The sequence below is a fragment of the Pelobates fuscus genome, chromosome 13 (genome assembly GCF_036172605.1).
Source record: "Pelobates fuscus isolate aPelFus1 chromosome 13, aPelFus1.pri, whole genome shotgun sequence".
NCBI classification, from domain to species: Eukaryota; Metazoa; Chordata; class Amphibia; order Anura; family Pelobatidae; genus Pelobates; species Pelobates fuscus.
Window position 1 is genome coordinate 104,444,385 of NC_086329.1, and position 72,089 is coordinate 104,516,473.

The 72,089-nt window shown below is 38.9% G+C and overlaps 1 protein-coding gene across 1 annotated transcript; it reads left to right on the top strand.

Annotated features, from left to right (window-relative positions):
* The first annotated feature begins 34,006 nt into the window (after positions 1-34,006).
* LOC134582821 (hepatocyte nuclear factor 6-like) lies at positions 34,007-48,449 on the top strand. The gene is made up of 3 exons (XM_063439489.1): positions 34,007-34,091; positions 34,410-35,415; positions 47,907-48,449. Exons 2-3 carry the CDS (start codon positions 34,476-34,478, stop codon positions 48,218-48,220), a joined length of 1,254 nt encoding a protein of 417 aa, XP_063295559.1. The 5' UTR covers positions 34,007-34,091; positions 34,410-34,475; the 3' UTR covers positions 48,221-48,449.
* The last annotated feature ends 23,640 nt before the right edge of the window (positions 48,450-72,089 follow it).

Sequence of the window (72,089 nt, forward strand, 5' to 3'; positions counted from 1 at the left end):
GAAGGCTGCTCTCACTTTAACATGCATACTTTATAAGGGTGTGTCTGGGACCAATGACAATTAATAATCTCGGATATGAGGTTGTCCTGCCTTAGAAGTCTCATGTAACCATTTGGTTTCCCAGAGGAGATAAATATGAATCTATTCTCCATGATAAGCACCTCCAGGCCCCATACTTCTTGTTGGGTCTTGTGCTCTCCAACTGGACTCAGTAAAGTACAATGCACTGTGAGATGAACTCAGCATTCTAGTTATACAATGATTATTCTGATTCCAAATGCACCAGAGTTCAAATCAGCGCATGCACAACATTAGCAGCAACCTGACAAGGGGGAGATCCAGATCAAAATGGAAGAAGTCTGGTTTAAAAGGCGGGACTTTCTGAGTGGCCTCAATCTTTTTGGCCAGGGAACCTGTGCGGAGATATTCCCAGATCACCCAGGGAATCGCAAACGTCAGATCGAGGTTTAGTGAATAAGCCACATCAGTTCAACATCCTGGTCTCAGCAAGACAGGCGAGTTAAGATATTGCTATGTAGAGTTAAAAAAGGGATTTATTCCAAAATTCAGACAAAAATGAAAATAAACAAGTAAATAAATCACACTTGCCGACACGGATTATTTTATAGAATGTACAATAATTATCGGCATCCTTAAAATGTAAAGAATAATACATTTAAAATGATACAGTCAAATTAATATTAAGAATTAGCAAGAGACATCTTGTGATTAGTGAAATCATTAAAGTCAGATTTCTTTGGGGCGTTTTCACTCCACGTTGATAGAACTAACCTTGTGTGAACTAGTAAATATAATGATTTTGTTTTAACTTTCTTTTTTAATTAATGTGAATTGTGCAATCGTAATCAATGCAAAGAACAGGAGAACAGGGGACTGCTTTTATATATTTTGAATAATATTTTTACCGATCATATTGTTTATACTGTTGCTTTATATGTTCATTCATATTTCATTTTAATTTTTTTGTTGATTTATTTAGGTAAATTCGACCAGGGGGCGTCATGACGTAGGCACGTACGAACGTCTACGTGAGAGGAGGGGCGATATGGCGGAAGGTTGGCCGGTGTAGATCCTTGCTGCTCATGGAGACGCTCGAGGAGACGCCAACAACCGCTAATGCCGGTATATTACCAGTGTCCGGTATATTATCAGCGTCCAATGAATAAATAACATAGACTGTCAGCAGAATGCAGAGGTCGAGAGTAAAAGCTATAAAGGGATAACCTGAGACTGGAATCTTTGGAGTTTTGAGTTCGGAGTATGGAGTTTGGAGTTCTTGGATAGGAGCACATGAGAGTACTTGAGAGGAGTGAAGAAACAACAATAACATCAAAAGATAAATGCATTTACTAAACTTTGATTGTAAAGGAGGAGGGAGGAAGGGGGGGGGCAAAAAAAAAGAAAGAAATAAAATAGGAAGACAAAGATGGAGAGAGGAGGACAGTGAGAAGAAGGAGAAGTGGAAGTGAGAGATTGAGAGAGAGAAGGGGAGGGGAGAAAGGAAGAAAAAAGAAGAAAAAGAAAAATATATATAAAATAAAAATATAAAAACTATTTAAAAAGAAACAGATAAGCTCAAAGAGCTCAAAGAGTGGAAAAATTGAATACTGAAAATAAAATACAGAAAATAAAATACAGAGTCTGGTCCTCTGAAAATCTATATCTCGGTAAATTTTTGGTAAAAATAAAAAACTCAAGGAAGAGAGATATAGACATTAATAAATAAAAAAAAATACACAGAATGGCAGCTAGAAAACCACAGGAAGATAAGAGAAAGAGGGGAAAAAAAGATCCCATCACAGAGAAAAGATTGTCAGGATATTTCTCCCCTTCTCAAAATAAATCTCAAGCGATTTTGGAAACTCTGGATAACTCCCCCCAAGAGATCCTAATAAATTATTTAGACAAATTTCAGGAGAATATTAAAGAAGATATCCAGAAAGGGTCGTCGGACTTAAAACAAGAATTAAGAAGAATGAAAGTACAATTAGAACCTATAGAGTCCAAGATGATGCAAACCGAGTTAAAATATGTACATATAGAGTCAATTACGACTGATTTGCAATCAAAAGTGGAACAACTAGAGGGCAAACTAAACGAATTGGAAGATCGCTCCGGGAGAACTAATATCAGAATCCGTAATATCCCTGAACTAGTCAAAGATACAATGATGACATTTTTTTAATGGATTACTTTGAGTCGTTACTAGCTCAAACCGGTCTAAAAGACTCTGAATTAGAAAGATTCCACAGGCTACCTAGACCTAGAGATAGAGTGGAATCCTCACCAAGAGATGTAATAGTCGAAATTTCTATCTTTTTTTATCAAAAACAAAATAAGGGGGTCATTAAAAAAATAACCCGGTCTTGGAAGAGAGGTTCAAAGATTTAAAGATTTTTTTAGGTATATTCCATGTTACTGATGATTGACCAGCCAGGGGCCACACATTTTCAAGATGTTATCAAACCTCTCTAAAAATGAATATTGGAGTTTTACGACTGTTATAGTTAAAGTATGTGACAATACTGAATGAATAGAGGAGCTACACATCAATGGAGTCTAGTAGGGTTAGTCACATCAATGGAGTCTAGTAGGGTTATTCTCCAAAGCAGGGATAGGAAACCTTTGGTACGCCAGATGTTCTGGACTACATCTCCCATGATGCTTTGCCTGCATTATGGTTGTAAGAGCATTATGGGAGATGTAGTCCACAACATCTAAGGGTGCCAAAGGTCGCCTACCCCGACACTAAAGTGAGAATTCAAAGTAAATTTAAGATTTAAGACCAAACTAGCCGAAGTGGGAAAATTCTGTAAGTCAGCTATGCTTTCGGTTTGTCCAGTCCCTGCCTCGCTTACTGCTATCACAGATTGCCATAGAGAATCATTCCATTCAATAATTCTTTATGACGGAATCATTGGTGGATTGCGGCGAGTGACGCATATGCGCATAAAGTCCCCAATGCTCCTATGTATTGTCATCCAGGATGATTACAAGCGAGGTGGAGCGGGCTGTAACACTAAGGGAGACTCTGCGCTGGAGAGAAAGGCACACATTAAGGGCCCTGAATCTTACAGGAAGAATATAGCACTGGGAATACGGGTTGGTGTTCCGAACACTATAGTGTCCCTTTAATATCAATTTACAAGAAAATGGAGAGTCTCGTGAAAAAAAAGGATAACACAAGTAAAAGGGTATTTTCAACATTTTATTGAAGCATTTGTGCAAATTTGGTGTAAAATTCCACAGAAATTGCAATTCCCCCGTTGAAGGGACAGCATAATCATCATAACGACTACAACTACTGCATCGGTTATGGTGCTAGAACTCCCCTTGGCGCTGGTCAGGAGTCAAAACATTTGTGAACGGTTTGACGATTAGCGGCGTTTCTCAGGTGCTCGCGGTCTCTCTGGTCAATTCAATTCATAAGTTTGTCATTCAGCTTCAACTGTATCAATTTGGTGCAGTTTTTCATATCATTCGTCATCAGTTAAAACCATTTGTATGAAGTGTAAGCAGTAATAATCACTCTTGGATGCTATAAATTATACCGGCTGCATTTATTAACCAACAATTAGCTTGATTTATAAACATTAATGTTATGTTTCCTTGATGTATTCTATCACAGTGAGCACTTGGAATAATTTACAGTAAACTGATCGCTCTGAGGTACATACTCCAAAACAAATAAATCTCAGTTATATCAAAGTAGAATTTAAAAAAATCTGGCTAAAATAGATGATTTATAACATTTCTTCAACTCCGCTATGATCACAGCTGGGTGTTTTTAATCAAAATTTTGCTATACTGCTTACAATTCACTAGACTTGGGCAGGGCACCATTGCTTGTTTCACCGGAACAATTTTTCCGGAAATTTACATTTTGTCTGTGATGTCTAATGTTCGTCCATGTGATCTATCAGTTTTGCCAAATATTGTACATGGAAACATTTTCGAGGAAGTATGAGGACAAGCCAAAGAGGACGTGAAAATTGAATAATCAGTGTATTGGAAAATATATACATAATATAAATAGTATAAATATAATAATATAAATATTATGTATGTATTAAGCAATACACTGACAAGCACATTTTTTCCTGCCATTTGGTTCACAGATTAAATTATAGAAAGTAACCAATAGAGAAGGAGAGAGGAGAAGGAGTACAAATAAATCTAGATTTATATATTACATACAGTTACTAAATATATAAAAATGACTGTTGTGCATCCTCTGGACATATCATGTTTCTCCTGCTTGGGTGCAGAAACTCCAGAAAGCCATTCCAATGTACCCACAACTTACTGTTTAGTGAATAAACCATTAAGTATCATCTCTTCATTCCAAATACATATCTTTTTTTACACACACTGGTGCATAATAGTTCTGCATTTACAATGTATTCAATTTTTTATTGCCAGAGACTCTGTGATTCTAAGATATTGATAGTGGATCTGCCAGTGTGTGCTTGATAATTAACCCCTTCTGTGCCAGCCTGAACATACTAACTAACCCTTCATGTCCCAGCAAAACACTATTTAACTCCTCAACAGTACATGTCAATGTCTTTGATTGTGTGTGTGGTACATAAGAGGTAAATCTCTCAATCAGTCTAGTTATTGTTATTATTGCCATTTATGTATCGCCAACAGATTCCGTAGCGCTTTACAATATTATGAGAGGGGGGGATTTAACTATAAATAGGACAATTACAAGAAAACTTACAGAAACAATAGGTTGAAGAGGGCCCTGCTCAAACGAGCTTACAGTCTATTCTATCTACAAACACACAGTGAGTACACATGTATTTTATATATCCGAGAGAATGGATTTTGCTGTGTGTTTATATGTGTTTGTTTGTTTGTTTGTATGTATGTGTGTGTGTGTGTGTGTGTGTGTGTGTGTGTGTGCGTGTGTTTGTGTATTTGTGTGTGTGCAGTATGTTGTGTGATTCACATACATGACATTTCTCCTGCAGTCCCCCCATACAGCTCCCAGTGACACTGACTGCAGCACTAACCCACTGCAGGGTGTTGTAATGTACAGATCTAAGCAATCAATAACCACAGAGGATCAATACACAGGCTAGCAAATCCTATTCAAACACTGCTTGGGCCCAGCTATATTTATATCTGCAACAGACAGAGGGGAAAAAAATAAGTGGGCATATTGGATTCAGATCTACAGACCTACAGCATTGTCCTGCCATCTGACAGTCTGGGCAAATGCCAATTAGGAAAAATAAATACAAGTCTGGTGATCATTTTCCATTGACTATAAAATGTGTTACCTTACAGTAAAGGGAGTTTATTCTCTAAAACAATGTTCACATGGGAAGCTAATGGTACAATGAGACAGATTTAATCTCCCCTCTTTACTGTCAGGAGTCTCATTCACTCTGGTAAATATAGAGATTTAATAAAATTAACTTCTTCCAATTTCCTTTTTATGCAAGGTAAAATGTATCGAGAACCAGTCCAGGCTAGGCTTTAAAAAATGTTTATTATATGAAATGAAGTTAAATTATCTCATTACTTACATAGTCTTTATGGCTCTCTGATGGCTCTAACTAAAGCTTTCTGTATCCCATTTGCCAGATAACATAATCTTTCCATTTAATTTGGCTACTTTATTAATATTTCAATTAATCTAGAACGCAGACAAATCGCCAAGACACGACAAACACACAGATCCTTAATTATCATTAAATAGATATTTGTTTCCTCAAAATACACAGATATGTGTAGGTTCCTGTGTGCATGCTATTCTATATTGATGTGCAGATTTATTTATGTTTATAGAAACTGACATAGAACACACATATATAGGAATTTAATATTAATTTGTAATTGAAAAGAAAAATATTAAATATTTACCCGTTTTTAAGGGTAATTTCTTGGTAACGATTTAAAAAAAAAATAAACACTAGTATTTTGCCAGTTTATTTACAATAATATTTAGAACCGTAGATACGTTTTTATAAACAAACACTGCTGTTCTACAAACAAAGAATGTTCAAATATTATGAAACATTTAGCTATTGTAATGGGATACAAGCAATGTGTTTTAGGAAACACACAAATACGCCACTGTTTAGATACAATTAATTTGCAGATGTCTGTAAGGAAAACATGTTTAAAACATAATATAAATTGGGGAGAATTCTATGATTTGCAATAAAATGAGAGCAATGTGTGGGTGTGCTGAGACAGGCAGAGGCAGTAAGACAGACCTGTATGATGTGTAATAAATAATCACCTGTCCCACAGCCTGCTTCTCCAGGTTCTGTCCTGGGTTCTTATAAAATGTTTCTGAAGACTGTCTCATAGGAGCTCTAACCCAATATAGTGTGTGAATCATACAATTCCCCAGCACTGTCCTGGGGTCACCCTGTGTACTGCAAGAATGACTGCGGATCCAGCACATTAGGGGTTAATATTATAATGAATGATCATTAATAGAATTAGCAATCTGGTCGTCACACACAGAAATTACAATGATACAGTAATTGCACGGGAGCAGGAGGCTGGCTAAATGGGGTGTAAATAGCCTACGTCATTGGAATGCACACTGTATACAATATAAATATAATGTGTGCAATGTATTCTAATAGTCTGATAGATTATAATGCACACTGTATACAATATAAATATAATGTGTGCAATGTATTCTAATAGTCTGATAGATTATAATGCACACTGTATACAATATAAATATAATGTGTGCAATGTATTCTAATAGTCTGATAGATTATAATGCACACTGTATACAATATAAATATAATGTGTGCAATGTATTCTAATAGTCTGATAGATTATAATGCACACTGTATACAATATAAATATAATGTGTGCAATGTATTCTAATAGTCTGATAGATTATAATGCACACTGTATACAATATAAATATAATGTGTGCAATGTATTCTAATAGTCTGATAGATTATAATGCACACTGTATACAATATAAATATAATGTGTGCAATGTATTCTAATAGTCTGATAGATTATAATGCACACTGTATACAATATAAATATAATGTGTGCAATGTATTCTAATAGTCTGATAGATTATAATGCACACTGTATACAATATAAATATAATGTGTGCAATGTATTCTAATAGTCTGATAGATTATAATGCACACTGTATACAATATAAATATAATGTGTGCAATGTATTCTAATAGCCTGATAGATTATAATGCACACTGTATACAATATAAATATAATGTGTGCAATGTATTCTAATAGTCTGATAGATTATAATGCACACTGTATACAATATAAATATAATGTGTGCAATGTATTCTAATAGTCTGATAGATTATAATGCACACTGTATACAATATAAATATAATGTGTGCAATGTATTCTAATAGCCTGATAGATTATAATGCACACTGTATACAATATAAATATAATGTGTGCAATGTATTCTAATAGTCTGATAGATTATAATGCACACTGTATACAATATAAATATAATGTGTGCAATGTATTCTAATAGTCTGATAGATTATAATGCACACTGTATACAATATAAATATAATGTGTGCAATGTATTCTAATAGCCTGATAGATTATAGTGCACATTGTATACAATGTAAATATATGTTCAATCTATTATAATAGCCTGATACATTATAATGCACACTGCATACGCACTGTATGTGCACTCTTTTAGAATAGCCTGATACATTATAATGCACAGGGTATACAATATAAATATAAGATATGCATTCTATTCTAACGTGTGATATAGCCAGATTCATTGTGATACACACTGTATAATAAATAGATATAAAATATGGCATGTGCAATATATTCTACTGTGTGGTATATCCTCATACATTGGAACGCACAGGGTATACAATATAAATATGATACGTGCATTCTATTCTAATGTGTGGTATAGCTTCATACCTTGTAAAGCACACACTATATATACAAATATAATAAGTCCATTCTATTCTAATGTGTGATATAGCCTGAATCATTGTCATATATACTGTATAAAGAATATGTGTATAAAATATGACATGTGCAATATATTTTTATATGTGGAATGTACTATATATAAAGAATCTATATGAATTATAACATGTGCAACATATTTAAATTAGCTGTACTTTCCAATAAAACAGGTTAGCAGAACATGGGCAATGCATTCTATTTTATATTAAATATGCAATATATATAATATCCTACATCACTGCAAAGTGCAATACATAAGGAATAGAAATAACGTGTGAAACATGCAATATTAGTACAAACATACAGACACAAAACATGAAATAAATAAAACATAACAATTATAGACAGATCATTTCTAAATCTTAATGTAACGTCAGTCATTATATTAATTAGTGTAGGTATAAATACAATGAAAAAAACATTAAATTCTAGAAGATATAGTCACATGCTTATTCAAATAGTACACGTGTGTGTTGTATGTATATGAATGTGTACACACAAATATATATCTACACATACAAATATACACACACCTCACATATAAATACACACAGACACACATTTATAATATTTACAAATAATAAAGTGTAATGTATAAATAAACGGTGGGTGTTAATGGCAGTAAATATTTAGGATCTCCCATCTCTTTGAATAAACCAATCTAAGATTATTCCCTGCCATTTAACAAAGCAAACAGCCCACTGCAGCTCCCCCCATTAATATAAAGCCTAAAATCGTGTTAAAATAAAGCCTTTATTACTCTGGAGAGATCCAATGGGACACGTGGATACTTTGTCTCACACTGAACATGAAACGAGCACACTATAAAAGTATTTGGTATCTGTAATGGGAGAGAAATGTATTTAAATATATTCAATAAAAGATTCTACATGGCTGCCAAACAGCAAATTGATCAATACTCAGCAATTAATCAACTAAATGGCTCTTTAAACTCCTTTTTCAGGGGAGAAAAATAATCTAATTGATGAGTAGAATGTGTTAAGTATTTTAAAACTAGCAGATTCAATATCTATACAGTCAACACTTCAATATTTAGGGAGAGGCTGGGAAAAAAAATTATGCACTTTATTAACTAAATAAAAACATATCCAGGCTGCAAGCAGGACTGTCTGCACATAGAATGGAATGTACAAGGTGTGTTTACAAAATCAAATCAAATCATCATAACACAGGAAGCATTGGATGGCTTTCTTATGTGTTTTTCTGCAAATGTAATTCTTACTTCAATTTGTTTTGGTGTAAATTGATCGAAGATAAATTTTGTAAATTCAATTGAATCATTTTATTTTAATGATGAGCATAGAATAGAGAATATTTAGCTTTGTATTTACATATATCTGTGTGTGTGTGTGTGTGGTATATATTTGTATTTCTGCATTCAATCACTGAATTACGATATTGATCACAGTGAATAAGGGATTGGGGTGATGGCTAGAAGATTCGGATCGATCTGTATGTCTGATCGTATATTTTCTATTTTCCTGGAATAAATATTTGTAACAAATTGGGAGTAAAACTATGACATCAGAAGGTTAGACTCAGGGCTGAGGATCTAATGCCATTTACAGGGAAAATCTGCAGAAACCAATATGTGCAGAGAACCACAAAGTAACTTAATTTTATTTCTCCCTTTTCTGCTTTGAAAACCCAGAGGACTAGTAAAATTTCAATATTTTGTCCTAATATATTCTAATATACTTCATAGAACTTTATATTAAATGCACCTGCTGTATCTCTATCTCTCTGTGTATATTCAGAGGTTTCTAATCCTAATTAGTGCAATAAGCATTAATTAGGAATGTTTAGTAACACAGCAAAGTCTGCACATGTACAGAATGTATAGCTTTATGGAGATATGATCCAGTTATCTACAGAGCTCAACATACAAACATGAATACATAGTAATGGGTGAAGGAAAATGCTACCTGTGTAATTTACAGCAACAGTTTCTAGCCCACCTGGGGGTATCTAAATATTGTAATTATTTATATTTATAGATATTGCAAACAACTATATGTGTGTTGGGCTGCCGCTAGGCTATCGACATGAGCCTGTGCTCTATGCACAATGTATAGTACTATGTATAGATGTGGGGCTAGGCTCTGTATATAAAGATATTGATGTGAGGCTGGGCTCTGTATATAAGGTTATTGATGTGAGGCTAGGCTCTGTATATAAGGTTATTGCTGTGAGGCTAGGCTCTGTATATAAGGTTATTGATGTGAGGCTGGGCTCTGTATATAAGGTTATTGATGTGGGGAAAGGCTCTGTATATAAGGTTATTGATGTGAGGCTGGGCTCTGTATATAAGGTTATTGATGTGAGGCTGGGCTCTGTATATAAGGTTATTGATGTGAGGCTAGGCTCTGTATATAAGGCTATTGATGTGAGGCTAGGCTCAGTATATAAGGTTATGGATGTGAGGCTAGGCTCTGTATATAAAGTTATTGATGTGAGGCTAGGCTCTGTATATAAGGTTATTGATGTGAGGCTGGGCTCTGTATATAAGGTTATTGATGTGAGGCTAGGCTCTGTATATAAGGTTATGGATGTGAGGCTGGGCTCTGTATATAAGGTTATTGATGTGAGGCTAGGCTCTGTATATAAGGTTATGGATGTGAGGCTGGGCTCTGTATATAAGGTTATTGATGTGAGGCTAGGCTCTGTATATAAGGTTATTGATGTGAGGCTAGGCTCTGTATATAAGGTTATTGATGTGAGGCTGGGCTCTGTATATAAGGTTATTGATGTGAGGCTGGGCTCTGTATATAAGGTTATTGATGTGAGGCTAAGGCTCTGTATATAAGGTTATTGATGTGAGGCTGGGCTCTGTATATAAGGTTATTGATGTGAGGCTAGGCTCTGTATATAAGGTTATTGATGTGAGGCTGGGATCTGTATATAAGGTTAATGATGTGAGGCTAGGCTCTGTATATAAGGTTATTAATGTGAGGCTAGGCTCTGTGTATAAGGTTATTGATGTGAGGCTAACGCTCTGTATATAAGGTTATTGATGTGAGGCTAGGCTCTGTATATAAGGTTATTGATGTGAGGCTAGGCTCTGTATATAAGGCTATTGATGTGAGGCTGGGCTCTATATATAAGGTTATTGATGTGAGGCTGGGGTCTGTATATAAGGTAATTGATGTGAGGCTAGGCTCTGTATATAAGGCTATTGATGTGAGGCTAGGCTCTGTATATAAGGTTATTGTTGTAAGGCTGGGCTCTGTATATAAGGTTATTGATGTGAGGCTGGGCTCTGTATATAAGGTTATTGATGTGAGGCTGGGCTCTGTATATAAGGCTATTGATGTGAGGCTAGGCTCTGTATATAAGGTTATTGATGTGAGGCTGGGCTCTGTATATAAGGTAATTGATGTGAGGCTAGGCTCTGTATATAAGGCTATTGATGTGAGGCTAGGCTCTGTATATAAGGTTATTGTTGTAAGGCTGGGCTCTGTATATAAGGTTATTGATGTGAGGCTGGGCTCTGTATACAAGGTTATTGATGTGAGGCTGGGCTCTGTATATAAGGCTATTGATGTGAGGCTGGGCTCTGTATATAAGGTTATTGTTGTAAGGCTGGGCTCTGTATATAAGGTTATTGATGTGAGGCTGGGCTCTGTATATAAGGATATTGATGTGAGGATGGGCTCTGTATATAAGGTTATTGATGTGAGGCTGGGCTCTGTATATAAGGTTATTGATGTGAGGCTGGGCTCTGTATATAAGGTTATTGATGTGAGGCTAAGGCTCTGTATATAAGGCTATTGATGTGAGGCTGGGCTCTGTATATAAGGCTATTGATGTGAGGCTAGGCTCTGTATATAAGGTTATTGTTGTGAGGCTAGGCTCTGTAAATAAGGTTATTGATGTGAGGCTAGGCTCTGTATATAAGGTTATTGATGTGAGGCTGGGCTCTGTATATAAGGCTATTGATGTGAGGCTGGGCTCTGTATATAAGGTTATTGATGTGAGGCTGGGCTCTGTATATAAGGTTATTGATGTGAGGCTGGGCTCTGTATATAAGGTTATTGATGTGAGGCTAGGCTCTGTATATAAGGTTATTGATGTGAGGCTGGGCTCTGTATATAAGGTTATTGATGTGAAGCTGGGCTCTGTATATAAGGTTATTGATGTGAGGCTGGGCTCTGTATATAAGGCTATTGATGTGAGGCTAGGCTCTGTAAATAAGGTTATTGATGTGAGGCTAGGCTCTGTATATAAGGTTATTGATGTGAGGCTAGGCTCTGTATATAAGGCTATTGATGTGAGGATGGGCTCTGTATATAAGGTTATTGATGTGAGGCTGGGCTCTGTATATAAGGTTATTGATGTGAGGCTAGGCTCTGTATATAAGGTTATTGATGTGAGGCTGGGCTCTGTATATAAGGTTATTGATGTGAGGCTAGGCTCTGTATATAAGGTTATTGATGTGAGGCTAGGCTCTGTGTATAAGGTTATTGATGTGAGGCTGGGCTCTGTGTATAAGGTTATTGATGTGAGGCTAGGCTCTGTATATAAGGTTATTGCTGGGAGGCTAGGCTCTGTGTATAAGGTTATTGATGTGAGGCTGGGCTCTGTATATAAGGTTATTGGGCTCTGTTTATAAGGTTACTGGGCTCTGTATATAAGGTTATTGATGTGAGGCTAGGCTCTGTATATAAGGTTATTGATGTGAGGCTAGGCTCTGTATATAAGGTTATTGATGTGAGGCTGGGCTCTGTATATAAGGTTATTGATGTGAGGCTGGGCTCTGTATATAAGGTTATTGATGTGAGGCTGGACTCTGTATATAAGGTTATTGATGTGAGGCTAGGCTCTGTATATAAGGTTATTGATGTGAGGCTGGGCTCTGCATATAAGGTTATTGATGTGAGGCTAGGCTCTGTATATAAGGTTATTGATGTGAGGATGGGCTCTGTATATAAGGTTATTGATGTGAGGCTGGGCTCTGTATATAAGGTTATTAATGTGAGGCTAGGCTCTGTATATAAGGTTATTGATGTGAGGCTTGGCTCTGTATATAACGTTATTAATGTGAGGCTAGGCTCTGTGTATAAGGTTATTGATGTGAGGCTAGGCTCTGTATATAAGGTTATTGATGTGAGGCTAGGCTCTGTATATAAGGATATTGATGTGAGGCTAGGCTCTGTATATAAGGATATTAATGTGAGGCTAGGCTCTGTGTATAAGGTTATTGATGTGAGGCTAGGCTCTGTATATAAGGTTATTGATGTGAGGCTAGGCTCTGTATATAAGGATATTGATGTGAGGCTGGGATCTGTGTATAAGGTTATTGATGTGAGGCTAGGCTCTGTATATAAGGTTATTGATGTGAGGCTAGGCTCTGTATATAAGGTTATTGATGTGAGGCTAGGCTCTGTATATAAGGCTATTGATGTGAGGATGGGCTCTGTATATAAGGTTATTGATGTGAGGCTGGGCTCTGTATATAAGGTTATTGATGTGAGGCTAGGCTCTGTATATAAGGTTATTGATGTGAGGCTAGGCTCTGTATATAAGGTTATTGATGTGAGGCTGGGCTCTGTGTATAAGGTAATTGATGTGAGGCTGGGCTCTGTATATAAGGTTATTGATGTGAGGCTGGGCTCTGTATATAAGGTTATTGATGTGAGACTAGGCTCTGTATATAAGGTTATTGATGTGAGGCTAGGCTCTGTATATAAGGTTATTGATGTGAGGCTGGGCTCTGTATATAAGGTTATTAATGTGAGGCTGGGCTCTGTATATAAGGTTATTGTTGTAAGGCTGGGCTCTGTGTATAAGGCTATTGATGTGAGGCTAGGCTCTGTATATAAGGTTATTGTTGTGAGGCTGGGCTCTGTATATAAGGCTATTAATGTGAGGCTAGGCTCTGTATATAAGGATATCGATGTGAGGTTTGGCTCTGTATATAAGGTTATTGTTGTGAGGCTAGGCTCTGTATATAAGGTTATTGATGTGAGGCTAGGCTCTGTATATAAGGTTATTGATGTGAGGCTAGGCTCTGTATATAAGGTTATTGATGTGAGGCTGGGCTCTGTATATAAGGTTATTGATGTGAGGCTGGGCTCTGTATATAAGGTTATTGATGTGAGGCTAGGCTCTGTATATAAGGTTATTGATGTGAGGCTAGGCTCTGTATATAAGGCTATTGATGTGAGGATGGGCTCTGTATATAAGGTTATTGATGTGAGGCTGGGCTCTGTATATAAGGTTATTGATGTGAGGCTAGGCTCTGTATATAAGGTTATTGATGTGAGGCTAGGCTCTGTATATAAGGTTATTGATGTGAGGCTGGGCTCTGTGTATAAGGTTATTGATGTGAGGCTGGGCTCTGTATATAAGGTTATTGATGTGAGACTAGGCTCTGTATATAAGGTTATTGATGTGAGGCTGGGCTCTGTATATAAGGTTATTAATGTGAGGCTGGGCTCTGTATATAAGGTTATTGTTTTAAGGCTGGGCTCTGTATATAAGGCTATTGATGTGAGGCTAGGCTCTGTATATAAGGTTATTGATGTGAGGCTAGGCTCTGTATATAAGGCTATTGATGTGAGGATGGGCTCTGTATATAAGGTTATTGATGTGAGGCTGGGCTCTGTATATAAGGTTATTGATGTGAGGCTAGGCTCTGTATATAAGGTTATTGATGTGAGGCTAGGCTCTGTATATAAGGTTATTGATGTGAGGCTGGGCTCTGTGTATAAGGTTATTGATGTGAGGCTGGGCTCTGTATATAAGGTTATTGATGTGAGGCTGGGCTCTGTATATAAGGTTATTGATGTGAGACTAGGCTCTGTATATAAGGTTATTGATGTGAGGCTAGGCTCTGTATATAAGGTTATTGATGTGAGGCTGGGCTCTGTATATAAGGTTATTAATGTGAGGCTGGGCTCTGTATATAAGGTTATTGTTGTAAGGCTGGGCTCTGTGTATAAGGCTATTGATGTGAGGCTAGGCTCTGTATATAAGGTTATTGTTGTGAGGCTGGGCTCTGTATATAAGGCTATTGATGTGAGGCTAGGCTCTGTATATAAGGATATCGATGTGAGGTTTGGCTCTGTATATAAGGTTATTGTTGTGAGGCTAGGCTCTGTATATAAGGTTATTGATGTGAGGCTAGGCTCTGTATATAAGGCTATTGATGTGAGGATGGGCTCTGTATATAAGGTTATTGATGTGAGGCTGGGCTCTGTATATAAGGTTATTGATGTGAGGCTGGGCTCTGTATATAAGGTTATTGATGTGAGGCTAGGCTCTGTATATAAGGTTATTGATGTGAGGCTAGGCTCTGTGTATAAGGTTATTGATGTGAGGCTGGGCTCTGTGTATAAGGTTATTGATGTGAGGCTAGGCTCTGTATATAAGGTTATTGATGTGAGGCTAGGCTCTGTGTATAAGGTTATTGATGTGAGGCTTGGCTCTGTATATAAGGTTATTGATGTGAGGCTGGACTCTGTATATAAGGTTATTGATGTGAGGCTAGGCTCTGTATATAAGGTTATTGATGTGAGGCTGGGCTCTGCATATAAGGTTATTGATGTGAGGCTAGGCTCTGTATATAAGGTTATTGAAGTGAGGATGGGCTCTGTATATAAGGTTATTGATGTGAGGCTGGGCTCTGTATATAAGGTTATTAATGTGAGGCTAGGCTCTGTATATAAGGTTATTGATGTGAGGCTGGGCTCTGTATATAACGTTATTAATGTGAGGCTAGGCTCTGTGTATAAGGTTATTGATGTGAGGCTAGGCTCTGTATATAAGGTTATTGATGTGAGGCTAGGCTCTGTATATAAGGTTATTGATGTGAGGCTGGGATCTGTGTATAAGGTTATTGATGTGAGGCTCGGCTCTGTATATCAGGTTATTGATGTGAGGCTAGGCTCTGTATATAAGGTTATTGATGTGAGGCTAGGCTCTGTATATAAGGCTATTGATGTGAGGATGGGCTCTGTATATAAGGTTATTGATGTGAGGCTGGGCTCTGTATATAAGGTTATTGATGTGAGGCTAGGCTCTGTATATAAGGTTATTGATGTGAGGCTAGCCTCTGTATATAAGGTTATTGATGTGAGGCTGGGCTCTGTGTATAAGGTTATTGATGTGAGGCTAGGCTCTGTATATAAGGTTATTGATGTGAGGCTAGGCTCTGTGTATAAGGTTATTGATGTGAGGCTGGGCTCTGTATATAAGGTTATTGATGTGAGGCTGGGCTCTGTATATAAGGTTATTGATGTGAGGATAGGCTCTGTATATATGGTTATTGATGTGAGGCTAGGCTCTATATATAAGGTTATTGATGTGAGGCTGGGCTCTACATATAAGGTTATTGATGTGAGGCTGGGCTCTGTATATAAGGTTATTGATGTGAGGCTGGGCTCTGTATATAAGGTTATTGATGTGAGGCTGGACTCTGTATATAAGGTTATTGATGTGAGGCTAGGCTCTGTATATAAGGTTATTGATGTGAGGCTGGGCTCTGCATATAAGGTTATTGATGTGAGGCTAGGCTCTGTATATAAGGTTATTGATGTGAGGCTGGGTTCTGTATATAAGGTTATTAATGTGAGGCTAGGCTCTGTATATAAGGTTATTGATGTGAGGCTGGGCTCTGTATATAAGGTTATTGATGTGAGGCTAGGCTCTGTATATAAGGTTATTGATGTGAGGCTGGGATCTGTGTATAAGGTTATTGATGTGAGGCTCGGCTCTGTATATAAGGTTATTGATGTGAGGCTAGGCTCTGTATATAAGGTTAATGATGTGAGGCTAGGCTCTGTATATAAGGCTATTGATGTGAGGATGAGCTCTGTATATAAGGTTATTGATGTGAGGCTAGGCTCTGTATATAAGGTTATTGATATGAGGCTGGGCTCTGTATATAAGGTTATTGATGTGAGGCTGGGCTCTGTATATAAGGTTATTGATGTGAGGCTAGGCTCTGTATATAAGGCTATTGATGTGAGGCTGGGCTCTGTATATAAGGTTATTGATGTGAGGCTGGGCTCTGTATATAAGGTTATTGATGTGAGGCTTGGCTCTGTATATAAGGTTAATGATGTGAGGCTGGGCTCTGTATATAAGGTTATTGATGTGAGGCTAGGCTCTGTATATAAGGTTATTGATGTGAGGCTGGGCTCTGTATATAAGGCTATTGATGTGAGGCTAGGCTCTGTATATAAGGTTATTGATGTGAGGCTGGGCTCTGTATATAAGGATATTGATGTGAGGCTGGGCTCTGTATATAAGGCTATTGATGTGAGGCTGGGCTCTGTATATAAGGTTATTGATGTGAGGCTAGGCTCTGTATATAATGTTATTAATGTGAGGCTGGGCTCTGTATATAAGGTTATTGATGTGGGGCTGGGCTCTGTATATAAGGTTATTGATGTGAGGCTGGGCTCTGTATATAAGGCTATTGATGTGAGGCTAGGCTCTGTATATAAGGTTATTGATGTGAGGCTAGGCTCTGTATATAAGGTTATTGATGTGATGCTAGGCTCTGTATATAAGGTTATTGATGTGAGGCTGGGCTCTGTATATAAGGTAATTGATGTGAGGCTAGGCTCTGTATATAAGGTTATTGATGTGAGGCTGGGCTCTGTATATAAGGTTATTGATGTGAGGCTAGGCTCTGTATATAAGGTTATTGATGTGAGGCTAGGCTCTGTATATAAGGTTATTGATGTGAGGCTAGCCTCTGTATATAAGGTTATTGATGTGAGGCTAGGCTCTGTATATAAGGTTATGGATGTGAGGCTGGGCTCTGTATATAAGGTTATTGATGTGAGGCTGGGCTCTGTATATAAGGTTATTGATGTGAGGCTAGGCTCTGTATATAAGGTTATTGATGTGAGGCTAGGCTCTGTATATAAGGTTAATGATGTGAGGCTAGGCTCTGTATATAAGGCTATTGATGTGAGGATGGGCTCTGTATATAAGGTTATTGGTGTGAGGCTGGGCTCTGTACATAAGGTTATTGATATGAGGCTAGGCTCTGTATATAAGGTTATTGATGTGAGGCTGGGCTCTGTATATAAGGTTATTGATGTGAGGCTAGGCTCTGTATATAAGGTTATTGATGTGAGGCTAGGCTCTGTATATAAGGTTATTGATGTGAGGCTGGGCTCTGTATATAAGGTTATTGATGTGAGGCTAGGCTCTGTATATAAGGCTATTGATGTGAGGCTGGGCTCTGTATATAAGGTTATTGATGTGAGGCTAGGCTCTGTATATAAGGCTATTGATGTGAGGATGGGCTCTGTATATAAGGTTATTGATGTGAGGCTAGGCTCTGTATATAAGGCTATTGATGTGAGGATGGGCTCTGTATATAAGGTTATTGATGTGAGGCTGGGCTCTGTATATAAGGTTATTGATTTGAGGCTGGGCTCTGTATATAAGGCTATTGATGTGAGGCTAGGCTCTGTATATAAGGTTATTGATGTGAGACTAGGCTCTGTATATAAGGTTACTGATGTGAGGCTAGGCTCTGTATATAAGATTATTGATGTGAGGCTGGGCTCTGTATATAAGGTTATTGATGTGAGGCTAGGCTCTGTATATAAGGTTATTGATGTGAGGCTGGGATCTGTATATAAGGTTAATGATGTGAGGCTAGGCTCTGTATATAAGGTTATTGATGTGAGGCTGGGCTCTGTATATAAGGTTATTGATGTGAGGCTAGGCTCTGTATATAAGGTTATTGATGTGAGGCTGGGCTCTGTATATAAGGTTATTGATGTGAGGCTAGGCTCTGTATATAAGGTTATTGATGTGAGGCTGGGCTCTGTATATAAGGTTATTTATGTGAGGCTAGGCTCTGTATATAAGGCTATTGATGTGAGGCTGGGCTCTGTATATAAGGTTATTGATGTGAGGCTAGGCTCTGTATATAAGGTTATTGATGTGAGGCTGGGCTCTGTATATAAGGTTATTGATGTGAGGCTGGGCTCTGTATATAAGGTTATTGATGTGAGGCTAAGGCTCTGTATATAAGGTTATTGATGTGAGGCTGGGCTCTGTATAAAAGGTTATTGATGTGAGGCTAGGCTCTGTATATAAGGTTATTGATGTGAGGCTGGGATCTGTATATAAGGTTATTGATGTGAGGCTAGGCTCTGTATATAAGGTTATTAATGTGAGTCTAGGCTCTGTGTATAAGGTTATTGATGTGAGGCTAACGCTCTGTATATAAGGTTATTGATGTGAGGCTGGGCTCTGTATATAAGGTTATTAATGTGAGGCTAGGCTCTGTATATAAGGTTATTGATGTGAGGCTAGGCTCTGTATATAAGGTTATTGATGTGAGGCTGGGCTCTGTATATAAGGTTATTAATGTGAGGCTAGGCTCTGTATATAAGGTTATTGATGTGAGGCTGGGCTCTGTATATAAGGTTATTGATGTGAGGCTGGGCTCTGTATATAAGGTTATTGATGTGAGGCTGGGCTCTGTATAAAAGGTTATTGATGTGAGGCTAGGCTCTGTATATAAGGTTATTGATGTGAGGCTGGGATCTGTATATAAGGTTATTGATGTGAGGCTAGGCTCTGTATATAAGGTTATTAATGTGAGTCTAGGCTCTGTGTACAAGGTTATTGATGTGAGGCTAACGCTCTGTATATAAGGTTATTGATGTGAGGCTGGGCTCTGTATATAAGGTTATTAATGTGAGGCTAGGCTCTGTATATAAGGTTATTGATGTGAGGCTAGGCTCTGTATATAAGGTTATTGATGTGAGGCTGGGCTCTGTATATAAGGTTAATGATGTGAGGCTAGGCTCTGTATATAAGGTTATTGATGTGAGGCTGGGCTCTGTATATAAGGTTATTGATGTGAGGCTGGGCTCTGTATATAAGGTTATTGATGTGAGGCTGGGCTCTGTATATAAGGTTATTGATGTGAGGCTAGGCTCTGTATATAAGGTTATTGATGTGAGGCTGGGCTCTGTATATAAGGTTATTGATGTGAGGCTGGGCTCTGTATATAAGGCTATTGATGTGAGGCTGGGCTCTGTATATAAGGTTATTGATGTGAGGCTGGGCTCTGTATATAAGGTTATTGATGTGAGGCTGGGCTCTGTATATAAGGTTATTGATGTGAGGCTGGGCTCTGTATATAAGGTTATTGATGTGAGGCTGGGCTCTGTATATAAGGATATTGATGTGAGGCTCTGTATATAAGGTTATTGATGTGAGGCTGGGCTCTGTATATAAGGTTATTGATGTGAGGCTGGGCTCTGTATATAAGGTTATTGATGTGAGGCTGGGCTCTGTATATAAGGTTATTGATGTGAGGCTAGGCTCTGTATATAAGGTTATTGATGTGAGGCTGGGGTCTGTATATAAGGTTATTGATGTGAGGCTGGGCTCTGTATATAAGGCTATTGATGTGAGGCTGGGCTCTGTATATAAGGTTATTGATGTGAGGCTAGGCTCTGTATATAAGGTTATTGATGTGAGGCTGGGCTCTGTATATAAGGTTATTGATGTGAGGCTAGGCTCTGTATATAAGGTTATTGATGTGAGGCTGGGCTCTGTATATAAGGTTATTTATGTGAGGCTAGGCTCTGTATATAAGGCTATTGATGTGAGGCTGGGCTCTGTATATAAGGTTATTGATGTGAGGCTAGGCTCTGTATATAAGGTTATTGATGTGAGGCTGGGCTCTGTATATAAGGTTATTGATGTGAGGCTGGGCTCTGTATATAAGGTTATTGATGTGAGGCTAAGGCTCTGTATATAAGGTTATTGATGTGAGGCTGGGCTCTGTATAAAAGGTTATTGATGTGAGGCTAGGCTCTGTATATAAGGTTATTGATGTGAGGCTGGGATCTGTATATAAGGTTATTGATGTGAGGCTAGGCTCTGTATATAAGGTTATTAATGTGAGTCTAGGCTCTGTGTATAAGGTTATTGATGTGAGGCTAACGCTCTGTATATAAGGTTATTGATGTGAGGCTGGGCTCTGTATATAAGGTTATTAATGTGAGGCTAGGCTCTGTATATAAGGTTATTGATGTGAGGCTAGGCTCTGTATATAAGGTTATTGATGTGAGGCTGGGCTCTGTATATAAGGTTATTAATGTGAGGCTAGGCTCTGTATATAAGGTTATTGATGTGAGGCTGGGATCTGTATATAAGGTTATTGATGTGAGACTAGGCTCTGTATATAAGGTTACTGATGTGAGGCTAGGCTCTGTATATACGATTATTGATGTGAGGCTGGGCTCTGTATATAAGGTTATTGATGTGAGGCTAGGCTCTGTATATAAGGTTATTGCTGGGAGGCTAGGCTCTGTGTATAAGGTTATTGATGTGAGACTAGGCTCTGTATATAAGGTTATTGATGTGAGGCTAGGCTCTGTATATAAGGTTATTGATGTGAGGCTAGGCTCTGTATATAAGGTTATTGCTGGGAGGCTAGGCTCTGTGTATAAGGTTATTGATGTGAGGCTAGGCTCTGTATATAAGGTTATTGATGTGAGGCTAGGCTCTGTATATAAGGTTATTGATGTGAGGCTAGGCTCTGTATATAAGGTTATTGATGTGAGGCTAGGCTCTGTATATAAGGTTATTGATGTGAGGCTAGGCTCTGTATATAAGGTTATTGATGTGAGGCTGGGCTCTGTATATAAGGCTATTGATGTGAGGATGGGCTCTGTATATAAGGTTATTGATGTGAGGCTAGGCTCTGTATATAAGGCTATTGATGTGAGGATGGGCTCTGTATATAAGGTTATTGATGTGAGGCTGGGCTCTGTATATAAGGTTATTGATGTGAGGCTGGGCTCTGTATATAAGGTTATTGATGTGAGGCTGGGCTCTGTATATAAGGTTATTGATGTGAGGCTGGGCTCTGTATATAAGGTTATTGATGTGAGGCTAGGCTCTGTATATAAGGTTATTGATGTGAGGCTGGGCTCTGTATATAAGGTTATTGATGTGAGGCTGGGCTCTGTATATAAGGCTATTGATGTGAGGCTGGGCTCTGTATATAAGGTTATTGATGTGAGGCTGGGCTCTGTATATAAGGTTATTGATGTGAGGCTGGGCTCTGTATATAAGGATATTGATGTGAGGCTGGGCTCTGTATATAAGGTTATTAATGTGAGGCTAGGCTCTGTATATAAGGTTATTGATGTGAGGCTGGGCTCTGTATATAAGGTTATCGATGTGAGGCTGGGCTCTGTATATAAGGTTATTGATGTGAGGCTGGGCTCTGTATATAAGGATATTGATGTGAGGCTGGGCTCTGTATATAAGGTTATTGATGTGAGGCTGGGCTCTGTATATAAGGTTATTGATGTGAGGCTGGGCTCTGTAAATAAGGCTATTGATGTGAGGCTAGGCTCTGTATATAAGGTTATTGATGTGAGGCTGGGCTCTGTATATAAGGCTGTTTATGTGAGTTTATGCTCTTTATATAGGTGTATTAATTGTTGTTTAGGCTGACTGGGTTTCAGCACCACAATGTAAGGACAGCTCCATCTCCCTTTCTTCATATTGGCTTCTGGATTTTGTCTAAACTGATCATCCAAAACATTAAAGGAACACTATAGTCACCTAAATTACTTTAGCTAAATAAAGCAGTTTTAGTGTATAGATAGATCATTCCCCTGCAATTTCACTGCTCAATTCTCTGTCATTTAGGAGTTAAATCACTTTGTTTCTGTTTATGCAGCCCAAGCCACACCTCCCCTGGCTATGATTGACAGAGCCTGCATGAAAAAAAAAAACTGGTTTCACTTTCAAACAGATGTAATTAAATTAAACCTTAAATAGTTGTATCTCAATCTCTAAATTGAACTTTAATCACATACAGGAGGCTCTTGCAGGGTCTAGCAAGCTATTAACATAGCAGGGGATAAGAAAATCTAAATTAAATAGAACTTGCCATAAAGGAAGGATAAACTTTACATGACTCTTTACAGGAAGTGTTTAGGAAGGCTGTGCAAGTCACATGCAGGGAGGTGTGACTAGGGTTAATAAACAAAGTGATTTAACTCATAAATGGCAGAGAATTGAGCAATGAGACTGCAGGGACATGATCTATACACAAAAACTGGTTCCTGAAGCTAAAGTTGTTTTGGTGACTATAGTGTCCCTTAACTAACCCCTTAAGAATGGAGCCAACTGTACAAGTTGTGATCCAATCAGAGCATAAACAAAACCGGGAATTTGCGCTGTATGTGGTTCAACCATAATTCACCTCTTTCATATTAACTGTACCCACACTTATTGTATATCATTTTGTTCTGGATAAATAGAGCTTTCATTTCACATTAAATATTTATTGAAACATAATTAAATATATAGTCAATTTTACAAAAGTCTGAGAAATTAAGAAATGTTTATTTTTCTATGTGACATTTTAACTGTGAATGTCATAATACTGTTTGCTTTTACTGCAATAAAATACACATATTTGTATTCAGCGATGTCTCACAAGTAATACAGTGCCCCCATGTACAGGTTTTATGGTGTTTTGGAATGTTACAGAGTCACAAATAGGGCTTTACCCTTTTCTGTTTTAGCACATTGAAATTTGCCAGATGGGTTTGCTTATGTTTATGTTGCCTGTGAGAGCGTATTGCAGCCCAGAAATGAAAATTACCCCCATCATGGCATAGCATTTGCAAATATACACAACCCAGGGTATTCGAAATGGGTATGTCCAGTCTGCTTTAGTAGCTACTTAGTCACAAACCCTGGGCAAAGGTTGTGCTCATATTTTGTTTTTGCATTTTCACAAAAATACAGCACTTTCACTAATGATATAATCTTCATGATACGTTTTACTATTTTATAACACTCATATTTGTGTTCAGCGAAGTCTCCCGAGTATAACTGTATCCCCCATGTACAGGTTTTATGGTATTTTTTAAAGTTAGAGGGTCCATATAGGCTTTGCCCATTTTAGTTTGCCAAATTGGTTTGCTGGGTCTATGTTGTCTTTGAAACAATATGGAATGAGAATTACCCCATCATGGCAGTTCATTTTCAAATGTACAACCCAGGGTATTCATATGGGGCATGTTTATATTTTCTTAGTAGCCAGTTAGTCACAAACCCTGAACAAACATAGTGTTCATATACGTGTTTTACATAGTTACACAGTTACATAGTTACATAGCTAAAAAGAGACCTGCGTCCATCAAGTTCAGCCTTCCTCACATTAGTTTTTTTGCTGTTGATCCAAAAGAAGGCAAAAAACCCAGTTTGAAGCACTTCCAATTTTGCAACAAACTAGGGGGAAAAAATTCCTTCTTGACCCCAGAATGGCAGTCAGATTTATCCTTGGATCAAGCAGTTATTACCCTACATTGAAAGATTATATCCTTGAATATTCTGTTTTGGCAAGTATGCATCTAGTAGCTGTTTGAACATCTGTATGGACTCTGATAAAACCACTTCTTCAGGCAGAGAATTCCACATCCTGATTGTTCTTACAGTAAAAAAACCTTTCCTTTGCCTTAGACGAAATCTTCTTTCTTCCAGTCTAAACGCATGGCCTCGTGTCCTATGTAAAGTCCGGTTTGTGAATAGATTTCCACACAATGGTTTGTATTGGCCCCGAATATATTTGTATAATGTTATCATATCCCCTCTCAGGCGACGTTTTTCTAAACTAAATAGGTTTAAATTTGTTAACCTTTCAGGTTTTTTTTTTGTTTTTTTACACAAATACTGCACTTTCACAAATGATATCATCATCATTGAAAGTGCTACAGTTTTAAAACACTCATATTTGTGTTCAGCAAAGACTCACAAGTAAAACAGTATCCCCCATGTACAGGTTTTACGGTGTCTTGGAAAGTTACACGGTTAAATTTAGGATTTCCAAATTAAATACTTAGCTTGTGATATATACACCCACCCCAGTCAATAGTAGAGCACTATAGGCTATAACGCTTACCCTAAATTATAAAGGGCTCTGTAGCCTTTAAAAATATAAATATACATATAGAGTGCAATATTGCCAAAATTAAGTGAATAATGGTGCTCTAATTGGATACACTCACATTGGATAGAGCTTAATTAGGACATGCTCTAATATCATGGGCTCGGTGTGTACTTAGGTAACGCTGTCCCTCTTCTTCTAGGATCTTTTAAAGACAAAAAAATGGTCAAAAACACCCAGTGCAATATGCTGTTCAAATATAGTGCACAATGTGAAGTATTGCAAACTGCTCACGTTTTACGGAGCCCATGATACTTGGTTCTAAGTGTATAGACCATTGTCTCTATAAAGAGGACCTTCATTAGTAACTGGACCAGTTTAGTAGATCGAGCTCACAGGGAAGTTCTAGATATTACTATTTATTAATAAAATAAACAATTGAACATATGTAAAGTAAAACAAAGTGAAATAATATTACTCTGATCCTCCAGAGACGCGTTTCGGCAAGAAGCGGTTTTATCAATCGGTATGTTGTTCCGTGATTACCTTTAAAATCCTTATAGGGGTCCTCTAGCAGACCAATGAGGAGAGAAGATATTTTGGCTTGCCCATTTTTGCTACTTCCAACACATGAAATTCAAGAACTGACTTATTTACTGCCTAATATATCCCACCCTTTGACAGGTGTCAATGTAACAATATATTCATTGTTATTCACTTCACCTCTCGGTGGTTTTAATGATGTAGTTGACAAGCACATGGACTGGGTTCCATTGGAGGCATTACTGAGACTGCCTCAGTTAGGAAAAAGGTCAGATGAGTAATTTGTTACCTGTGAGTTTACAGAAGAAGAGGTTCTATTTCAACTGTCAAACGTAAAGACAAATAAGTCAATGGGACCTGATGGAATACAACCAAACTTATTAAAAGAGCTTAGTGGTGTACTAGCAAAACCATTAACAGATTTATTTAACCAATCATTGTTAACAGGAGTAGTCCCAGAAGATTGGAAGTTAGCGAATGTTGTGCCCATTCACAAGAAAGGTAGTAGGGAGGAGTTGGGCAACTATAGGCCAGTAAGCCTTACTTCAGTAGTGGGGAAAGTGATGGAAACCATGTTAAAGGATAGGATTGTTGAACATCTAAAATCACATGGATTTCAGGATCAGAGACAACATGGGTTTACTTCAAGGAGATCATGCCAAACTAATCTTATTGATTTTTTTGATTGGGTAACTAAAATTATAGATAAGGGTGGTGCAGTAGACATTGCTTACCTAGATATCAGTAAGGCTTTTGACACTGTTGCACATAGAAGACTTCTCAATAAACTGCAATCTTTACGTTTGGATTCCAATATTGTTGAATGGGTGAGGCAGTGGCTGAGTGACAGGCAACAGAGGGTTGTAGTCAATGGAGTATATTCGAAGCATGGGCTTGTCACCAGTGGGGTACCTCAGGGACTTGGACCCATTATCTTTAATTTTTTTATTAGTGATATTGCAGAAGGTCTTGATGGTAAGGTATGTCTTTTTGCGGATGATACTAAGATATGTAACAGGGTTGATGTACCAGGAGGGATAAGCCAAATGGCAAATGATTTAGGTAAACTAGAAAAATGGTCAGAGTTGTGGCAACTGACATTTAATGTGGATAAGTGCAAGATAATGCATCTTGGACGTAAAAACCCAAGGGCAGAGTACAGAATATTTGATAGAGTCCTAACCTCAACATCTGAGGAAAGGGATTTAGGGGTGATTATTTCTGATGACTTAAAGGTAGGCAGACAATGTAATAGAGCAGCAGGAAATGCTAGCAGAATGCTTGCTTGTATAGGGAGAGGTATTAGCAGTAGAAAGAGAGAAGTGCTAATTCCAATGTACAGAACACTGGTGAGACCTCACTTGGAGTATCGTACGCAGTACTGAAGACCGTATCTTCAGAAGGATATTGATACTTTTGAGAGAGTTCAGTGAAGGGCTACTAAACTGGTTCATGGATTGCAGGATAAAACTTACAAAAGGTTAAAGGAACTTAACATGTATAGCTTGGAGGAAAGACGAGATTGCGGGGATATGTGTTCCCTGGTTCATGGTTTCTGTTCCTGGTTCCCGAGAGTGCATTTTCTTGTCCTATTTTTCATATTCCTTGACCTTGGCTATTCCTGACTATTATGATTTCTGGTTCCCCTGACTTGGCTTGTTAAACGGTATTTGTGTATTTCTGGCTTCCATAACCTCGGCTATCCCTTGACCATTCTCTGTCTTTAACGTATTAGTCCAGCCATTTTAAGGTACGGTTTCCTTTCTATCCTTTTCTGTTCTGTCTGTGTAGATGTTACATAGTTCTGCGTGCTGGATCACACTAGCAGTCGTGACACTATGCAAGTACTACACTGTAACACACACACACATGCTTTCCTTATAATGCAATGCTAGCTGTTATCCTGTCTCCTCTTCAGAAATTCCCACTTTAACTTCTGAAAGTACATTTGTATTGGCTGGGAGAGGGAGTCACCTCTTGATCAAAGTACAAATAATCCAAATATTCTGAATTTCCCCAAAATTAATTGAGTGTCAGCTTTGCGGGCTACTGAAGGTTTGCTTTAATTAACCCATGCAAGCCTGAATTGCAATGCATTTAGCTCTCCCAGGAAGCAAAAAAAAAAGCTTCATCAGGGTTGTTGGTACACAAGGCCTGTTAACCCTCTAAATGCCAGCAGTGTGCCCACTGCATTTCTTTGCAATTTGGCACTCAGAGGGTTAATCCCCCACCTCTGATGCTCTGTTTATTTTACCAATTCAGTTGTAACTTATCTTTTATAACGACTCAGATAATATCCATAGAATTAGCTGAGCTCTTTGAAGATTCTTTTTTTAATTGTAATATTTCCTCAATGACCAGTTTTTCAACTTTGATACAATATAAAACATACAGGAATTCTGCATTAATACGGCCGTCACGGGCAGGGCTGCGGCATTAATCCATTCATTGTGGCCACTTTCTAGAACCTAATGAATCTAATCAGCTTGTTGCAGCCATTAGGAATCCCCAGCTATAACATGGACACCCAAATCTGTGTCTCGACCCAGGGGTTAAGTAACATTGTATCGAGCCACGATATGGGACATCCAAAATGGCAAACTATAGCCAATTCTGGGTCGCAGTAAATGAACTAATTGTCTGCAACGGCATATTTCATTAATTGTCGGCTTTCATTATATCTGGAAATGTATCGATGGGAACACTAGCATTACCCAAGTGAACCACAATTAATAATGTTATAATTTAAGAAGGAAATTGATGAAATTAGCAGCGAGAGCCTGTGCTCTGGCCTTCCATTTACTGCTAGCTATAAACCTGCTGTTCCACTCAGCGCACCGCTAACTCGGGTCAGGTAGGGCGGCTTCTGCCATGTAATGGCTGGGCGGCTGCAGAGTGCGGAGCTGGACAAAAGCCCAACAATGGGTTTAACCTTTCAAATGGCAAAGGCCAGATCAGGAGAACAAAGGATCCTTCAATAGCCATTTCAGTGCACAGCTTGATACATACCTCGAGCGACATATACAAAACATATCTCTGTGTATAGCACTCGCAACCGTGTATACCTCAATCGCTATATATACAGTACACATCATCCTATACTTCCATCACAACCCGGTGTACCGCAATCATAGCACACATCATCATATACATCCATCACAACCCGGTGTACCGCAATCACAGCACACAACATCATATACATCCATCACAACCCGGTGTACCTCAATCCCAGCACACACCATCATATACATCCATCACAACCCGGTGTACCTCAATCACAGCACACTTTATCATATACATCCATCACAACCCGGTGTACCTCAATCACTGCACACACCATCATATACATCCATCACAACCCTGTGTACCTCAATCACTGCACACACCATCATATACATCCATCACAACCCTGTGTACCTCAATCACTGCACACACCATCATATACATCCATCACAACCCGGTGTACCTCAATCACAGCACACTTTATCATATACATCCATCACAACCCGGTGTACCTCAATCACTGCACACACCATCATATACATCCATCACAACCCGGTGTACCTCAATCACTGCACACACCATCATATATATCCATCACAACCCTGTGTACCTCAATCACTGCACACACCATCATATACATCCATCACAACCCGGTGTACCTCAATCATAGCACACATCATCATATACATCCATCACAACCCGGTATACCTCAATTATTATTATTATTATTATTTTATTATTTATATAGCGCCAACAAATTCCGTAGCGCTGAATCACAGCACACACCATCACAGCACACACCATCATATACATCCATCACAACCCGGTGTACCGCAATCATAGCACACATCATCATATACATCCATCACAACCCGGTGTACCGCAATCATAGCACACATCATCATATACATCCATCACAACCCGGTGTACCGCAATCATAGCACACATCATCATATACATCCATCACAAGCCGGTGTACCGCAATCATAGCACACATCATCATATACATCCATCACAACCCGGTATACCTCAATCACAGCACACACCATCATATACATCCATCACAACCCGGTGTACCTCAATCATAGCACACATCATCATATACATCCATCACAACCCGGTATACCTCAATCACAGCACACTTTATCATATACATCCATCACAACCCGGTGTACCTCAATCACAGCACACACCATCATATACATCCAACACAACCCGGTGTACCTCAATCACAGCACACTTTATCATATACATCCATTACAACCCGGTGTACCTCAATCACAGCACACACCATCATATACATCCATCACAACCCGGTGTACCTCAATCACAGCACACACCATCATATACATCCATCACAACCCGGTGTACCTCAATCACAGCACACACCATCATATACATCCATCACAACCCGGTGTACCTCAATCACAGCACACACCATCATATACATCCATCACAACCCGGTGTACCTCAATCACAGCACACACCATCATATACATCCATCACAACCCTGTGTACCTCAATCACTGTACATACAGCACACATCATCATATACATCCATCACAGCCCTGTGTACCTCAATCACAGCACACACCATCATATACATCCATCACAACCCGGTGTACCTCTATCACAGCACACACCATCATATACATCCATCACAACCCGGTGTACCTCAATCACAGCACACACCATCATATACATCCATCACGACCTGGTGTACCTCAATCACAGCACACCCCATCATATACATCCATCACAACCCTGTGTACCTCAATCACTGTACATACAGCACACATCATCATATACATCCATCACAACCCTGTGTACCTCAATCACTGTACATACAGCACACATCATCCTATACATCTATCACAGTCCTGTGTACACTGGCGTACATACCATGGTCACTGGGGTCGCAGCTGCGACCGGACCCATCACTCTATATATACCATGTATGGGCACTATATCTGAGCAGTACAAGTATATATATATATATATACCATGTCTGGGCACTATATCTGAGCAGTATATATATATATATATATATATATATATATATATATATACCATGTCTGGGCACTATATCTGAGCAGTATATAGATATATATATATATACCATGTCTGGGCACTATATCTGAGCAGTATATATATATATATACCATGTCTGGGAGCTATATCTGAGCAGTATATATATATATATATATATATATATATACCATGTCTGGGCACTATATCTGAGCAATATATATACCATGTCTGGGCACTATATCTGAGCAGTATATATATATATATACCATGTCTGGGCTCTATATCTGAGCAGTATATATATATATATATATATATATACCATGTCTGGGCACTATATCTGAGCAGTATATATATATATATATATATATACCATGTCTGGGCACTATATCTGAGCAGTATATATATATATATATATATATATATATATATACCATGCCTGGGCACTATATCTGAGCAGTATATATATATATATATATAGTAAGTAATAAATGTAGGCTTGCACTCACGGTCTGTAGATAGGTAAAATTTCTTGTTTATTTCAATTCATTAAAATATAGTTGCTGCCATCATCATCAACGTTTCAGCCACTCCTGTGGCTTTCATCAGGACCAATCCAGCATATAAAACATTTCATATACAAATTACTGCTTATATACAGCTAACCTGATTTAAAAACAATGCTTACCACCTGTGTTCTCGAATACCCGGCGTCTATCCCGATCCTGTGCGCATGTGCGAGCACGTCAAACCGGAAGTGGCGTGCTCGCGTCACCACCCGTTGCCGTGGTAACCCGAAACATAAACAGACATATATATATATTTACCATGTCTGGGCGCTATATCTGAGCAGTATATATATATATATATATATATACCATGTCTGGGCACTATATCTGAGCAGTATATATATATATATATATATATATATATGTCTGGGCACTATATCTGAGCAGTATATATATATATATATATATATATATATATATATACAAAGTCTGGGCGCTATATCTGAGCAGTATATATATATATATATATATATATATATATATATATATATACCATGTCTGGGCACTATATCTGAGCAGTATATATATATATATATATATATATATATACCATGTCTGGGCACTATATCTGAGCAGTATATATATATATATATACAAAGTCTGGGCGCTATATCTGAGCAGTATATATATATACCATGTCTGGGCACTATATCTAAGCAATATATATATATATATATATATATATATATATACTATGTCTGGGCGCTATATCTGAGCAGTATATATAAATATATATATATATATATATATATATATACCATGTCTGGGCGCTATATCTGAGCAGTATATATATATACCATGTCTGGGCGCTATATCTGAGCATTATATATATATATACCATGTCTGGGCGCTATATCTGAGCAGTATATATATATATATATATATATATATATATATATATATATATATACTATGTCTGGGCGCTATATCTGAGCAGTACAAGTATATATCCCCTGGATTTCTGCTACATATGTTTGTAGCTAACATAACAATGTAACTACATTCTGTACTAGTTCAGAGTTTTTCACAAATATATGCATTGGTTGGTTGCTAGCTTAAGTAGAGAGCTTCCCCAATCAGCTGATTTAGTTTACATTGTACAGTTCATTGTTCCATTTACTACAAAGCACTGTTTAATGAGTAAACCCCTAATGCATTAACATTTACTAATACTAAGTTTTTTTGCATATATCTATATAATGTGTTTATATATCTGTGTGTATGATGTGTGTGTTGCTATTTATGTGTGTTTATTGTGTGTGTATGAAGAGTATGTTGCTGTGATTTGCTGTGTGAGTTGCTGTGTGCGTTGTTGTGTGTGTGTGTTGCTGTGTATGTGTTGTGTGTGTTGCTATGTGAGTGGATGTGTGTGTCACTGTGTGTTGTGATTTGCAGTGGGTGTATCAGTGTGTGTATCTGTGTGGGTGCGTGTTGCTGTGTGTGTTGTTATGTATGTGTTGCTGTTTGTTGCTATGTATGTGTTGCTGTGTGTGATACTGTGTGGCTATGTACATGTTGCTGTGTATGTGACTGTTTAGCCCCTTAAGACACATGACATGTGTGACATGTCATGATTCCCTTTTATTCCAGAAGTTTGGTCCTTAAGGGGTTAAGTTGCTTTGTGTGTCACTATATGTTGATGTGATTTCAGGGTGTGTATCTGTGTGTTGCTGTGTGTGTATCTGTGTGGGTGTGTGTTGCTGCGTGTGTGGTACTGTGTTTTTATATATGTGTAACTGTTTGTTGCTATGTATGTGTTGCTGTGTGTGTGGTACTGTTTGTTGCTGTATATGTTGCTGTATGTGTTGCTGTGTGTGTTGCTGTATATGTGTTGTTGTTGTGTGTGTGTGTGTTGCTGTATGTGTTGCTGTGTGTGTTGCTATGCATGTGTTGTTGTTGTGTGTGTGTGTGTGTGTGTTGCTATGTGTGTTGCTATGTATGTGTTGCTGTATGTGTTACTGTGTGTGTTGCTATGTATGTCTTGTTGTATGTGTTGCTGTATGTGTTGCTGTATGTGTTGTTGTGTGTGTGTGTTGCTGTGTGTGTTGCTATGCATGTGTTGTTGTGTGTGTGTGTGTATGTGTGTGTGTTGCTATGTGTGTTGCTATGTATGTGTTGCTGTATGTGTTACTGTGTGTGTTGCTATGTATGTCTTGTTGTGTGTGTTGCTGTATGTGTTGCTGTATGTGTTGTTGGTGTGTGTGTGTGTGTGTGTGTGTGTGTGTTGCTGTGTGTTTGTTGCTGTGTATGTTGCTATGTATGTCTTGTGTGTGTGTGTGTGTGTGTGTGTGTTGCTATGTATGTGTTGCTGTGTGTGTGTTGCTGTATGTGTTGCTGTGTGTGTTGCTGTATGTGTTGTGGTGTGTGTGTGTCTTGCTATGTATGTGTTGCTGTGTGTGTTGCTATGTATGACTTGTGTGTGTGTTGCTGTGTGTTTTGCTATGTATGTCTTGTGTGTGTGTGTTGCTGTGTGTCTTGCTATGTATGTCTTGGTGTGTGTGTGTGTGTGTGTGTGTGTGTTGCTGTCTACCCACATGTGGTGCTGAAATTCTCAGGATACGGCAGATCTATCAGAAGGGGTCTGGCTGGATCGCTGAGCTGCTTTTAGGGTCCAGCAATGAGAGAGTTAAGCCTGGGTCGGTGTTTGATTGCACATCTGTCAGATTTTAGGCTGGTGACGTGTGGTAGCAGGAAACTGGAGTGTTTGCAACTAAAATCGATGAGACTTAGCTGTGGGCAGGGAACAGGAGCAGAGCAGGGCAGTGATCTCTGAGATACAGTATCACAATAGGACTGTTATTGGAGAGAGAGGTCTCATCGCTGACTGCTCTGCAAACACCAAACTAGGACTGAGCATACCCCCAGCCAGGAAGCCAAAAAACAACCCAACTATCAGCTTGGATTAAAGGGACCTGGGAGCCAGGAATGTGGGACTGAAGACATCTAATGAAGAGAGCCTGGATGTGGAATCTGTAAAGAATATCCCAAACTAGCCTGCATTGTGCCTGCACCTCACAGAGGTAAGGATCCATCTCCTCCTAATAACATTTCTGTTTGCTGCAATTCTTGCTTTTATTGTGGGTGTTAAAAGGGTTAATGATTAGGGACATTTTTTTGTCTTTTTTTTTTTTTTTTTTTTTTTTTGAATGCCCAGACAATAATCATAGTGACTGACAAGGATCTCGGAATGAGAGGTTTGGGTTCTCTGTTCAGGAGATAACCAGGGATTGTGCTGGATCTTGTAGAGACAAAAAGCCCTCGATAACCAGAGGCCAGATACATCATCTTATTTAAACGAAAAGTGATTTACTCAAACACTAAGCTGTGGTTCTTTCCAGTCAATTTAGAGTGAAGATTAATGACCGCAAGACTAGATAAAGATGCGGATGCTGTAGCCTGAAGCCATGAATGTCCAGTTGGGTTTGGAAAACAGTGAAGACATGTCCAGCTCTGACCAAGTGCTAATGCACAATCAAAGTAGGAGCTTGCATCCACCTGTCCCTCGATCATCGTTGGTGTCCAGCATGACCTCCGTTTTAGATGGCAGTGACTTCCATCGCTCAGACCACCACCTCACTACCTCCCTCCACCCTGGACTTGGATTTGGGGGTGATTCCCCACCAGCATCCGCAAATAGCTATACGACGTTGACCCCGCTTCAGCCCCTCCATGAAAAGTTTCATCACCACCAGCACCACCAGTGTGTCCCAGTTGGTAACGTGATTGGGAGTTTTACACTCATGAGAGAAGATAGAGGCCTGGGTCCTCCAGGCAATTTTTATAGCCACTATCCCAAAGATATATCCATGGGTCAGAGTCTAACATCCATACCTAGCCCAAACCTTACAAGCATGCATAGTTATGGCCATCACTCGGGACACTTGGGTAATGAAAAGATGGTCACGGGCAATGGCTTTGAAGGCCACCACTCCATGTTTAGCAGAATCGATCAGCACTTTTCCAGAGAGTTATCTCCACCTCCAAATTCAGGTGTGGGGTCACCAAACTCCATGCACCAACATCCTTATGCCCATCACAGAGCCGAGTTAAACTGTAGGCAAAACCCCCAAATGCCAACTCAAAGCACGGCCCTTTCAAGTCAGTTGGAGGAAATTAATACCAAAGATGTAGCCCAAAGAATCATAGCTGAACTGAAAAGATACAGTATTCCACAGGCAATCTTTGCAGAGAGAGTTTTGTGTAGGTCACAAGGCACTCTCTCAGACCTTCTGAGGAATCCCAAGCCCTGGAGCAAGCTCAAGTCCGGGAGAGAGACCTTCAAGAGAATGTGGCGGTGGCTTCAGGAACCAGAGTTCCAAAGAATGGCAGCTTTAAGGTTAGAAGGTAAGATACTTTTTACAAAGCATGCTGGTTACCAGGACCTCGGACAATACAGGAAATAAATAAGGGGGGTAAATTTTTTTAAGGGTTTTAGGTACCTCAAAATATTAGAAGACCCTATATTAATTGTTCATTTGTGGCAACGATAAGGATGATACAGTCAGGATATCTTTGTAGGCCTCCAAGTAAGAAATAAGACTTGCACAAATTGTCACATAGGCCCTTATCCACAGATATAAGCATTGGGATAGTGTATGATGAAGTGAAAAGCAGGGGGAACATTCACCATGAAAAATCATCAAAAATATCACACAACAAGCATTAGAGGAAACACTACAAGATGGCGGCCACATGTCTACTTCCAAGAGACGTGTTAGAGAGATAGAAAGCTTCTGTATGAAGGAAGAAGAAAAAACACAAATCTACGCAATAAAATATATTAAAAAAAAAAAGACTAGGATTGGAAGTCATTGGTCTTCTCCGTTTTCCAAAAATTCCCTGTATTGTTTTTGGTCGTTTTCTAAGATTGAGAACTAATATACTGATATATGAAAAGATGACTTATAAAACATTTTCTAAATCATCACTATATCCATATACACGTAGTGTGTAATACACATGATATGTACTAGTTACACATACACAGGCACAGTAATAAAAATTGCAATTAATAAAAAAAATTCAAAACATATGTCTATTATTCTACTTAATCTGGGCAGGGAGATGGGTAACTTTGCATTGCATCTAAAAAAAACTATTAATTTATGTTAACGAGAATTTAAAGATTGTTAAAATTACACACTTCTCCCTCACCCACCATTATGTTTTTTTAATTCGCAAATCCCCTTCTTTTATTTGAGTATCTGTCATATTTCTCCTAGTATTTACACAGGAAAATACATTATATTGTCAGTGACAAAGGGTCAATCTCTACAGTCACAGAACAGATATATTTTCGGTTTGATTTTGACAATAAGGTATTAGCATCTGTATTGATAGAGGTAAAGAAATATTTCAATCAATAAATCATTTTTATATTGATTATCTAGCTGTTAACCTTTTTACTAGAAAAACAAACCTGGACATTTTACAAAACTACGTTACATTTTAACAGACATTTCAGTTCAAATATGTTAACAGCATAAAAGTAATAATATACATAATATTTTCTATATAATGCAAAACATCACAGATTTTAGCAGAAGGCTTGCATGCAGAATGGGACCTTTCGTGGCCTATATAGTCTGACTGTCTTTCGTCTCAAATGGCATGTTCTATATGTGCCTTGAAACTATTTTAAGAATAATAGATCAATTATATTTCACATCAATTGCGCTTTATGAATTTGTATACACTTTATAATTATATATTGTTAAGAAAAATAATTTAAAAAAATATTTTTTAACATATAGGAAAATCCCCTATAGTGCCATTCGGTTTCATTTGAAAATAGTATTTAGTAAAAATTGTTTATTTTACTCAATAAAATTAAAAAGAAAATGAAATAAGGATGTCCAGTCCTCTATTGTGTGGATTTGTGAAAGAAAAAACATGTATTCAAATTTTTTTTCCCCTGTATCTTCCTCACAGTAGGAGGGCAATTCAAGAGAATTGGTGTCCATATTGAGTGAATATTTTTTGTAACTGTGCTTCGATATAATTACAGTCTCCTCTAGACATCACAAAGCACACTGTCTACAGGTAGTCAAATTGGTCTTTTGTTTTGTTAAAATTCAAATATTTCATACAGATAAATTCATAAATCACCACCTTTTTTATTTGTAAGTTTCATATACAATATATATATATATGAATATCAATTCATCTAAATCCTGGCTACTCGATATATAAGAAGTATTTGATTTTATAAGTCTATTCTCATCGTGTGTCGTAGTTTGAAAATGCGTTTGTTTGAAGAATAGTATTGACGTATTTTTATTTTACCTGAGGCCAGCTAGTTGTAAATATTGGAGAGTCCATTTTGGGGTAAACTTGGATTTTTTTTCAAAAAGTATTTTTTTTATACATTTACTATAATTTCTGTAAATATACTTAAAAATATTGTATTTATCAGTCTTAGCCTACACCGATCTATCTAAAATATTTCAGTAAAAGTTAATTATTTCATCTATATGTGTCTGTGAACTAGCTACACATTTTTTTTTAATTTTTTTTTTTATGGTAACCCAAACTTTGTGCAGGTTATTAGATAGATATTTAATTCCTAATATACGAATGACAATACTATGTAGCGGCTGGGGAACTTTTCGATATGTTTATAAAGTTTCGGCAAATTTCACGGTAGTTAAGCAAATATGTTCAGCAATTTCTAATCACTGTAAGATTTTGTACAGTTTTAAAATTTGGGGGGAGATTTTTATCAAAAATGAAGAGAATATTTTTTGCAGTAAAAGTTATGTTGGATTGTAAAACACCACGAAAAAAGTATAACAAAGCTATGATATCTCCTAAACGGCGTTTACACCTAAACCTATTCTGCTGCTTAGATCAGACACACGTACATTAAAATATCTGTATATTCCCCAGATTATGGGTCGAAATATCTCAAATACCCTGGCAATGTCTCAAAACTATTTTAAGAAATAACAACTTGGGAAATGTTATAAATTATACCGTCAATCTAATAATTTTTGAAAAAGTGTGGTAAACGGAGGACTGTGAAAAATACCTTTTTTTTTTTTTTAAAAAAGAACACAATTTAAAAAAAAACAGTGAAGGTGATCTAAGCAATCCAAGCTGGAGAACGTAAGACAAGAAAGGGGTCATTTCTCCAAACTGAGTTTAAAGATCAAGAGAACTTCAAGGGACGCCCAGAAGAGCTGGTAGAATCCCATACAGAAATTAATTAAAATGAACAAAATAAATATAAAAATATAAAAGTAATTATTATACATACACGGGAGCCCTAAACATAAGAGATCTATTATTTTCCTCAGCCCATGCACTTAATGGGTTAATGGGAGAAGTGGACGAGTTGTTCTATCAAGTTTTGAAAACAACTAAGGTAGAAAGGAATGGACTATTTGGTGGGCTCTAGTCATCTCTCCTGAAGACATTTTTGGTTCCAAGTTTTTAGCGTAATGTGTAGTAGTTTGGAATTACCAAATATTCAGTGGACTTAAGTAAATGTCATGGGCGTAAAAAAAAAAAAAAAAAATTAAAAAAGAGAGAGAGAGAGTCATGTAACATTTAATGTTTCTTCTACTGCTAGAAACTAAATATAACGTATCTGTAAAAAATAATCAATGCAGGTTATGTACAAAAAATAAAATAACAGATTATATATTTATGAAATTGAGGAACAATGGATTGATTGTCAGGGACTGTTAAATGAGAAAACAGAGCAAGCACGTGATATGTTAATAATTAAAATTCTATTGATTGTAAAAAAAAAATACCACAATAAATGTGTATTAAATTACTTGTGATACTATATGTACATGTGAATGAATTATTAATACTTTATAATAACGGTGCCCATCGCTGGCCCTTAAACTGCAGGAGGAGTAAATTTCCCATAATTCTCTGAAAGGCGATTCTTACAAAAGCCAAAGCGTCAAAGTTGACAAGAATTTGATAAAATATTAGAGATAATTGTTACACGAATATTCCTGTCTTGTCATTCTTAAAGCCATGACAGCTTCAATTATTAAATATATCAAAACAACTATTTTATACAATTATACATTTTCCCTACCATTTGTTAAAATATATAAACGGATGGGGCAGGGGGAGTCGTTTGTGCAATTTGTTTTATCTATGCACAAACTGAGCGCTGTTTAACAAAGAGTTAAGCGTGATATAGAACGCACCCTTCATAATAAAGATTATTACACTATATGAATAGAATAATGATTCCTTAGATCTGGAAAATAATTGGCAAAGAATAACGCTACAATGAGCCTCATGCTTTTCCATTTCTAATGGAATTAGGAATTGTTGGTAAATATATTTGATAGTATTTTTGGTAATATATATATATATATATATATATATATATATATTTTTTTTTTTTTATTATTATATTTTATTTTTTATATTTTTTTAATTTATTTTTTTACATTCTTTATATGTTAACAATTCACTTAACAGGACAAACAGCACATAAAATGAGAAATGAGAATGGAGTTTAATAAATGCTACATTTAGTTTTGTGTATATCGATACGCACACTTTGCATATAAGACTTTTCATCCCTTTTTATCCCTGCCATATTGTGCGAGTCTGTGTTTTATATATATATATATATATATATATATATATATACAGATATATATACAAAAAAGTGGATATCTTGGCACTCACCCTTTCCAGATAACAATACATTTTCTACCTGGGTGCAATCCCACGTTGAAAGGATATATAAACAAAATAAAGAGATGCACTCTCAGGGCTTGTAAAGTGAAAAAAAGAGGATTTATTCCAATAGGTATTTACATTAAAAAAAAAACGACGTTTCGACCGGTTCGGGTCTTTCTCAAGGTCCAGATATATATATTACAAACACCAGACACTGGACTTTCATACAGGTTCAGACAGCCTGCTCACATAAATGCAGTTGGAATGCCTCATGTACAGAGAGTGATTGATGTCTTTTAATTAACGACCGTCAAATCATTATGAAGCTTTTAAGATCATTTTTGTTTGCATATCAAGATTGGACAGTAGCTATTACTTATCGCTGGCTCATTGTATATTTACATTCCTATAATACGTGCTGAAGACAGCATTCCGTACTCTTATTTATTTAACATTAAAATTCCAAAGGGACGTTTAGAAAACTGGGAGTGGGGGGTACATAAAAAAAAAAAAACGTTGCCAAACTGAGCGATTGTGCACAATACCTTTAATTATTCGGGGCGGCATTCTGTATGGATAACAAACATTTTTAGATTGGGGCTCACACTATTACCTATGGACTGAGCTGGCAATATAAGGGTTACAGCAAAAATCATTGATTTCTACCGCCGAGTCAGCGCCATTCACGCACACACACACACACACAATCCACTCATAAACTACCCACAATTCTCTGCGCCTGATTCCCTGGGGGGGCTTTCTGTTAGCATTTTATTGATTTTTTATTTTACAGAAATTAGCCCCTCTCACGACCCCCCCCCCCCCCTCCAAGAGAATCGTTTGCATTATATTTATTTATATTTAATACATCTTATCTACCTTAACGATTCACGTGATATAAACAAACAGGAAGGCGGAAGAAGAGAAATGAGTGCAAGATTTATTAGACGGGAATAAGTATAGATTTTTTTTCTTCTCATCCGAGTCGCCTTTGTCTTGATAAACATACAAATTCCTGCATGCCTCATTTTATGCCATGATTTATATATTTTATTCGATACTGCCTCTAAGTAGGATAATAAAGGCTCTGCATTTATAAAATTGCAGGCACCCACATGTGTTTTTACCAGCATTAATACCCCGGCATTTTTTTCCGTTCTCCATTACATGGCTGCACCTGTTGTTTTTGTAATGGACAAAACTGAGCATGCTCAAACTGTGACAATAGATCGTGCGTGCGCATTACACGACAAGAGGGGATTCAGAGCATTTTTATGATCAAAAAAATTATTTCAGATCACTAAAACAGCCTTTACCAATGCCCGAAAATGGCAAAAGAGGAAAATGAATAGTTGATTTGAGCGATATTTTTCCACCCGAATATGACTTTTATTCTCAATCAAAACATCAATATCTTCCAATTTGGGTTGCAAATTATTAATTTAGCTACGGTATAGCTTTGAAGGGCATGAAAAGGTAAAACGGCCAATTAATTTTTATTATTTAAATAGCGCCAACATATTCCGTAATGCTTTACAATCCTAAAACGGGGACCTTCAACAAGTAGTTGACATAAATGTTTTTAGCAATGACAAGAGGTGACGTTGTAATTCTAGTTGAAAGAAGTATTGTCCGACCGTCCTCAATTACGCAGTATGTACAGTTCGAAGGGTGGTATCTATAAATACATTTAATAAAAATAATTTTTTAAAATACAAAGGATAACAAAGGGGGATTTTGTAAGGTGGGGAGATAAAGTTATAAGCTCGATGTTGCCATACGGGTCTCATTTTCACTCTTGTGAATCAGGTTAATTCATACTTCGGAACACACGAGACTTGGCCAAAGACTCTGATTGCCACTGATATCTGTGCCTCCATAGCAAGGTCTTCTTCTCAGAGTAGAGTAAGTGTTGATAAAATAAGCCTGGTTGCACCCAATGTGGTACCCTAATCCAGCAGATTTATTGATCATGAAAAATAAACTCCCACCTTTGTAGTAGTCTTCTTGCTCAGTATATGAAAAAGGAGAGTTCCTTAGTTGATTTTTTGCTACCAATAACTATCCTGGATTAAGGTAGAATCCCAAACTGCATGTCATTGGTAATATTACTTTGGTAGAAAGGTAGACCCCATCTTTGTTTTTTTGCCACTGTTGGGCGAGCCCCCTATATTCATCCTAGTGGTGTTGGTGGTGATTAGCCTCACATACATGTCACCAATCTCTGTACAAGCAATGAGTTTTCTCTTCTAGATACACCTATTTTTTGGCCCTTAGGACAACGAAGATCTTTTGCTCCAATGACCATAGGATCTAGGTTTTAAGGTTGTGGTTGCACCAGCAGTGTACAAACTATGTCCTCGATTTAATAGCCCGTCCAAATGATGCAATACTGTTAGAAAAACGTTCCAAATGACTTATCTAGAAATAAAATTCATAGACTTTAATGGTAACTTCTCCAGATAAACCCTTTAGAAGGTTTTTCTAACAGTATTGAATAGTTTGGAAAGCTTACTAAATCGAGGTCTATGTATCCAGAAGTCTGCGTGTCAGAAAGGATTATGGGAAGGCGTATTACGATAACAATACAGTAACTGTATTTGTAAGGCCAACGCAAACATTTCCTATTAGTTCGTTACAGAAGGGTTAGCAGATCCCCATTTTTATGAGAGATAGCTCTATAAATGTGTAAACATTAATTGGGTAGATATTTGATTTAAATCTTCATGATTTTCAGTCCAGGTCTTAAATGTCACTGATAAATAGGGAATCCAGTCGTATGGACCACTAATGACCAGTCGTATGGACCACTAATTATCAGAATATGGACCACTAATGACCAGTCATATGGACCACTAATGACCAGTCATATGGGCCACTAATGACCAGTCATATGGACCACTAATGACCAGTCGTATGGACCACTAATGACCAGTCATATGGACCACTAATGACCAGTCGTATGGACCACTAATGACCAGTCTATTAACCAATAACATTAAGATACACACACAAAAAAAAGGAAAAACAGATGATGCTACCAAAGTTAGGTTTTAAGAGGAAGGGATGTTTTGGGAAGCCTTTTGTTGATAACTGTTGCATGTCCTTTTATAAAGTGATCTAATAATATACATTCTGTACACATTCTTACCCCTGCAATACATGTGATATGGTGTATTGTATGTCCACTCACTCGTTGACATCCTCTTAAACCCACTGCAGGAGTAAATTCGTACATTTATCAGTGTGAGACATGAAGAGACATAAACACAAACATTAGACAAAATCAGGGACAATAAGCATATAACATAACAGCTCATTGTATTATTACAGCTCATTGTATCCATTACAGCTTATTTTATTATTACAGCTCATTGTATCCATTACAGCTTATTGTATTATTACAGCTCATTGTATTATGACAGCTTATTGTATCCATTACAGCTCATAGTATTCATTACAGCTTATTGTATTATTATAGCTCATTGGGTCCATTTCGGCACATTGTAGTGGTTATGGTACAGTTGGTGGGCGCCCTGTTATGTCGGACCATTTTCAAATTGTTTGACAAACATGGGGCTCTCCTGCCACTACAGTCCAACACTTGACCCTGCCAGACTTTGTACGGCCTTTGCAGGCTAGAGCACGGAGTTAACAGCTTATCTTTGCATATATACCTCTCAGCTTATCTTTGCATATATACAATGTGTATCCCTCTTGTCTGTGTATTAGGAGTTCGCAGTGCCTCTGCTTTATATATTACACATTTTGTGATACAGTGTCGGTTAGATATTATATATCCTTGGATTCTCTTGTCTGTGTATTAGGAGTTAGCGGTGTCTCTGGTTTATATATTGCACCGTTTTTGTACAGTTTTTTTTCTTTTACAGTTTTGGTTAAGAGGACTGACGGGCCTCTGTACAGCGATATCATGTTCTCATTCTCCGTCCTCTGTCCATTAATTCTCCTATACTACTTACAAATCACTATTCCAATAAAATTGTCACCAGATGTCTCCTGCAAGTCTCACGCACAGTCAGCACAGCTCTCTATCTACATCTGTCCCGATTCAGGACTGTCTAACACAGCCTGTCGTCGTATGCATGTCAGTGGCAGTCAGCTAGTAAATAACTTTGTGTGACCCAGTATTCATCCATCCTACCCCAAAACTTAGATTTCTCTATTTGCGACTACCGGCCCCCTAATTAACCCCTAAGGAACAATGACGGTATAATCCCACTTTAACAATCTATTCTATAAAGAGCCTGTATATCAACACGTAATGTCTCTCAGGGTGAAATGACAATCCTCAGTACATGCTGGTATAAAGGCTTTAGAGAACGGGTTTGGATGACAACATTAGATCTCAGTGGTCTTACAAGCGGTCAATCCAGAATGTGCGTAAGTTTATTGTTTAAATGAAGAGATGTAAAACGCCAGTTGATTGGGTTTCAGGATAGATAATTCTAAGCGCATTCCATCGGCGGAATAAAACGTTAATTGTTAGATTATGCGTTAATCATTTCATTCCTAATTGGCACTCTGGATTACGGCTTTGGTTTAGAAAGAAAAACTCTTACTACCTACACGCTGTCCTCTAACCATCCTGCGTATTGTCACTATCATCGATTTTATATATAATTATTCTATTTTTTATGAAGTCTAGGCCCACTTTGCCAATGGTGGTTATACAACGACATAAAAAAAGAGGGGGATAAAAATATGAAGTATCTATATAGAGAACGAAATGTATCTTTGTTAAGGCATGTACAGTGCCAATGTTAGCGAGTTGGTCTGACAGTGAGGGCTAGTATAGTCTATATTTACAGGAACAGTTCATTTGATTTTTTTTTTTTGGGGCCAAATTTAGTGAATTGGAAATATTCTTTATGTTTGAAATTCACGCTGAATTATCAACAATTCACTCTATAGTACATAACCTTATGATGTGAGGTCACTAGATCTCTCTATAAAATGCTATGTTATGCATTCCCTATTACACTGAAATTCTGGGTACTATAAATAAAATCAGATATAAAGTCAATGTGATGAGGAAACCTATTAACCATAATTTGCCAAGGACAAACATGGGTCACAATGCAGACATAAAGATCCACCTAGGGACTGTCTCTACAAATCCAGGACACCTGGCAGGAATACATAGAATTCTAATATACAGTGAATAGAAACTCAGCACTCCTTGTACACTTTTATAAAATGAATAAGATTATTTAGCTAGCTTTGATAAGATTTAGATTTATAACCAATTAACTCTTTAGCTTCTGATGGGAATATAAGCCCATATAACATGTTGCATTTTTTTTTAACAGCACACACAGATTCAATTTGCGATCCTAATTAAACATTGGGCGGCGATTTAAAAATCCCAGTTTTCTCCTGTATTGGGCCTGGACCGTCGTGGGTTAACGTGTGTTATATGAAGAGCTGTATGCAGGCCACACAGCTGAGATGAGATCAATATTTTTCTATCAGTGTGCAATGTCCCAGACAAGAGATGGGGGAAGGGATGGGATTTCCACCAGATGGGGACAAAAGGTTGAAAAAAATGGGGTATATTCGTTATATAATGCAATTGCTGCCGTGCCCTTGTCCATCATTGACTTATTGGGGTCTATACACAACTATTATAGGACGATGTTGTCCCATCAATATATGCTTGTTGAAAGAATATATGAAATCGACAAAAAAATAAAATTGTAGGGCTTATTCACTAAACATTGGTCTACGGTGAACTAAACCCAGATTTACAAATTTCAGGCGAGATCGGCTGCACTGGGAAATATATCCAACTGAGTTTATCATTCCAGATTTAAAAATTCAGGTTTCTGTTGGCCAGATATCCCTGATAAAACCCCATAGAGTCTAAACTAGTCATGTCATTAATGTAATTTCCATGTCGTTTAGTATGCGGCATTAACCCCTTCACTTACGGCTATGCTTTCAATGTGCTACTAAACAATCTGCGGACATCTTCCTGTTAAAAAAAAAATAAGAAGAATAGTAGATGCATGAAACAGCCTTTTGTTGGAGGTGGTACAGACTAATAATGCAGGACAGTCCCTGAATAGTTATGGCAGCTTGTGTTATTTTGGGGTGAGCGCTGTTTAAGGTGGTCTCTCATAGGCACAGCTTACAGATACCTCAGTCCACTCTCTAGAACAGGGATAGGCAACATTCTGCACTCTGTGTGTTGGGGACTACATATCCCGTTGCACTTTGCCAGAGTTATGGCTTCAAGGGAATTATGTGAGACGTAGTCCACAAAATCTGGAGTGTTAACGTTTGACTACCCTTGTTCTAGAATTAACACAATTACTGTATTCACTTACCAGGACCACAATCATACCATGGGATTTGCCTGAACCAATGTTGACAAGTGGTTAAAGGTGCTTTAAACAGGTACTTTTTTTTTATTTATTTTTTTTAAAGATTGGTTGCCACTTTTCCAAATTCTACCTTGTACCAATCAGTATAACCAATAACCAGTTTTTGCATTAATAATCCACATTATCAGACTACCAGTGAGAGCAGCCATCTTAACACCCCATATATTACACCTCCTCTTTGAAGGCAGCTGATTGGTTCCTGTGGGTTCAGAGGGAGGGCTTGGAGGAAAGGAGATTTTACGAAGATCCATTTTTAAAAAAACAAAAACAAACATTATTAAGACACTAACACTGATTGCAAAGAAAACACTACGCGTTATAACTAGTTTGATAAATCTATCTAACCGCGTCAGATGCAGTGTAGGCAATCACCTGGTGTCCACCACGAGCCCTTAGCCTGCAGGATCAATCATGACTAGCTAATGTCATTTATGTCGGTTCCTTATTTGCGTTTACTTGTAGGAAGGTTACTCCTCCATATTAGATGTCAGGTTAAAACATTGTAACTGTGGGTAATGAGAGCCCTGATGCAATGCTGACAAACACAGATACTAAGCATGTTAAATATGGACTGACTGCAGCGCTGGCCCTAGGCCTTAAACAGGCCCACTGCGAAATTTGGGAGTGACGCCACCCTGCCCGTCATTACTGATTTCATGAAAAGAGATGAAAAGTCACTTCTGACATAACAATTTGTGTGTCTGTGACAGTGACCATTTTATGTAAAAAGTGGCTTTTTAGTAAAATAATTTTTTAATGGTTTCTGCAATATGTTTACATGTGAGGGTTTCTGTGTGTACCAATGCACGTGGATGTCTTTCTGTATAACAGTGTGTATTGTGTGCACAGTGTCATCACAGTATCACAGCTTGTGTGTGTTCTGGCAGTGGGTGTATGTCAGTGCTCCTGTGCAGTGCATGTGTAATGTGTTTTCACATTGTCTATATGTGTGTATGTATGTGGCTGTTCCTGTGTTTGCGTGTACAATATCAGATGTATCCTGTGTTCGTGTGTGTGTGTGTGTGTGTGTGTGTGCAAAGCTTGCATGTGTGTTTGTCAGTGTTCCTAAGCTCCCATTTAAATGTAGAGTGCAACTCCCATGATGGTCAGTCAGCCGTGTATACCAGTTGGATTTTTATGAACACCTTAGGTGTCCATCTATGTCACCTCATTAGTTATTTCATTCTGCTCCCTCCTAGTAATCTCTCGTTAGCCCACTCTCCAGTTACCTCTTGCTCTCTCTGGCCATAGTTGTGGTAGTGTGGGTGCGAGATGAATGCCTAGGGCGATGCTGTGCCTTTCTTCTCCACCATAGTGCTCTGTGCGGCTGGAGACAAGACTGTGAGTGGGCGAGGTGGGTACATGACATAATGCCAACACCTGTTTGTTTCACTGTACTGTTGGCCAGCACGTGGCGCACCGAGGCTAAGAAGGAAGGTACACTGCTGCCCTGACTATTCACTGTTTGGACATTCTATAACAAATCCTGTGGGTGGCTGGAGGGGGTGTAGGTGGGTGCAAACTGCTTGCAGGTTGGTTGTGAAGTTTTCTGAACTCTACAATCTGTGTATTGCTGGCAGGGTGGCAGTGCCCCCATTCTGTCTGCTTTCTATGTGATTGCACAGGTCACAAGTCCCTAAGGCTGACCCTGAATGATTGAATGGCATGGTCAACAATAGTTGCTGCAAAAGATTCTGGGTATGGTTAGTCTTTTTATTTTTTATTAATTCATTAAGTCATTATGTTTCTTTTCTTACTTGTCTACAGCCTGCAAAAGGAAAGAGCAAGAACAAAGCAAAGTCGAAAGAAATCACGTGCCTAAACGGCACCGGCTTGTGTTCACCGATATCCAGCGCCGTACGCTACATGCCATCTTTCACGAAAACCAGCGCCCCTCCAAGGAATTGCAGATCACCATCGCCCAGCAACTGGGCTTAGAACTTTCCACCGTAAGCAACTTCTTCATGAACGCCCGCCGGAGAAGTCTGGACAAGTGGATGGAAGAGGGTCACGGACACCCCTCATCTTCGGGATCTTTGTCTTCTAAGGGTGGTTCAGCGATCGCTTGTACCAAAGCATGATTCGTAGACTGTAAGGCTATCAACCAAAGATAGGAGCAGAGAAGCCGCACCTTCACCAGTTCTCCATTACAGACACAGATTCGTAAACACGTATACATGAAGTGTGATCAAGAAGTGACTTACAGGAGGTACGAGTGAATGGCTACCTGTCTCCGACACCTGTCATTTTCAGACACCTGTCCGATACCTCTTTAAATCTGGATTCAGACTTGTTCATGTTTGTTCGTAATTTATTGTTTTTAATTTAATATAATGCTGACAGAATACACAGCGCACTGCATTAATACAGGTAAAAAAAATAGTCTACCCTAACAGGTATATTTTGGTACTTTTACACAGAAATGTCATCTGACATGTCATCTGACTATTATAAGTCTTTGCAGGGGGGATCACTCTCCCCAATAATTCCCTGGGCAAAGATTTTATTTATTTAACTCCTTCGCCATTACTGCATGCCATCAGTTATTGTATAAGGCAATGGCAATACCTAACGGGGCCTTAACACAGCCTGGGTGGATATTATGTATTTTATTAACTCTCAGTCATATTTCGCAGAAGGCCACACTTGGACAGAGTTACAACTTTATATTCCACAGGGGAATATCAGATTTATAGTGTTTACCAGGCTACGGCCAACGCGTTTCACAGTTAATATTCAATCTTGCTCACAAAGTCTCCTTTGATTTTAATTGTGTATAGTGAGCTTGTCATATGAGTTGAGTGTGAGAATGTCCTTTCTAAAGAGGATATGTCACCTTCAACTCAATGCAAGACATTCCTGTTATTTTAAAAAAAAGACTAGGAAGGTGGTCTGTACCCATATCTAGAGCATTATTTGACAGACCCAGACGTCAGTCCCAAATTTTACAAATGCTTGTCAACTCATGCAGGTCTCAGCATGCATGTTCATGCCAGGGGTTCTTAACTTCTGGATCGGGTCCTAAAACTGGTTCCTCAAGGTTTTCAGTGGGTGTCAATCGCCTAGAAAAGGCACATCATATCTGTCACACCCCAGGAAACTCTAAATTATAAACTGTTTTTTTTTTTTATATTGAACCTGCCATCCTCGTAAACTGGAGAGATAATATTTTTTTTTGACTGTTACACAATACATAATTATGACACAGTGGGTCACCATGCTAATTCTACAGTTGAAGAATGGGTCACATATAATTCCTCTGGTGTCAGTCCCAAAGACTGTTATGATTTCATTAAAAAATTGTCTTATTATAGTGGAACTAAATAATTAAATTTTAGAGAAAGAGAATTAGATCCCCAATTATTGAGGAATAGCAACTCCCATGATGCTTTGCTAGTTCTACATCTAAAAACGAGATGTAGACATTTTGGCTACCTCGTTGTGCAAGGTTTGGCTTAACTTCCCAGTGTTAAACAACTCATCACGGTTAAAATTACAAAATCAAAACGTTTCGTAAAAAAATGTATACAATTTCATTATTTATTTGTTTATATGTTTTTTTGTTTTTTTTTAAAGAAATTTGGAAAAATACATATTTGCAAACCTTAAAAAAATCCTCCATAGATATAAAACCAAATTTACGCATTTGTTTTGGTCTTTTTTTAATTAATAGGATGTAAAAACCAAAGCAACCTTGAATGCTGATAAACCAAAGGAAAATATATATATTTTTTAAAACCATGGGCGCTTTAACAAAATATAGAAAACAGATAAGACTAGGATTTATCAGGCGGCGAATTAAGCATTAAAATATAAATTTACCAGGAACATATACAAGTCAGCAATTATTGCCCCTTCCCAATTTGATATATATATATACACACACACAATCCAGCGCATTCACATATTCACTAAACAATTATTAGGACCTGCCAAGAATGGGGTACATTGACGTTGTGGCAGGCTTATGCAACATATGATCATATAATGTAACTAAACCCCCATTATTTTTTGCCTAGATTAGGTGTTTTTAAATAAAACTATCACAATCTGTGAGATTTGAAATCATTGTTTAGTGAATAAGCGAGTGCGCTGGATTCTGTATTTTGTATGTTGTATATTTTTCCCCCAGCAGCACCCTATAATGGATGCGGGCTTTTATTGCCGTGCCAGGAGACCTCCATGACTGGGTGCAGGAGGAACAGGATTAAGCCCTGGAGATGTCCTTTTCCATAACATGGGCAGAAAGATGTCACCAGTGAAAATAGTTAAGACTTCCGAGTTTGATTGCAGTGCCATGTATGGGAATAGTTTGAGCTAAAAGCCTCTTTCCAAACCTGGAGAAGAGGGTCGTCACATGGAAATCTGGAAGCCAGTTGCCAAACACAGTAACTTCAGTTCAATCCAGATGGTTCCCAAAATGTAAATCCGCCATTTGCCAGTCCAATTTAACTTTGCTTCCAACTGGGAGTTAGCTGGCCCGAGATACCTCCTATCTGAGAATGATCGACCTGCCAGATATAAGCCTATAGTTCTCTTGAGCTGGGCTTGGGGTAATTTATTTAATGCTCACTCTAGTATTGTGCAAGATACAATCTGGGCTTTCTTTGACCGCATACACTTGGCTCTAGAGCAGACCTTCCACCGAAAGAATGTTCTCTAGTTCCTATGGAATGCTATGAATCTATTATGCACTAATAGATGTAAAGTCTCTCTGACGTTAGCACATAGTGACCCATAGTGACATGACAGAGTACTGTAGGAACCACATAACATCTTAACACGACTGTAGATAAAGTTGTATGGTGGTGTTATGAGATATTACATCTCCTTGCAGGTGCTGAATGACTAACCCTTAAAACTAAACAGAGGGCCCTGCATGTTCTACTCTCGATTTATTCGCGGTAAACTACATTTGTAGTGATAACATGTTCTATCATCAGCTGAGGGTCCAAGTCTTATGTCTAGCTGACCCCTTCCAACCCAACCAGTATGCATTCAAAGCTCTGCTCTGTACACTTTGAAGAGATGTTGACCCTTTTTGATCTTCAAAAGCAGTGGCTTGAAGCTTGGACACAGAGCCAGTCACTCCCCGAGTACTTTATATTATTCCTGACCGGCTGATGAGGAATTAGTCAGTTCAATAGAACAGCAGGGGGTGGAAGGACGTGAGGGTTAGAAGGTCAAATAGTACTCCAATCTCTAGTGGCTGCCTCTGATCTCTTCTCTAAGGGGGGATTTTTTAACCCCGTGGCTTCCTGAGGCTTTTCAGGAAATTTAAAAAAACAAACAAACCCCAAAGCACGAATATAATGCGTTATATATCAAGAACGTAGACGCAGCAGCTAAAATACGAGCAAATACATTTAAGAACAGTCACTTAAGGTGCAGCTAGCCCCTCAAGAGTTTGGACATTATTAAAATATATAATCCTTATAATATATTGATACTCGGAAGATAGCAGTCTGAATTTAGGCAGGTAATACCAAGTTACGCACTACTTGATCACTGTAGCGAGTCATATTACTGTTTATTCTCAACCAGTTTAGCAATATCTGCACATTTACGGCCTGTTGCAATGGAAGCCACCTTAACATATCACGCTACCCTCTCCGCCAGCATTTAACAACAAGCTTTACAATAGTAACATATTTCATTACTTAGTCGCAGTTGTCATTACAGGGGATTTAAAAAAAAAGAAAAACCTTTATTGAAATAACATTTTTAACGAGTTAGCACTTGTAGGTACTGAAACCAACAATGAACTGCTATAGCAAATCACGTTTCGGTTAGGGTTTTGTCCAATGTATTAAATGTACTGCCATATATATATATATAGTGTTGAGCAAAAACATGAACGAAAATCCAAAAGTCTACAAATTTGAATCAAGAAATCATGCAGTCTTTCATTTATTTTTCTTAGCAACCAATCGTTTTTACAATAATAACAACCAATGTATTATAGAATGGGAGGGAGGTGGCCTTTTCGAGTGATCCACTTTTTGTGCAATGTATATCACAGGATAACTCAATGCAGGATAACTCAATATGTTGATACCATCGACATATTTGCTATTTAGATCAGTGGTTCCCAATCCAGTCCTCAAGTACCCCCTACCAGTCCAGGATTAAGGGATTACCCTGTTCTGTTGAAAAAAAAAAAAAAAATCTGAAAAAACACTATATAGGCATATCAGACCAAAATGAATGGAGGGTGCGACCCATTTGTTTAAAATCTAGCATTTAAAGCACTTTTATTAATACAATGCTTAGCAAGACGGCCTGTGAGCTTTCTATTATTAAGTCAGTTCCTCCCACACCAAGTAGTGTCTAGTATTGTGTGTAAACACAGTTTAAAATAAATGGGGGGGGGCAGGTGTTATACAAAATGGCCACTTCAGTGTAAAATTAGCATGTGCGCCAGCAATTGTATGTGCAGATTAACAAATTGTAGCACTGATATAGCAGCTCCCCACCCCCAGCAAACCTCCCTGAACGCCACGACCTGTCACCACAGAAAATGTCAGAATTTGCCATATCCCGTCCCCTGGGTCCTACTTCAATGACATCCGTTACCAAATGTCATTATCATGGCCGCCGTGACGCTGACCTCATTTAAAGCATCTCTCCATCATACCTCTCGCCTCTCATCAGACCTACTGCTATGATATCATAAATGAAAATATAAACAGGCTATTGATCAGCGATATTGACCTGTTTTATACGAAGCTATCAGGTAGTGCAGATGGAAATGGCTGTTTATGGGAAGAAATGTAATGTTAAACTGAATTAGGACTATCCCGTTACCCTGTGCGGATGAGTCAATAAATGTGTTTATACTGCGAGGCACTTTATCTGCACGTACTAGTTTCATATTAAGAGCTGTCTAACTAGAACTTAATTGCTACATACACTTCATAAGGATGACCCTGTTTGGACATATTATTAATAATACGGAGATTTATAGTAGGTGGGGAAAAAGCTACAGAATATCAAAGAGAACAAATGTATACTATATAAATACCTAGGTTAGGCAAGAAAACATTTTTTTTTTCAGATTTCATACTTTGCCTAACCCCGCCTAGACATTGCTGAAAATGCCCAAACACTGTCCGTAATCTTTAGTTGTCTTGAAACTGCAAAGCCATTTATAGACGACAAGGACACTGAGGGATTATTCCGTAAACTCCAAAAATGCAGTAAAATTTTAAAATTACGAATAAGCCTCTAAACCTGTATTATAGAATACACATTGATAGAGATAGAGAACGCATCCTCAAAAAGCAATGCTTGGTTAAAATTAAATGAACACTCAAATATAATTCTTTTTACGTTACAACGTGCTTGTTTTAATTTAGATATATCCCCCTTGGACAAATCACCTAAACTTGCAATAACAAAACAATTGGGGACCTATGGCACATAAGTGGTTTTCACTACCATCCACCAAACCACAAGACAGGATTTATACAGATACCATAACCCAGACACGCATATCCAAATACGTCTACCCCTCGTTTAGGGTCTCTAAATGGAAGAAAAACACAGTTAATTCATTTTCCAGTTGAACGTTTTTGTGAAAGATTGAACGGACAAGCGTCATCAAATATTAACATCTCATTTTTTAAATGTTTATTACACTTGTATATTGATTTATTTATTTATTTATTTGAAATTCCACTTTAATCGGCTGAGCAGCCATGTTGGGTCACACAGTATGGTTATCTGACCAGTTCCTGCAGGTTCACACACAGATTCAGGAAAGTTAGCTTGAGTTGCAGTTGATCAGATAAGCGTAGTGTCTGACCCAAAATGGCGGCTCAGACAGATTTAAAAAAAAAAAGGTGAAATTTTCCCCAAAAAAAATCAATATACATCACTAAGAAAAATCATTAAGTTTCATTAAATGTAATTTAATTTTTAAATAATGAGAAGTGAAAATTTTATGTAAATTGTCCTTTAAATTTGTTCTTATGGGTGCGGTAATGGACTGAATGCTCCCAATGTATACAATGATTTCAAACTATTTTCTGCTTAACTAGCAACCTGGAGAATACATGATTTCACATGAATCATAAGAACCCGCCATCATACCATTTGACTTAGTAACCATCTGGATTCAAAATGGAGACTACTGTTAACAATGCAAAATGGCTGCTCTCATGCTCAAATCAAGAAAATAAAGACTTTGAAATGGCTGGGAATTTAATCGACGAGGTGGGAGGGTGGAGGGGGGCAGAGTTTTGTTTTTCATGTACAGTACTGATAATATTTAAGGTAGAAGGATGTCATGTTAAAGAGTAATTAAGGCTGTTAAAAGACCAAAATATGCCATGGTGTTCCACGGCTTTTCTGAGAAATAAGGTCATGGGATTTATCTATGTAACTTAAACCAAAGATTTAAAAAAAAAAAAATAATAAACGTGATGTGTGCGACAATTGTTTTTGGGTCCATACATTGTGTTTTTTGCTCATAGAAGATTTGGAAATCGCGTTTAGAAAACAGGGTCAGAATGCAAAATGCAAATCAATATATATATTTTTTTTTATTTGTTGGCCTTTGGGATCATAATATATTTATCATAAAGAATAATCACGTAACGTGGTACTTGAGTGCTAGATCTTTCCTAACAGGTCCGGAAGTAACAAATTAAAGACACTTTGACATTCTAAAAACAAATTACTTTAAGGCTTATTCACTAAACACCAATTGCAGCGAATTCAAACCCAAATTTATTGATTTGAAATAGTTCTCCAAAACGACAATAGTCATATTCTGGATATTTTAGTGTGTATTTTTCATCTTGCTGTTTAGTAAATAAACTCGTATTGTATCACAATATAAAGAAAAAAAAAATGTAATCCACATATTGCAAAGCAGATGCCTAGATTACAATTGGGTCTAGAAATTAAAATTTTAGCTTTTACATCTATGCTTGGATATAAAAGTTATAGATACAGGTTAATTTATTTGGCAGGACGGTAATGCATGCGCAACTTCTGCGGCAGACGCCAGGTTCAGGAAGTTTAAATTTTAATTTATACATATGCTGGAGATTCTCTATGTATACTGAACAATAGAAAAAAAAATTCTAACAAAACATGTATGGTATACGGGACCTGTAGGTGAAGATGGCCTCTCCCAAACGTGTTCACAAACTAAAGCAAAGTGTCACATACAGTCTTTCATTTTTTTACATTCTTTTTATGGCAAAATGTATTAACTGAACAGGATGATGATGTCAACTGCCATATCTGTTATATAGGTTTAAAAGAAAAAGCTTTATACGAAAAAAAAAAAAACAGCTATAAAACAAGCTACAGGTGATTCAATGTTTTATTTACTGGGGTGATTTCAAGATAACTGATTGTTCCCCCTCAGCTCCACAAAGTACCATGGATAGATCCATATCGCACGGGAGTACGTCAACAATGAATTTATGAACAAATATATTATTCAACCCAAAGACATATATTTTCATTATTTTATTTACTTCTTTCAGACGTAGAGTGATACAATAGTTATAAACCCCATCCAAAACGGACAAGGTGAACATATCCCTCTAAAAATATCTTAAAAACCTTGGGATTGAACCAAGAAATCAAAATGCTTGAGCCAAAGAATTAACAATGCTAGAAATGTTTGTACTAATTCCATTTTGTTTTTGGACGCTTTAAAAATAACCAAAAATGGTAATAAAACAATCAAAAAAAATTGCTGAAAGACAATTAAATTTGGTAATTATTTGTATCTTGAAACTGTTTCATTTTCACTGTGTTCTTATACGTTCAGAATTCTAGGTTTGCTAAAATTAAGGTTACAATATCCACTAAGCTATCTTGGATATAGGTGGAACTGCAGTATGTAGAATTTCATCTGCTTCAGGATTCCTCTTGGATCAATCAACTGACTGTCTAACTGAAATGCCTGAATTATACCTTTATATTATGTGTCTGCACTTTTCATGTGCTTCCCATCAATATGTAAATATGATTTGTGCCCAAGAAAACCAAAAAATAAATTTAAAAAAACTTGTTAATCTCTGAACTCCGAATTTACCATTTTATATGGACAATCTTTTACCACATGGAATTTCAGGTTATTTTTCCCCGAATGTTTCGCTCCTTTTACGAACGCTCACTGATGGTGTACTTGATATAATAAAATAGACAGTAATTACTTTTTAGATTTAGAGAGGTTAACCCTTCCATGACAGATGAAATGCCACAACTGTCGTAATAATCAGAGTATACTCCTGTTATGAAGGGGTTAGGATTACGTAACTTTTGGGAGTGGAATATATTTTTTAGCAATGTGTGGGCTGTGAATCTGCTATTTGTAATATAATTTATTTAGGAGGACTTCTGATTTTACGGTTTGAAAGTGCTCTAAATTGCTGAGTAAGGCATATTTTTTTTTGGGGGGGGGGGGCTTACAACTTTTGGGGTGCCATAGGGACTTAATGTATTGCTTCTTTCTACATGCATAAAGGGGTTAAAGGTCTCATCCCTGATTTTGTTTTTAAGATGGTAAGAAATCCTTTAACATATTTATTGATTTTATGTTGATACATGCAGTGTTAAACACCTGTGCATTTTAATAATTATATATAAATATAATTCACGAATATAAATGAAACTTGAATGTTTAAACTTTGTTATCTGTGCTAATTAACCAAAGTCTTTTTGCCTGTACACATTTTAAAAACCCGTACATTTTATACCAAAGTTTTCTCAGATACCTCATTGTGTGATTTGTCTGTGATGATGTGACGCAAAAATTAAACGTCCTTTACTGAAAGAACAACGCCTGGTTTATTGGCTCTTGGTAATGGAAGTAATGGGTTGATGTGCCAGAATTGGGTTGCTAAACTGGTCTTTTCAGGTACTCCAGACCACTGACACATGCCAGACAGACCCCAGTCTTAATATAAATAACGATATCTAGGGCTACTAATCAGGCCAAAAATGACACGTCGGATATATAAGTGTGTGTGAATGAAGGGCGTACTTATATAAAGTGTCACTTTGGGTAATTGCATTAAAGTATTCATGTGGAGGGGTCAGTGTGTGAATGTAGGGTCTATACCGCGAGTAGGGGCATGTCTAGTAAACAGTGAGCAGCCTGTGACTGCTCACTGTTTAAAAAAAAAATAAAAAATAGTACCTCCCCCCTGGCCCCCACGCCTGAGCGGCGGGTGGGGGCCCTAAATCAGAATAAGGGGGAGACCTAATGTCCTCCCCCCTGGCCCCCACCCCTGAGCGGTGGGTGGGGGCCCTACAGTAAAATAAGGGGGGGGACCTAAGGTCCTAAATCCTTAATAAGCCTTGCCCCGCCCTGCAGAGCTCAGTCTGTGCGGAGCCCTCGCCGGGTGAAGAAAGATTTTTTTGGGGGGGGGCTCGTTTTTTTTTTTTTTTATTTATTTTTTAGAATTGCGTCGGTTATTATGTTTTTTTTATTTGGCCTTTTTTGGGGCTGAAAAAAGAAGATTTTAGAAGAAAGAAAACATTGAATGGTAACCTTAGGTCCCCCCTTTATTAGCATTTAGGGCCCCCACCCGCTGCTGAGGGGTGGGGGCCAGGTGGGAGGACACTAGGTCCCCCCCTTATTACAATTTAGGGCCCCCACCCACCACTCAGGGGTGGGGGCCAGGGGGGAGGACATTAGGTCCCCCCCTATTAGTATTTAGGGCCCCCACCCGCCGCTCAGGGGTGGGGGCCAGGGGGGAGAACATTAGGTCCCCCCTTATTAGTATTTAGGCCCCCCCACCCGCCGCTCAGGGGTGGGGGCCAGGGGGGAGGACATTAGGTCCCCCCTTATTTTACTGTCGGGCCCCCACCCACCACTCAGGGGTGGGGGCCAGGGGGGAGGACATTTGGTCCCCCCTCTTATTATAATTTAGGGCCCCCACCCACCGCTCAGGGGTGGGGGCTGGGGGGAGGACATTAAGTCCCCCCCTTATTAGTATTTAGGGCCCCCACCCACCGCTCAGGGTTGGGGGCCAGAGGGGAGGACATTAGGTCCCCCCTTATTTTACTGTCGGGCCCCCACCCACCGCTCAGGGGTGGGGGCCAGGGGGGAGGACATTTGGTCCCCCCTCTTATTATAATTTAGGGCCCCCACCCACCGCTCAGGGGTGGGGGCCAGGGGGGAGGACATTAGGTCCCCCCCTTATTCTGATTTAGGGCTCCCACCCACCGCTCAGGGGTGGGGGCCCAGGGGGAGGACAATAGGAGCCCCCCCCCCCCCCATTATTTTACAGGGGCTCGGGAGGGGGATCTTATTTTTTTTTTTTTTTTACAGTTAACAGCCACAAGCTACTCACTGTTTAATAGACATGCCCCTACTCGCAGTATAGCAAGAAGGGGCATAATTTACTAATACTAAGTAATCTTTACTTAGTATTAGAAAATTTGGCTGAAGATTTGGCTTTATCAGAAGATAAAGAATGAAAGAGAAGAAAAGGAGATTGGAGCAGGAAGGACAAGTGAAGTGATCCCTCCACTTCATTCTAGGCTTTGGTACCTGGGTCTGGCAGGGAAACTTTGGACCTTCTCATCTCCACAGGTAAAAAAATCTCAGTGTTAATGTGTTCACTTTTATTTACTGAGTGTCAGGAAGCACATAGTGCCGCTGGGTAGGGGTGTCGCTGATTGGCTAGAGCAGTCAGCTGGCACTCTAAGCCAGTCAGTAGCTCCCCATTCATAAAAAGTAAAACATTTTTATGAGCCGAGAACTAACGATTGGCTTAGAGCATCAACTGACCACTCTAGCCAATCAGTGGCACCCATGCCTGACTTCAATCTGCACTTCCTGACATTCCATTTCAGAAGCCGAATACCATTGAGCGACCTGGAGATCTGGAGCTATAAATAATTGTAATTGCTTTCAAAATTCATTTTTTTTCTGTTAATGTATTCTTGGACTAAGAATAGAATGGAAAATGGCAGGTGAATTCTGCACACTGTAGGGGAGCACGTTTCATGTACAGACCATCAACAAGTTGAAATGTAATGTGTTCAGAAAAATACTGTGGACAAAGAAGCCCAGTTAATGAAAAAAAAAATGTATTTAAAAAAAATTAGAATAATATATCTGCTAATCACATTTGCTAGCCATTCAAATAGCAGAATGTATAGATTAAATAAGTACAAAGTCTCTTTTAAAAAAAAATTACCGACCAGTAAAAGTGGAAAAAAAAATTGTCATATTACCTATTGATTTCAATTTAGCACGGCATAATTAGCGGGCGCGAATCGTGACATAAATCAAGATAATGATAAGTTGAATATTAATGCTGTAGTCAAATCAGTGACTGGCGATTTTTCAAACAAATTAGTTTTAGAACCTTATACGTTTGCAGGAAATGCAGAGTCCGCTATCACAGCAAACTATTGCTGCTAATTATCCACACGCGTTCATTTAGGGGACTATTCACTAAACTCCAAATTATAGAACACTGAAATCTGAAATGTAAAAATTAAGGTTAAAATAGCCTAATTTTTGACAGATTGCAATTAACTTTAAAGAATAAATTCTGGCTTATTTTGTAAGAGCGTTTTTTTTTTCTGCAAAACTGATAGCGAGCTACGATTAGCTTTAATCAGTACAGTGTCTATGGTACACTCCATTTTCCCAATGCATGCTTTAAAAGCTTCTCCTGAATAAAAAGGTGGGATTTGAAATCTGCTAATTTATTTTAGGTAAAAAATAAAGGGTACTAGTGCTTATAGAAAACAGTAAAATGATGGATTGTATCTAAAATTATGTATAACAGTAGCAGCTAAACACCAATAAGTGCAACTTTTCCAAAAAACACCAGCAGATAATATAAAGATAAAAAAAGTGTAGCACAAAAAAATCAAGAATTACCTTAAAAAAAAACAACCTTGGTACTTTTAGGTATAGAATACTTCAAGAACCTAGAAATACAAATGGTGCCACATAGTGCAAATCTTAAATAATAACAGGTATATGAAAAAAGGTATATAAATGGAACACTCACAAACAAGGAGCTATAAAACCTAGCTCCGGGGTGGCTAGGCTCTGGGTCCGTTTAGGCCACCCGCCCCTTAAGGAGAGTATATGTCCCGTCCTGAGAAAAGTATATATTTATACCAAAATAGCAGAGTTAGACAGAGTTATTCACTAAGGTGAGAGTTGTCAGCAATTCAAAGGGAATTTCAAATTTAGGGTAAAAATAGCCACCGGAGCTTCACACGCTCAGTCCTTTAACTATCCCTGTGCAGGGAGTGAAGCAGGGAAACCATAGAGACTGACTGTCGGTCTTCAAACACTGTCTGACCCAAGGTGTGTGTATATGGCTGAAAGATTCTGTCAGATACTAATTGTAGGGATGTTTTTTCTCTTTTTTTTTTATATACTTTATTGAAAACAATATATTTATTTTCAGTACTTGATCAAATGATTTTATTATATGGAAAAAACATTGACACACTCACTGATTTGACACACACACACCTACTGATACACACACACATTTACAGACAGACAAGCTCACTGATTTGACACACACAACTACTGACACACACACATTTACAGACAGACAAGCTCACTGATTTGACACACACAACTACTGACACACACACATTTACAGACAGACAAGCTCACTGATTTGACACACACAACTACTGACACACACACACACATTTACAGACAGACAAGCTCACTGATTTGACACACACAACTACTGACACACACACACACATTTACAGACAGACAAGCTCACTGATTTGACACACACTGACACACACAACTACTGACACACACACATTTACTGACATACAAGCTCACTGATTTGACACACACTGACAAACACACCTACTGACACACACACACATTTACAAACAGACAAGCTCACTGATCTGACACACACTGACACACACACACACACACATTTACAGACAGACAAGCTCACTGATTTGACACACACTGACACACACACACCTACTGACGCACACACACATTTACTGACAGACACGCTCACTGATTTGACACACACACACACATTTACAGACAGACAAGCTCACTGATTTGACACACACTGACACACACACCTACTGACATACACACATTTACAGACAGACAAGCTCACTGATTTGACACACACTGACACACACACACACATTTACTGACAGATACGCTCACTGATTTGACACACACTGACACACACACACACTGGCACACCCATTTACAGACAGACAAGCTCACTGATTTGACACACACTGACACACACACACATTTACAGACAGACAAGCTCACTGATTTGACACACACACACATTTACTGACAGACACGCTCACTGATTTGACACACACTGACACACACATTTACAGACAGACAAGCTCACTGATTTGACACACACAGACACACACACCTACTGACACAAACACACATTTACTGACAGACACGCTCACTGATTTTACAAACACTGATCGACACGTACACATTCTCTCACACATTATAATTTTTTCATGATTTTAATTTAAGTCCACCCACCCTGCCTTTGGGAGAGTTGGAGAGGATCTTTTCCCTGGGGTCCAGTGGAGCTGACGTCATCTTTGTGCTCTCCCAGCACTGCACACTCGCACATTGTTTAGTGAAGCCATGGCCGCAGTGACGTCACATCCCTGGCTCTCGGCATCACGGCAGGGGGGGAGGAGGCGGTGCTGGAAGATTATGAAGAGTACAGCTCTCTTACCGCCATCTGGGGGCCCTAAGGTGATCAGCTGTTGGCTTACTCTTTGCCTTTGGTACGCATAACCCCGGCGGATTGAGAAACTAGGTATTAACAAATCACCTTTTGTGTGTTTCTATATCTCCTCTTCGATTACAATCTGTGCCCTAAATGTGCCTTCTCTGAACTGGATTACGACGTAATTTGCTAAAATTTAAGAAAGAACCGGGCATCTTTACCATGTTTAATGTGTTTTTCACAAGCTTTAAGCGATTTACAAGGATTTATTTGATGTTGCAAATCCCAAAGAAGTGACCGTCCTGTTTTAATAAATGTACTTTATATCATATTCCTGTACTCTGCATCATTACTCACCTGTGCAAATGTATCTAACAACAAAAAAATTATCAGAAAATCTATACCTTGGTGAATTAGATATTTTATTCCAATTTAGCATTTTTTTTTATTAAAATTTGTGATTCCCTTCTCAGTTCTGCTCAATGCCTGGTTTATTGAATAGACCATGTTGGTTTTGAAATGCTGTGCATTCCATCCAGTATAATGAATAGAAAATCTTATTCACCAATGGCGCCATCTTGTGTTTGCAAACAGACTTACAGTAAAATATTGTGTCTGAGTATGGAATAACTATTGATAATATTTTAGGAAGGAGAAAGCAGTTAAAGGAACACTATAGTCACCTAAATTACTTTAGCTAAATAAAGCAGTTTTAGTGTATAGATCATGCCCCTGCAATTTCACTGCTCAATTCACGGTCATTTAGGAGTTAAATCACTTTGTTTCTGTTTATGCAGCCCTAGCCACACCTCCCGTGGCTATGATTGACAGAGCCTGCATGAAAAAAAAACTGGTTTCACTTTCAAACAGATGTCATTTACCTTAAATAATTGTATCTCAATCTCCAAATTGAACTTTAGCCCCTTAACGACGAGTGACGGACGAGGTCCGTCACTCAGGGGAATGCGTTAATGACGAGTGACGGACCTCGTCCGTCACCCGTTAAAATTAACCCCAGATCGCCGCAATTGCGGCGATCGTGGGGTTAATGGTGCTCCGGTCTGCCTCTGCATTAGAGGCAGACCGGGAGCACCGGATTGGGCTGCCCCAGTACATGTGCCCGCTCTGACAGCATGTCTGAGCGGGCACATGTGCTCTCTATACTCACCTCCGCCTCCCTGCACTTCCTGGTTCTGTGTGAAGTGCAGGGAGACGGATCTTCAGTGATCCTGCCCCCTGGTGGAAAAAAAAAATAGTAAAATTAAAATCCCACCCCCCTTTACCCCCCCCTTTACCCATTTTAATAAAAAATTAACCCCTTCCCTGCCAATTGATCACTGACTACAGTGATCAATTGGCAGGGATTACATTTTACTAAGATCTGATTTTTTTTTAACCCCTAAGGGTTATTTCTTTTTTTTTTTAACCCTCAGGGGTTCAATTTATTTTATTAATTAATTTAAATATTTTAAAATTATAAATTTAGCTAGCTGGGGAGGGTGGAAGTTAGTGGGGAATTGGGGGATTTAGTATTACGCTAACTAGGGGTTAACGTTAAAAAAAGTTTAAAAATAAGCTTTAAAAAGTTAAAAAATTAAGTTAAAAAAAAGTTTTAATAACGTTTAAGTAAAAAATTAAAAAAAATAAACCCTTTACCCAGTCCAAATAAAAATTAACCCCTTCCCTGCCAGTCGATCACTGCCTACAGTGATCAAAATACAGATCACAGTATTATACTGTTCTAATTTTTTTTTTAACCCCTGACGATTAACTTTTATTTATTTTTTAACCCTCAGGGGTTAAATTTATTTAATTAACTAATTTAAATATTGTATAATTAAATATTTTGCTAGCTGGGGTGGGTGGGAGTTATGGGAAAATGGGGAATTTACTGTTAGTGCTGCTTACTGCTAGTTAGGGGTTAACGTAAAAAAAAAAGCTTAGAAAAATGTTAAATCTGTAAAAAAAAAGTTTTACGAAAGTTTAGGAAACTTTAAAAAAATGAATAATCAAAACAAAAGTTTAAAAAATAGTTTTAAAAAGTAAAAAAAGTTTTAAAAAGTAAAAAAATACATTTAATAACGCTTATTACCACTACACCTGGTACAAGCTAGCGGAAAAATGATCCCACGCTAAGGTTCAAAATATGCCTTTTGAAATACCCTGGAACGTCTTCTTTAAGAAATGGTATGGCTTTATGGGGTATTTGGTTTATATAGCCTGGTAAAATACTCTAAAATGGGACATGGGCACAGCGTAAAAATTTAAAGTTTGAAAAAAAATGGAATGGCTGTGTCCCAAATGTGCCCCTCTGATGTCCACATATACCTGGCAAAGGTACATACGGGGGTATTTTTGTACTTTATGATGCCAACATAAACCTCAACTTTAAGAAGACAATGATTACACGGGGTAAATCCTTGTGTGTAGATTTATCATTGCTCGTTGGAGTAGGATGTGATGCACAATTTGCATGGTCCCACTAAGAATTTGAGATTTGACCAAAAGTTGAAAGCTCAGTACCAAACCCTCAGAGAACTCTGGTATACACCTCAGAACTAATTTAATGATTTATAACAAGGCCTAAATTGACAGATCCTTGAATTTCTATGACTCTTAGAGTGAGGATTCTCCACTCCTTGCCATCATCTAGTCCACGGCTCAGCAGGTTCTAAAAGAAAAAGGAGAGAAGGGCTGGTGGCCGTGCTGTGGCCACCTCTCTGGGGGTTCTTAACTGGGTCAGAGCAAAGAGTGAGAGGGGTAAAAGTCAGCACACCCCTCACATTTTTTGTAAATATTTTATTATATCTTTTCATGTGACAACACTGAAGAAATTACACTCTGTTACAATGTAAAGTAGTAAGTGTACAGCCTGTATAACAGTGTAAATTTGCTGTCCCCTCAAAATAACTCAACACACAGCCATAAAAGTCTAAAACGTTGGCAACAAAAGTGAGTGCACCTCTAAGTGGAAATGTCCAGATTGGGCCCAAAGTGTCAATATTTTGTGTGGCCACCATTATTTTCCAGCACTTCCTTAACCCACCTGGGCATGGAGTTCACCAGAGCTTCACAGATTGCCACTGGAGTCCTCTTCCACTCCTCCATGATGACCTCACAGAGCTGGTGGATGTTAGAGACCTTCACAGATGCGCAATAGGGTTCGGGTCTGGAGACATGCTTGACCACTCCACCTTCACCTTCAGCTTCTTTAGCAAGGCAGTAGTAATCTTGGAGGTGAGTTTGGGGTCGTTATCATGTTGGAATACAGTCTAAGATGAAATGGTTCTATTGAGTATAGTGTACCTTTACATTTTTAAAAGTTAAGTCTTTAAAAAGTTTGTTTAGATTTTGGAAGGGGTTACATTTAGGTAAAAAGAGTTGTTTAGGTTACAGGCATGTGTAGTTTGAAGGGTTATTTGGAAAGTACTCACCCTCCTATGGTATTAGAGCTGCTGTAGCTGCTACACAGTGTGCATCACTCAGTGCTGTGTCTGCTCCTTCGGCAAGGCATTTCCTGTGTTAGAGGCTGTTAGTAGCAGATGGGAAGTGATCCCTTCCACTTCCTGTCCAGCCTCACACACAGACACTGGAGGCTCTGGGACAGCTTTTTACACCCTCTATAAATGTTCCTGGAGCTCTGCTATCAAACATAGGAGACTGACTGGACTACAGCGGGCACTGACCAAATCTCCTAGTACTTACCTCCCCTCACCAGCCCAACTAAACTCCAAAAAGGCACATTATACATCCCCTAGAGCAGTGTTTCTCAACCTTTTACAGGGGAGTAACCCTGCAGGTCTAAAAAAAAAAAAAAAAAAAAAAATCCTGATTAAAGGTGAAAATATTTCTAAAATGAATAAGACTTAAGTGTACGAACTATTAATCTGAAGTAAAACAAGTCACAAAATAAAAAGACACACAAAATAGTTACACACAGAGGGACCTGACACAAATTTACACACAGGGGGCCCTGACACACAAGCATCTCATATATATGAGAATACGATCAGTTTGGAGTATGTGGCTTTGTGTGGAGTGTTAGTGAGTGCGTGTGAGTGACAGGTGTATTTGTGTAGAGTGCTAGTGTGTGAAATTTGTAGTGTGTTTTTATAAAGTGCCAGGGTGTGAATGCACCAGCATATTTTTGTGTGTTAGTGCACTGTGTTTCCAATTCCCAACTGCCCCTTTTTAATCTCCCTCCATTCCCCTCTATTCATTTATCTCTCCCTCACACGGTTTTCTCTCTCCCTTTCCTTTATTAGGCCATCGTCCTATATCAGTCCCTTTCTCCATTTGTTCCCCTCTTTTTGTTCCCCCTTCCCTCACTTGTTGCTCTCTTCTTTCACTGGATCCCTTGCTTGTTCCCTTCTTCATTATCCCTTAAAAAACCTGTTCCATTCGTCTGTCGCCCTGCTCACACTATACTTCTTTTCTTTTCTCGCCCACAGGCAGCTGGTGGTACAGGAGGTTGCCCAGGGTTATGATACTGACATCACATCCACGCACTCTCCCGCAGAGTGGACCTGCCGCCGCAGATGTCATGTGAAAAGGTGAAAGATCTTTCTACTTTACCACCACCGAACCAGGGCTCATGCAGTGCCACCCACTCCTGTATGCCGCCCCAAAGCCATATCCTCGGCAGCCTTAAGGGAACTCCCTGCCATGGCTCCATCTACTCTGAGCATACCCCCTGGTTTTGGTGCACGTAACCCCTGGGGTTGAGAAACCAAGCCCTAGAGGACATCCTCTGCCTAGACGGGAATAACAGTTTTTTTTTTACTAATGTGAGAATTCAAAGTTAATTTTAAAATGAAATGGCTACTCCAACCAAAAAACATTTTCATAAAACCCTGGTTTTGGCTACAGAAACCCTTTCTGCAATGGTGCGCTGCCCTCCCCTCAAACTTAAAAAAAAAAAAGATAAAACATATATTTAATAAATATATAATATAGAAATATTGATTTTTATTGTTCCTCCATTATTTTCCATTCTATTGACTACTTCTCGATCTGTGAACCAAATAGTTTATAAATATTTATATTATGTATATATTGTGCAGTACACACGTAGACTCATTTTTGCTCCATTTGGTTAATCCGAGCCATTTTTTCCAAAACGATTGCATAGACCAGGGGTAGGCAACCTTCGGCTCTACAGATGTTTTGGACTACATCTCCCATAATGCTTTTACAGCCATATTGCTGGCAAAGCATCAAGGGAGATGTAGTCCACAACATCTGTAGAGCCGAAGGTTGCCTACCCCTGGCATAGACGAACGTAAATAGAACCGAAATGCAACATTGAGACCAAATACATTGAGGCCAAAATAATGAAGATTTGATTTTAGAAGACTTGGGGGCCTTCTCCGTATCAGCTACATTTGTCTAAGTTGTGCAATTTGGATTTAAACTCACTGAAATTTGGAGGTTAGTGAATAGACCTCATAGTCTCCACTGTGATTAACATGGATATTCAAGTTTAATCCACAGTGTCATCTAGTGGACAAAAGCCTAATATGCTTCGCAGTTCCAAGTCTAGTGTCAAAGCGAGATTAATCACATTACAATACAAGGGACCAGGGCTAAAAATGTTCACTAGCCCACTGGATATTGGTAAGGAAAATTCAGTTCTGAGAAGTAGATATTCACCCCCTGGTGATTGCACCATGCTCATGGATGGCTGGCAAGGAGGGTAATTTCCCCCGGAAATTGATCAGCCACAACATTAAAGCCACCTGCCTAATATCATGTAGGTCCCCTCCATTCTGCCAAAACGTCTCTGATGTGTCAAAGCATGGACTCCACAAGACCTCTGAACGTGTCCCGTGGGATCTGGCACCAAGACATTAGCAGCAGATCCTTTAAGTCCTGCAAGTTGCGAGGTGGGGGCTCCATGGATTGGATTGAGATCTGGGGAATTTGGAGGCCAAGGCAAGACCTTGAACCTTTGTGATGTTCCTCAAACAAGCATAACAGCAGCAAGGGGTTAATGCTGTGGCTGATTAGTGTACTATGAAACAGTATTTATTTTTTAATATTATTGTATTCTAATTCTTGCAGTATGAGTATAAAGTATTTAAAATAAAATGAAGAAGGTGAGTGGAGAGTGGTAGAACAATGTGCTTTTTTGGTCTCAGATTAGGCCATTTGTCCCCCTGCTGGTGGCCCATGTTTACTGTGGGAAGTAACATTAAGGCCTGTCTAATAGAATGGGATTGCAATTTTGAGACTGCGATACACAATATACACTTCTTCTTGCAAGCTTTAACTGGAAGGGTTAACGGAACACTCTAGGCACCACTACAAGAGAAGCTGAGGATGAAGAGGGCAGATGCATGATATTGATCAGGGTCTCCATACACAGAAGAGCTGGCTGGGCCCATTTGTATTCTGAATTGTGTTAAGTCAATATAACGATCAGGCCCGGCTCTCCTGGGGGCTGCTACAAGGCTCCAGGGGAAGGGGAAGGGGGGGGGGGGCTGCAAACTTCCCAGCTATGGAGGGCTTAGCTCAGGAGAGCAAAACAAATCTCCTGATTAGGAAATGATGGCTCTCTGTCATCAATAGTGGAGGTGAGGAGCAAACTGTGCTGCAGTGGTTATAGTGCTCTGAGTATTACTTTAATAGATCATTCATAGGATCCACACTTTGTTATTTATAAGAATGTGGAAAGAATAGTTTCATTTCTCATTTCTAAATAATTTCACACAGGAAAGTGGAATAATACTTTCTGTAGTGATCAGCAGGGGCGTATTAGCCGCGAGGCAAACAAGGCATTTGCCTTGGGCGGCATTTTCCAGGGGGCGGCAAAAAACGCCGCCCCCAAATGCCCAAGGCAAATGTCTTGTTAGCCTTGCGGCTAACAGACATGCTGGGCTGGTTGCTGGTTGCTGGGCGGCCGGCGAGGGAGCTCTTCCCCTGAGCTCTCTGCTCAGCTCCCTCGCGCGCCGCCCGCAGAGTGAGACTGGGAGCCGGAATATGACGTCATATTCCGGCTCCGCCTCCCAGCCTCACTCTGCGGGCGGCGCGCGAGGGAGCTGAGCAGAGAGCTCAGGGGAAGAGCTCCCTCGCCGGCCGCCCAGCCTGCCCGCCAGTGCCGCCCTGCAGCCACTGGACCACCAGGGAATGGGAGAACCCCCCCCACCCCCAGCATTCCCAAAGGTAGGGGGGGGGGGAGTAAATAAAAAAAAAAATGTTTTAATGTGAGTGTGTGTGTCTCTGACTGTGTGTGTCTGATAGTGTGTGTGTGTGTGTCTGTTAGTGTGTGTGTGTGTGTGTGTCTGTTAGTGTGTGTGTTAGTGTGTGTGTGTCTGTTAGTGTGTGTGTCTGACTGTGTGTGTCTGACTGTGTGTGTTTGTTAGTGTGTGTGTCTCACTGTGTGTGTCTGTTAGTGTGTGTGTCAGACTGTGTGTGTTTGTTATTGTGTGTGTTTCACTGTGTGTGTCTGTTAGTGTGTGTGTGTCCCCGACTGTGTGTGTTTGTTAGTGTGTGTGTGTTTGTTAGTGTGTGTGTGTGTGTGTCCGACTGTGTGTGTTTGTTAGTGTGTGTGTTTGTTAGTGTGTGTGTGTGTGTGTCCGACTGTGTGTGTTTGTTAGTGTGTGTGTCCGACTGTGTGTGTTTGTTGGTGTGTGTGTCTCACTGTGTGTGTCTGTTGGTGTGTGTCCGACTGTGTGTGTTTGTTAGTGTGTGTGTCTGTGTGTTTGTTAGTGTGTGTGTGTGTGTGTGTGTCCGACTGTGTGTGTCCGACTGTGTGTGTCTCACTGTGTGTGTCTGTTGGTGTGTGTGTCCGACTGTGTGTGTTTGTTAGTGTGTGTGTGTGTGTGTGTCCGACTGTGTGTGTCCGACTGTGTGTGTCCGACTGTGTGTGTCTGTTAGCTAGTGTATGCGTATCTGTCAGTGAATGTGTGTGTATTTAGAAGGCGGGGCAGGGGGGAAGGGTTGGGTGGGGGTGGCGCGCGTGCGCGCGGGGGTGGGGGGTGTCTGAGTTTTGTCCTGCCTAGGGCAGCACAAAACCAAGATACACCACTGGTGATCAGGGGTTGCCATCAGGGCCGGCGCTACCATAAGGCGGCTCACGCAGCTGCCTTAGGGCGCACCAGCCCTGGGGGCGCAACATCAGGCTGACCGTAAGGAGGGAAGCGCACTGCGCTCCCCTCCAGACGGTTACTACTTGTAGCGTGACCGAGCGCAGCCCAGATCTTTCCGCCCGCTGAGCCTACCGGCATTATTGCGGGTCGCGCGAGGGAGCTGAGCAGAGAGCTCAGGGAAAGTGCTTCCTTGCCGCCCGCCCAGAAAACCACTGCCCGCCTGCTCCGGGGGAGCCCAAAGGTGGCCAGACGGCCAGCTCTTGGGCTCCCATAAAACGAAGTAAACAAAATATTTGCCTGGGCATTTGGGGGCGGCGTTTTTTGCCTTGTTTGCCTCGTTGGTGGATACATCCCTGTATATAGATTATTAGATATAAAGATAGTTATATATATATATATGCAGTATAATATATATATTATTAGATATATAGATTATTAGATATATAGATGCAGTATATACAATATAGATTATTAGATGAACTGAATAAAAAAAAAAAATCACCCTAACAAGATTATATAAAGGTGATAACAAGTTATACTCATCAATCGTTATGTGTCAGCCTCCCTTGGATCACCCCCAGTCAGCAATCCCACATCACCAAAGAAATATGTACAGAAAAAAAGGGAGCCAGCTGATATCTAAGGATAAAAAGATATACAAAATATGGTGTAAATCCACATAAATCAAAATATATGCGCTGTTATAAAATGCACTCACAAGATGGTAGTGCTTTCAGGCGTATATTAGGTGCCTCCCCCAATGATGATAGGGGGTTACGGTCCACTTCTCTGTACTTTCACCTCTGAGATGCAGGACTCCGGGTGGTAGGTTGAAATATAGAAGCTTTCAATCGATACAGCATAAAAAAATAATTAATAAAACAATAATAAATATACAGTCGGTCCTACGCATTTTGTCCTAGAAATATAGGACTTCCTCAGGGACCAAACAGTAAAAACAATAATTACAAATATAAATGCAGCAAAAAAGCAGCCTAACAACCCCCTCCCGCAAGTCTCTTCTTTCTTCTAATTGGACTTGTGTTGGTTTGGATCACCTGTTATGGTTGATGGCATCTTCATTCCATTCTTCACAGCTGTTTTTTCCATTTTCATCCGTGTAACCGGAAATGGTGTGCGTTCCAATGTTATACTTCCGTGTTTTCCATATGACTGGAAGTAGTATGCTTTCAAACCAGGGCCGGACTGGCCCACCGGGCTACCCAGAAATTTCACGGTGGTCTGTCGGCACCTGGGGCCGGGCAGACAGCTGGGTGTGCTGGCGGTCGTTGGTGGAGCTGTGCTGTCTCTCTAAAGCGCGTAGCTTAATGAGACTGGGGCCGGAATATGATGTCATATTCCTGCCCGGTCTCATTAAGTAGCGCGCAAGGGCGGGGGAGCAGAGACAGCACAGCTCCCCCAGCTGCCTGCCCTGCACGACCCCCCTGGCCGGTCGGCCATAGGTATTGTGTAATTTTGTTAGTGTGAGTGTCTGTCTGTCTGTGTCATGGTGTGTGTGTCTCTGTGTCATGGTGTGTGTGTGTCTGTGTCATGGTGTGTGTGTGTCTGTCTGTCTGTCTGTGTCATGGTGTGTGTGTCTGTGTCATTGTCCGTCTGTGTCAGGGTGTGTGTGTCTGTCAAGGTGTGTGTGTGTCTGTCTGTCATGGTGTGTGTCTGTCTGTGTCATGGCGTGTGTGTGTGTGTCTGTCATGGTATGTGTGTGTCTGTCTGTGTCATGGTATGTGTGTGTGTGTGTCTGTCTAACTGTGTCATGGGGTGTATGTGTGTGTCTGTATGTGTCATGGTGTGTGCCTGTGTCATGGTGTGTGTGTGTGTGATGGTATGTGTGTGTGTCATGGTGTGTGTCTGTCATGGTGTGTGTGTGTGTGTGTGTGTCATGGGGTGTGTGTGTCTGTCTGTCTGTCAGGGTATATGTGTGTCATGGGGTGTGTGTGTGTCTGTGTCTGTCATGGTGTATGTGTGTATCTGTGTGTGTTTAAAAATAGTGTTTTTACTCACCTTTTTTTTTTCCACGCTGTGCTGGTCTCCCCTCGACTGGCCCTGCCTCTATGGCTGAGATCATCAAGCTTGATGATCTCAGCCAATCCAATGCTTTGCCATAGTATTGGCTGTAAAATGCTACA

Excerpts from the sequence above, each read along its gene's own strand:
- LOC134582821 (XM_063439489.1), top strand. The coding sequence starts at position 34,476 with ATGAATGTCCAGTTGGGTTTGGAAAACAGTGAAGACATGTCCAGCTCT. Across the intron at positions 35,416-47,906 it reads GGCAGCTTTAAGGTTAGAAG|CCTGCAAAAGGAAAGAGCAA; the intron begins GTAAGATACTTT and ends ACTTGTCTACAG.